The 72,089-nt window shown below is 48.1% G+C and overlaps 1 protein-coding gene across 1 annotated transcript; it reads right to left on the bottom strand.

The window, feature by feature from the left end:
- Positions 1–21,316: 21,316 nt before the first annotated feature.
- Positions 21,317–51,245, bottom strand: LOC147722410 (uncharacterized). The gene is made up of 3 exons (XM_086967308.1): positions 50,313–51,245; positions 24,804–24,886; positions 21,317–22,720 (listed from the first exon to the last, which is right to left on the bottom strand). Exons 1-3 carry the CDS (start codon positions 51,243–51,245, stop codon positions 21,436–21,438), a joined length of 2,301 nt encoding a protein of 766 aa, XP_086823434.1. The 3' UTR covers positions 21,317–21,435.
- Positions 51,246–72,089: the final 20,844 nt, after the last annotated feature.

Below are 72,089 nucleotides of genomic sequence, written 5' to 3'. Positions count from 1 at the left end.
TACCATATACTCTTAAGTGCATTATAATCCTCGAGGTTATATGCTAACTTTGGTTTGGCTTTATCAAAACATGTCGAGTAAGGTGTCATACGATTTGGAATACTATCCCCTCAACAGTTCTGTTGACGGGGATAGCATTCCACCCTTCTAGAGGGTCACGACATGTAAATAGCCTTAACCCCGGTTAACGTTAACCACAGCCTCAGAATCACAACATGGATGCTGCCACCACAGACACAAGTCTGACCTCCTGCTGCTGGGAGTCCTTCCAGCGAGGGAGGCTTGGACAAAGGGTTTCCTGCCTTGGGAGGTGCGAGCACCACCCCAGACAGGATTTTGTGTATTGGGTAGGACAGGGCTGAATAGAATGAGACATGCCTGGGGCACACAAGGTGTCCCTGTGCATAAGCCAGTCCAAACCGGCTCTGGGGCTTTCCAGCCCCAGTCCTGGCGAGGAGCTGGACAAAGGAAAGGGGGTGTAATCACCCCCCTTCCTGGTCCCACCCAGAAGGGGGACCGAGCAGGTGATCCACCCCTCAGATTGGGAATAAGAGTGGGAGCAGTGCCATAGCACCTCAGATCATCCTGAAATCAACTTAACACTAAGAAGACGCCTGGACTTCGACATTCTGCTGCACAGAAGACTGAAGAGCATCTCCCTTGTGGCCAAGGAGTGGCCACCCTGTGAACACAGGCACCATCCAGCAACTCGACATCTGCTTTGCTGCCGCCTCCTGCCGGAGCCCAAGCTCAGAGCCCAATGAGACCCATACTCCCAGACTTGTCACCGCCCGATCCACAGTCCCTGCAAAGAAGGGACTCGTGGAGGCACCGAGAGACGTGGGACCGGCCATCTCGGAAAACCCCCAAGAAGCTGACTGCGCAGCACCCGAGGCACCCTCGATGCTGTGCTTTGGGGATTCAGAAGCCCCACAACCGAGCAGCACTTGCACCGAAGATCAGCCCCCCAGCATCTCCACGATCTGCGTGGGGCCCTTTTGCATCTTGCCACTTGACGCGCCATCCCGGTCTCTTGCCACGCGGCTAGGGGCCATCTTGGCGACCAAATCGACAATCCACACTGCGGGTCTGGTTGCTCCAGACTTGCCCTCGATCCTGTAAAAAGGAGCACCCGCTCTGACCTTGCTGGTCCAAGTGATAAGCTTTTTCCTCTTCCTGCGTGACTTGCATTAGCTAAGGCCTGTTTGCTTCAATCAAGTTGCCGACACCGCCATCAGCTAGAGCCTTTGTGGGACAGCTCGTGATCAATTCCTGGACATCCTTGACCTCTTCGTGTCCACGTGGCTGCCAAGAGAAGCTACACCTCATCGCCTGTTTGCACCTGACATCGCCCGGTTTCAATCTGGTTCCACGGTAGTCACTGGCTAGTGACTTTGAACATTGTCCCCTCTGCTTTCAGGTCTTCTCCACTTCAGATCCACCCTTGGATCCACCGGAACTCTTCACATCGAGCGGCATGCAGCATCTTCAGCTCCAAGCACCATCGACCTGCGTGACGAAACCCGACACTACTTCGCACCTGTGCACCCGCTTCCTGTGGGTGAGGTAACTCAGCAACGCCGGTGTTCCCACACTGGTACACACCTCTAGTGTCTGTGTCTAAAGTTTCATTCTTCTAGGTCACTCGGAAGGTTCCTTAAACACTAACTTTGTAACTTTTACGCACCATTGACATTGCATTGGTATATGCGTGCACTTTCCGCACTGCACCCGAGTCCCGCGGGCCTTTCCCGACTTAGTTACTGCTAGTCCCGATCAGCTCCAGCGATTCCCAAGGCACTAGGCCTACTTCCTTTCCAATTGGTGGTTCTTATACCACTATTTTAGTATATGGTTTAGGTGGCCCCTAGGGCTCATCCATATTGTGCAACTTTTGTATATTTAAACTGTGTTTTGTTTTAACGCTTATGCTTCTGTGCTCATAAAGAGTATAGGGGAAATTTGTAGTAAATAAATATATATATATTTTCAATATATATCTGTGTGGTGTCCTTTCATTTTGGTATTCAAGGGGATTGTGTATGGTAAATCAGCTTGCTTCACATGCCTTTACAGAGTTTAGCCTAAGACTGCTTTGTCCACGCTACCCCTAGGATAGCTGGTCTATAAGGTTGACTTACAACCAATCATCATAAGGGTTGCTTGGCATGGTACAAGGTGATCACTAGAACTAGTGAGCATCATATACCAGGCCAACTTCTCACATTGGTGAGCAGCAGATTGGGATTTGAGCTTGCTGTTGTTTTACCATTACAATCTTTGAGAGTATCATTTGAAAGATCATACAGGTACCTGCTAGGTACATATAAAACAAGACTAGTATACTTAAGTTCTACTGAACTTAGTTGTTGTAGAGGATAGGGAGTAGCACACCCTGACTACAACTACTAGATAGGTTTAGTAGGTAAACACCAGTATAGGTAGATTGCAACATATCCACCCACACTAGAGCAATGTCTGGAGCAGAGGGCCCTGTTGAGAGTGACCCTACAAAGGCACCATCCACATTTGCTATGCTTAATTTTAAAGAATTAAGGTAGGTTTGTGCCTTAAGAGGTCTTAGGACAGGGCCAACCCCTACTACAGACCACCTTAGAGAGCTTTTAGACCAGTCTGAAGCTCTAAAGACCTCTAAACCAGACCCCACAGGGAATGGTGAAGGAGGCTCTCCCACTGAAGTTGACAATGCTGACACCCCTGTCCCTGTAGTCCAGATAGATGAGGATGACCAAGTCACTGGAGATACTCGGCCTGATGAGGAGGAGGAAGAGACAGAAGGGGGGAGCAGTGACTCTGGTGATGGTAGACTTAGTCAGGTGCCAGCCAACAGGCTCAGCCAGGCTAACTTAAGTATATTTGGGACTGAGTCAGGGATAAACCCACTCAGACCCCCAAGTGGACTTAACCAGGAGCCCAGGAGGAGGAGGAATCACTCAGGTGAATCCAATACCTCCCAAGCTCCTAGAGGTTCTCGTGGTCACTCCAAAAGGGAGATGACTAGCCCTCAGAGAAGGGAACATGAGGCCAACATGAGAGAGGCTGAGCTTAGGATCCAGAATAGGGAACTAGAAGTTGCCCTGGCCCAAGAGAAACTTGCTAGAGCAAGACGGCCTAGAGAGAGTGGGTTAGCACCCACTGGTGGCAGCACTATCCAAAAGGATAAAGACAGGTCTTTTGATAGCAGAAACCTGAGTAAGATTGTGCCCCCTACAAAGCTGGGGATGATATCCACAAATGGATGACTGCACTTGAGAGAGCCTGCAGAGTACATTAGATCCCTCAGGAGCAGTGGGCAGCAATCTTGTGGCTCTCCTTTGAAGGTAGAGGCCGAGACGGACTCCTCACAGTTAGTGATGGGGATTCTAGAAACTACCTGGTCCTGAAGAGTGCTCTGATTGATGGGTTGGGCTTAACCACTGAACAGTACAGGTTAATGTTCAGAGAAACCCAGAAGACACAGACTCAGGACTGGTCTGAATTTGTTGAAAGTGCCACTAAGGCTCTGGTGGGCTGGTTGCTGGGAAGTAAGGTTACAGACTATACAGGATTGTATAATTTAATTATGAGAGAGCAAAATCTTAAGTAATTGTCAAAATCAGCTTCTACATCAGCACCTGGTGGACTCTGATCTGACCTCTCCACAAGAATTGGGTAAGAGGGCAGACAAATGGGTCAGAACCAGGATCAGGCCTAAGAACCAGGGTGGTGACCAAAAGAAAGAGACTACCAAGCCTCAAGAGAAAGGTGGGGATAAATCCAAAGAGAAGACTTCCCCAGGGCCCCAAAACTCCAATGGAAAGGGTGGGCCCCCGACACTTCCTCTACAGAAAAAAAGCCTTACTGCCATGCCTGTAAACAGGTGGGACATTGGAAATCAGACAGCTGTTGTCCCAAGAATGGTAATAAGGAAAATATACCTCCTAGTAAGGCTCCAACCCCTCCTGTCACTGTTAGCAGTGGTCCCTCAGGTGGTGGGAGCACCCCCAAGCATTTGGGTGGGTTTACTGTTGGAGCTCAGGTGGATTCTGGTATACCCAGGTCCCCTACCTCAGATACTTTTGTCTTTGAAACTGGCATGGGGTTTGCCAATTTCACTGCTTGCCCAAACACTTTGAGCAAGTATAGACAGGAGCCCCTCATCAATGGTTTGAAAATTGAGGCCTTTAGAGACACAGGGGCTAGCATCACCATGGTGGCTGAATGTCTAGTCCCCTCAAGGCAACTTTTACCTGATGCCACATATCAGGTGACAAACATTGATGGCATAGAAACCAAACATCCCATGGCAGTAGTCAATCTTAGCTGGGGAGGTGTCACTGGCCCAAAGAGAGTGGCAGTGTCAGCAAACTTGCCTGTAGATTGCCTCCTTGGTAATGATTTGGAAATCTCAGCCTGGGCTGAGGCTGAACAGCAAACCCATTCTAAAATGGTGAATCTCCATGGAAACGTTAGTGGGGCTGTAATGGCTACAGCCCCAATCCAAGATGTCTTTCCTGAAAAGGTTGGTAGGACTGAGCAAACCTCAGCCCCATCTTTAGCTAGCTTCCCTCCTGAAAAGATTAGCAGGGCTGTGATGGTAACAGCCCATACCCAAACTGAGTCTCCTCCTGAAAAGGTTGGTGGGGCTGTGATGGCCACAGCCCAAACTCAAACTGATACATGTGTTGTGAAGCCTGAAATGATGGATCACTCCACACTAAGCATGGGCGAATTTTGCGAATTCGCGATCCGCGAATTTGCGGATTTGCGAATTCGCGATCCGCAAAATTTGCGAATTTGTGCGAATTTGCGGATTTTTTGCATTTTGCGTGTTCGCGGGGCTTTTTTGCGTGTTCGCAGGGTTTTTTGCGTGTTCGCGGGGATTTTTGTGTCTTCGCAAGCCGCTTGCATAGCGAAGTTACCCATGCAGTCGTTTATGGGAGCGGGAGAGAGAGATAGATAGATAGATAGATAGATAGATAGATAGATAGATAGATAGATAGATAGATAGATAGATAGATAGATAGATAGATAGATAGATAGAAAGAGAGAGAAAGAGAGGGAAAGAGAGAGGGAGAGAGAGAACGAGAGAAAGAAAGAGAGGCCGGATCTCTGAAGGGCCAGATTCCTGAGTTGCCCCTACAGAACATACAGCTTTTTATTTTTAGCAAAATGCATATGAAATTGTGCTGTAAAGGTCTCTTTTAGTTTAACCCCTCCTGACAACTCAAAATGGGTGTATTTGCCATCCTCTCCCTTCTTCCTGTTTTTTATATCTGTAAGTGCTTCCTGATGAGGTTTAATTCCTTGGACAGATGCCTCGTTGCCTACTTGTAACTATTCTCTGACCCTGCTTCAAGGGTCAGAGCAGGGTCAGAGAATAGTTGCAAGTAGGCAACGAGGCGCCATGAAGCAATTAGCAGCAGGTGTCCAAGTTGAAGTTAATTTGTTTGTAACCCTTTTGTTAAAGGTTACAAAGAAATTAGGTTCAACTTTTGCACCTGCTGCTGTAACCCTTGCTTGGCTGAAAATTCGTCCCCGCTGATTCGCGGATTTTACCGCGATTTCGCGAGATTCGCGGATCGTGAAATCGCGGAAAATCCACAAATTCGCCCGCGAAACGGATTTTACGCCCACCCTTACTCCACACAAACTGAGAGCATTGAGGAGGAAGAGAAATTTCCCTCCCACCAGACTTTAGGAAAGGATCAGCCTCCTCAGGGAACTGATCTTACCCCTGATGAAGGAACTGTTCCAGAGGTTGTTAGGCCTGGCCTGACAGAGCCTCTGATGACAGTGGACCCTTCTCAGGCGGGACCCAGTCTGGAGCAGGTAACCTGCCCCTCTCTACCTTGCCTTAGTCAGCCCAAGGCTGCAGAGGACAAGAAGGACAGTGAGCCCCAAAGGGCCCCCTGTCAAATAAAGCACCCCCATCAACAGATTAGGGGCACCAAAGCTAGCAGCCCTAGCCAGGTGAAAACTTTAAAAACTCCTGAAGGAACCCCCTTAAAAGTAGTTAGGGACCTCCCACAGATGGATTCTGTTGGGCACAGCCAAACATGGGGCCCCAAACCTGACCTGTCCCTCCAGTAAGCCAAACAGAGGGACCCAGCCTCCAGCTTTAGGTAGCCAGAAGTTAGCCCTGAGAGCACAGTGCAACACAGTCAAAGAAAGAAAGGCACACATGGTGGAGAGTGATTGGAGGAAGCTGAGTCCTACAGAGGAATCTCACTTCAGTACTCCATCTCAACAACAGCCTTTGACTTTGCAAAGACACACCACAGGTAGAGATTCCCTATGGTGGAGACCCTCAGACACCCTTAGGGTGAGGGATTGCTTAGTGGACCATGAGACAGGGGGTAACCAAGCCAGAGCTGGTACTTCCTTATATAGGCTTACCTGGTCAAGGATAGCCTTATCTCCTTTCGTTTGGGGGGGGAGGGTTATGTAGGAAGGTGGATATCTGACTATGGTTACCCCCAAACTTTTGCCTGGTGTTTAGCTGGTTTTGGACATAGTTGGCCTGGGATCCTGCTATTCAGGGCCCCAGGCTAATTGCTCTCTCCTTAAAATGGACTCCATGTACCCTAGGTGCATACACAATTGGAACTGGTTCACCTTATAGGCCCCTGTAAAAGTGTACCATAGGTACCCAGGGCATAGGTGTGGCCAAGGCCTACCAGGGGCTGCAGCAGGTATTGTGCCACCCCTGGCCTGGCCTCCATATTTCACACAACTGGCTGATCACTCAGCTGGGGTAAGTTGGTGTAATCACCTCTTACTTAGATATAGTATCCCTATATCTAACCTTAACTAGACACATGTTAACCTATAAGCCACCCCTATGGAAGGCCTCTGCAATCCTGGAGGCAGAGTGCGTGGTTTCATGTTTGATGGTGCTCTAGCATGAGCTGAGCCTGCCTGCAGCTGTCGGGAACAACTCCCTTAGCTGTTCCGGGATATTGCCATACCATATACTCTTAAGTGCATTATAATCCTCGCGGTTATATGCTAACTTTGGTTTGGCTTTATCAAAACATGTCGAGTACGGTGTCATACGATTTGGAATACTATCCCCTCGACAGTTCTGTCGACGGGGATAGCATTCCACCCTTCTAGAGGGTCACGACATGTACATAGCCTTAACCCCGGTTAAAGTTAACCAGAGCCTCAGCATTACAAAATGGATGCTGCCACCACAGACACAACTCTGACCTCCTGCTGCTGGGAGTCCTTCCAGCGAGGGAGACTTGGACAAAGGGTTTCCTGCCTTGGGAGGTGCAAGCACCACCCCAGGCAGGATTTTGTGTATTGGGTAGGACAGGGCTGAATAGAATCAGACATGCCTGGGGCACACAAGGTGTCCCTGTGCATAAGCCAGTCCAAACCGGCTCTGGGGCTTTCCAGCCCCAGTCCTGGCGAGGAGCTGGACAAAGGAAAGGGGGTGTAATCACCCCCCTTCCTGGTCCCACCCAGAGGAGGGACCTAGCAGGTGATCCACCCCTCAGATTGGGAATAAGAATGGGAGCAGTGCCATAGCACCTCAGATCATCCTGAAATCAACTTAACACTAAGAAGACGCCTGGACTTCGACATTCTGCTGCACAGAAGACTGAAGAGCATCTCCCTTATGGCCAAGGAGTGGCCACCCTGTGAACACAGGCACCATCCAGCAACTCGACGTCTGCTTTGCCGCCGCCTCCTGCCAGAGCCTGAGCCCAGAGCCCGAGGAGACCCAGACTCCCAGACTTTTCACCGCCCGATCCACAGTCCCTGCAAAGAAGGGACCTTTGGAGGCACCGAGACACGTGGGACAGGCCATCGCGAAAGACCCCAGAGAAGCTGACTGCGCAGCACCCGAGGTACCCTCGATGCTGTGCTTTGGGGATTGAGAAGCCCCACAACCGAGCAGCATTTGCACCGAAGATCAGCCCCCCAGCATCTCAATGATCTGCGTGGGGCCCTTTTGCATCTTGCCACTTGACGCGCCATCCCGGTCGCTTGCCACGTGGCTAGCGGCCATCTTGGCGACCAAATCGACAATCAACACTGCGGGTCTGGTTGCTCCAGACTTGCCCTCACTCCTGTAAAAACGAGCACCCGCTCTGAACTTGCTGGTCTGAGTGATAAGCTTTTTCCACTTCCTGCGTGGCTTGCATTAGCCAAGGCCTGTTTGCTCCAATCAAGTTGCCGACAATGCCAATAGCTAGAGCCTTTGTGGGACAGCTCGTGATCGACTCCTGGACGTCCTTGACCTCTTCGTGTCCACGTGCTGCCGAGAGAAGCTACACCTCATCATCTGTTTGCACTCGACATCGCCTGGTTCCTATCTGGTTCCACGGTAATCACTGGCTAGTGACTTTGAACATTGTCCCCTCTGCTTTCAGGTCTTCTCCACTTCAGATCCACCCTTGGATCCACCGGAACTCTTCACATCGAGCCGCCTGCAGCATCTTCAGCTCCAAGCACCATCGACCTGCGTGCCGAAACCCGACACTACTTCGCACCTGTGCACCCGCTTCCTGTGGGTGAGGTAACTCAGCAACGCCGGTGTTCCCACACTGGTACACACCTCTAGTGTCTGTGCCTAAAGTTTCATTCTTGTAGGTCACTCGGAAGGTTCCTTAAACACTAACTTTGTAACTTTTACGCACCATTGACATTGCATTTGTGTATGCGTGCACTTTCCGCACTGCACCCGAGTCCCCCGGGCCTTTCTCGACTTAGTCACTGCTAGTCCCGATCAGCTCCAGCGATTCCCAAGGCCCTAGGTCTACTTCCTTTCAAATTAGTGGTTCTTATACACTATTTTAGTATATGGTTTAGGTGGCCCCTAAGGCTCATCCATATTGTGCAACTTTTGTATATTTAAATTGTGTTATGTTTTAACGCTTATGCTTCTGTGCTCATAAAGAGTATAGGGGATATTTTTAGTAAATAAATATATATATATTTTCAATATATATCTGTGTGGTGTCCTTTCATTTGGTATTCAAGGGGATTGTGTATAGTAAAACAGCTTGCTTCACATGCCTTTACAGAGTTTAGCCTAAGACTGCTTTGTCAACGCTACCCCTAGGATAGCTGGTCTATAAGGTTGACTTACAACCAATCATCATAAGGGTTGCTTGGCATGGTACAAGGTGATCACTAGAACTAGTGAGCATCATATACCAGGCCAACTTCTCACACTGATGACGGCCCCCAGCCGTCATGCAGTACGGTGCTCTTGTGCTGATGATGGCTGGGGGCCGTCATGAACCCGCCCACTTGCGATTTTGCCGCACAGGCGCAGAATTGCAGCCGCATGCAAGGGGTTAATGATAAAATCTAGTTTTAGGTCAGGATTCTGAAAACGTTTAAAAAGTTGGCATTTTCTTCTCCTAACCATTTGGTGACAGCAGCCTGTTTCTGGATCACATGGCTAGGTGTACTATGCCGTTGGCCTTTGTGTATTACTCCCAGACAGCATCGCAATAGAGTCTGGGTTTTGCAGTAGGGGACATCTTGGCTTAATGGGGAAGAGAGGTGGTGGAGTTATCACCTACTACACTTCCAGATTCTATACACTTCTGTGAGGGGAAAATTGCAGAGGTTTCTTCCACTTCAAAGCTGGCATAAGGTATACAAATAGGACCCCTAGACCCACCTTTCTGTATACGCCTGGAGATGTGGTAATTTCAGAAGAAGGTTTGTCCTGCTGTCAGAGGACTGCCCTGTTTCCTGAGACCTGCCATGCTGTCTGAGAATGAAGACTGGATCTGTTTCCTTCATCCCAGGCTACCTGAGTGACTCCAAGGGTCAACTGACTGACCTCCTGTTCAGAGCTACAGGACCACAAAAAAACCTCCAGATGCCTTCCATTAACTACCCAGATGTCCTGCTGCACCGGACCTGCCTAGGCCTGTAACTAGACTTGCCAGAGCCCTGCTGGCCTCTGCAAGAGTAAGTTTCTGATCCCTAAGTGGTGCCTCCCCAGGTCCTGGGCCCTTGGCTGGCTTCGGAGAAAACTCTTCTATGCCGGACTGATGGTTCCACCAAATCCAGGGCAAAGCAACGTGAAACCCCACAAAGCATTGCTGCACAGCTGCCAGCTTCTTTGAAAAGGACGCAGAGTGAAGCAAAGCCCCACAAGGCTTCGCCTCACAGCTTCATTTGAATTAATGGCAGACTATAAAAAGCCTTGCAAAGCAACACCGTGCAGACCGCACACCAAGGACATAGGTTACAAACCTCGGTAGGCCAAACTTCATCTTGTGACTGGCCTGTACTCCATCGCGCTTGACCTAAACTTGTGACTTTGTCCAATTCCAGTGAGATCAGATACCCTCAATTGGAACGTTGTGACTTTTTTTTGGGGCATCTAAATTTTAAATTGCATATCTCCAGTTCTACTTATTTAATTTTTGTCATTTTGGTTCAAAATAATTTATCACAATTCTCTTTATTTCTCTAAATTGGTGTGGGATTTTTCTTCTGTTCTATTTTCACTTTGTAACTTTTTAAATACTGCACAAATACTGTATGCATTGCCTCGGCTTTTGTGCCAAGCTACCAGAGTTAAGCACATGAACATTTTGTGACTTTTTGTGGTTCACCCTGACAAGGATTGAGGCTGTTGTTTGAGAATGACACTCCCTCCATCAACTAACAACCCAATTTCTCAAAATACATGACTGGAGGAGGTTGTGTGTTGCAGTGATCAATGTTAAGGAACTTTATGCTCCAAGTGATTATGGAATGTAGTAGTCTGCTGCATGGAGGGTACATGTTTTATGGCATAGCAGTGAGCAATATTTGTACTAATTCAACTGTATTCAACTAACTCTGCTGTTCTCTGCCTTCACACAAAGGACAGGCCACTCCTGCACTGTTCGTGTAGCCCGCTTGGATTCAGGGCAGGGGAGTCAGGAAACTTCAAGAACGTCAAAGGGAATTCTCTACAAAATTCCACTACTTCAAAAGAGGCATCAGGTGAAAAATAGGATGCTCAGACCCACTGTTCAGTTCACTTTCTGGACCTGCGGAAGGAATGTCAGAGGACTGCCTGCTGCTTTGGCATGCTGTGTAATCCACAAGACTATTTTTCTGCATCAATAAGGACAGATTTGCTGCCTGTAGCCTGTCTTGAACTCACAGAGACCTACCCTTCTGTTTGAGCCCTGCTTCATCACCCGAACCCAAGACTTCCAGAGTGATTCCATGGAGCAGTTTTCTGGCCTAATGTTCAGACCCTCAGAACAGAAAAGACTCCCTCCATCTTGAACCTTCACCTGGACCCAGCCTGATTGAATCCTAATCCCACAAGTGGTGCCGCTCCAGTCCTGGACCCTTGGTGGTGGTGCTAAAGGTTCCCAGATAGCCAAAAACCAAAACGTTTTGGCTATAAACTGCTCTGAGAATCGAGAGAAGAAACAGGACCAACCTGCTTGTCTTCCGCCCAAGGTGCATTGCGCTGGTCAGGGATTCTTTATGGTATCTCCAACTACATTCTTCATCCCAGCAGCAAATCCTGTTCAGCAGTCCCTCCCCAATGGGCATTTGGTCTCCCAGAACTCTTGTTGGGTACAGCCTCCAGCTTTTTCCCTCTGGAAATTTTCAACTACCAAAAAAAGTGCCACAGAAATCTTTACTGTGACTTCGTCCAGCCGTTCCCCGGCGACAACTCTTCCTCCTCGGACACCGTCTACAGACTTGCTCTGCTTAACTTTACCTTCTCAGAGCATTTTTCTATCTTCTAAGTCTGAAGGTAAGCATCTACTGACTCCAATTCAATTGTTGTATCGGATCCGTGCTCCATTGCAGGCAACCATATTTTTCGACTATGACCCGGTCTCGTGTAATTAAGGGTCAGATGGGTGACAGATTTTTGCATCGCAATCGGGAAATCAAACCATTTGCGCACGAAAAATAGGTCTGGCCCATGTGCAAACCCTATTTTGCCAGTCGGTAACCTATTACTGATTCGCAAAATAGGGTTTGTGTCTCGCTATTAGGAAGGGGCGTGCCCAGGGCGTCCCTTTCTAATAACTACTCACAATTCAAAGTACGATTGTTTTGCAACTGCAGTTGCGGTTGCAAAACCCTTGCAGTTCACCACCTACTTCAAGTAGGAGGTAAGCCACTCGCAAATGGAAAGGGGTCCCCAGTGGACCACTTCCCCTTTGTGAATGGATGCGAAAATATTTTTTAACTCCTTCAATGCTACAGCAATTCTTCCTGGATGCTGACCCCCCTTGAATCCCCTTGTTCATGACGAGCTCAGCTCGTTATAAACACACGAGCACTGTGCTGCATGACGAGCTGAGCTCGTCATGAGCATGGAAGGGGTTAAGAGCAGGCAGTGGTCCCACGGACCACTGCCTGCTCTTACAAAATGAAACAGAAACGTTTAATTTTTCTTCTTAAATGCAGCCGTTTTCCTTATTTAAAAAGCAGTCACAGACATGTGCTGAACCCAGCAGGCCACCATCCTTGGGAGTGCTAGACATTCCCAATGGGATCGCAAATTGCACCTGCCTCATAAATATTAATGCGGTATGCAATTTGCGACCCCATTAGGAATCGCAAACAGTGTCTGAGATACTGTTGTAAATTACATTTTGCGAGTCGCAAATTGTGAGTCGCAAAACAATACAATTTGCAACTCGGAAATTGGAAGGGTTGTACATCTGGCCCTAGATTTCTGCGGTTGGCACTTTGATCTCTCAGGAGCTAGTTTTTACCTTAAACTTGGAAAATTCGTGGCTTCAGTTCTACTAATTGGATTTTTGTCATTTGTATGTCACACAATTTATTGAAATGTACTCACTTTCTCTAAATTGGTGTGGGATTTGTCTTGTTTTGTGTTTTCACTTTAGTACGGTTTGTGTGCTGAATAAATACTTCACACATTGCCTCTAAGTTAAGCCTGACTGTTTTTGTGTCAAGCTACCATATGGTTAAGGACAGGTTAATTTAGTGAAATTTGTGGTTCATTTTGACAGGGATTGTGGCAGTTGCTTGGACAGGGGTCACCCCTCACTTCAAACAACAACCCAATTTCTCACAGGCACTGTGTGCTAAAAATTTACATTAAAGGCAGTAGTGTGCTGCTTGTATAAGAAGTACTAGGCTGCATGTGTATACTGAAGGGAACTGTGTTCTTCCTTTGTTCTTTAGAAGATGTACTGTACAGTGTGTGTTCCTGCCCCCTCCCATCCCCCAATGTGGTACCATGGGCCACAATGAAAGCAAGATTTAGGGCCCTGAGAACTGTGAATACATAATATATTTAGAGCCCTAATTTAAGTGTAGTGACACCCACAACCTAGGCCTCGATTCCAGTATAGTTGCTGCAGTATTGATAGCTTGTAACAGCAGCAGCTGCCTTATGAATTTGAATTGAATTTGTTTATTGCACAGTTAATAAAAACTCACAATTTTACACAAAGATTAAAATAAAATTAAAAGTCTTTTGACTATGTAAAACTTTTCCTAACGAAAAGGATGTTGCACATAAATAAAGTCTCGAAGAGTCTGTGATCGGTTAAGTGGCTCTTCCTGTTGATCACTGCTATTGTTAGTTGTAGTTCTTGTAGTTATAAGGCAATTGCAGGATCTCTGTTCCCCTGATTTAATTAATTTTCGCTCAGCAGTCTTTATAGTTTTATTAAGGGTCGTTTGAGGAGGCTACCTTTGTCCCAGTGCGGTTGGTTTTTCGCGTCCTTGTTCTGTTTCATTTAATTTTTTGGCCACTATTTTGAAATATTTAACTGTTCTACAGTTTAACTGGATCTCGTTGGGGTTGAAGCAGAGCATTACTGCTTGCCTACATGATCTTACACCCTTCTGGTTCCATAGGGGCCGGAGCATTGACCGCCTTATATCCTCAAAAGCTTTACAGATGCATATAATATGTATAAGGTCCTCCGTTGCAGATTGGCAAAGGCGACATGTGTTAGACGGATCGGGCCTTTTCCAAGGTTCCAGGTGATGTGCTGCCTTATGCATAGACTCACACATGTGCTCTAAATGTACTAGAAGATACCACGGTGCATGCTGAGAAAATGAAAATCACAAAGATTGAAATGCAATTGATGAATAAAAATAGTGCATTATAGGAAAGCACTTTCTAAATAGCAACTCTGTGGCAGTTGTGTTTTGGCAATTCTGTTACCAAATATGGAGAAACTGCCAACAAATGTGAAATGTTTATAGAGAGGCGTCTGAGAGAGAAAGGCTGAGTAATTAATTATTAGATGCGCCTGCTTACTACCAGCACTTCGGAAAAGGCATTCTATTTACTCCATGATGCCTTGTAATTTCTCCTTTGGCCGTTCCAAGAGGCTGCAGCATCGGCCCAAGAGCAGTAAAGTCCCAGGGGCTGGGGCACGTGTGCCACGTAGTGCTCTGCAGCACAGGTCTTAAAGGGAGACTAATACATTTCCCAAAGTCAGCTTCTCTTGCCGAACCACAGTCTGTGCAAGCATAACAGAGGGCTTCAGGGTTTCACAGCTCCGTGGAGCATGTCTTATGCCTGCAGTAAACAAGTGAAGAGCAGCTGGAAAGGGCATCGCTTGGCCAGCCCTCCTTTCAGCAAGTGTGTGTGGGAAATGAAACGACGGAGGTATTCGAGGGGAGTACGTTCTGATAAGTAATAGGAGGAAGGGACTCGATTGAAGAAGGGGGGGAGGAGAAAAGCAGAGCACAGGGTAGAGAAAATCAGCATGAAGGGCAAAGGGAGAGAGATGCAGACAAAGGCGAGAAATAGAAAACACATGCACCTTGAGGAATGTTTAAGCAAAGAGAAAAAAATAGTTCTCTAAAGGTGAGCAGTGAAAGGACACTAGTAAACTACACTTCCTGAACTACACCTATTGTGTTCTGGTCAGTGGTCGAAGGGTGCGGGATCGGTAGGGCACAGCGTGCCCTAACTTCTTTATTTCACAGAGTCGGTTCCCCAACTTTCTTATTTTAAACATGCCTCCTAGACGGCCGATAGTTAAGGCTTGGCTTTCGAGGACGGGCAGAACAGGCAGAGAAGGAAAAGGACTCTGTATTTTTTCGTGCCCAGAGAACACAAGGACAGTGTAGTTCTCCTGATGCTGGCAGCTGCCCCCCTCCCCCCTTTTGTTCCCCCTCTTCCCTCTCTTTCTGTCTCGCTCCTCCTCATTTAGTGAAAACCGAGACTTCAAGAAACTGATATTGCTTTCTCTTTCCTCCTTTTGTTTATTTGCTCCCCTGTGAAATGGATCAAAATATGAAAAATAACTAACTAACTAAAGCAAGACAGAGTGGTTGCAAGGTGGCCAGATTGATTTATTCACACCTAAAAACATTAGCGCCACTTTACAGTGTTTGCCAGTCAAGCGCTACTTCTGTTTTCTCGCCTTTCTTTGAGCAATATTGTTTTCCCCAGGTGGGAAAGTGCACTATTCCTGGAGGCACTGAAATACCTGCTTGATGGGTGAACTGGAGAAACAAAATGTGTACAGTGGCTGTGTTTTCATGAATGTGGTCTTTTTAAACCATACTGCTTACGTTTTGTAAGGATATAAGCAATGGGCATTGAAACAGGTCACTTCTTGGCCCTGTAGTCATGGCCTTAACTTCTCAGGCAAAAGCGCTCTCTAATTTCTGAATAATGAGTGTAAAAGTGTTAAGGTAACTATGTTGTTCCTGCTTACATATCGCATACTTTACTTAATCTTGCATTCCCTATGAGTGTTTGCTTTATCTAGGATGTTGTTAAAAAATTTTTAGGCAGCATATTCCTCTTGTCTAATGCGTAATTTGAATTGTGTCACATCCAGGTGTTTATAGCAGGTCAGTGCAGTGCAAGTTTCTCTCAGTGGGACAGTATGGTGTTCAGTGGGGGAGAGGATGTGGCACTACGGTCAGAGCTGCTTAAATTTGGAACTGGGGAACCAGGTTCCGCCTCCATGACCAGAACACTTCCCCTGAGGGAGCACATTCCCATGCTAGACCTTAGAATGCCCGCAAGATCTTAAAAGCCCTGGTGTCTTAGCACCAGCAGGTGGACCCTAGCAGTGGCAAGTGTGGGCTAACGTTGAAGGCCTGTCTGCCACAATTCATTCTGAAGTTCACCTCCAGTCTTGCAGGCAGGCCCATGAAGCAGCACACCATAGAGTGAAAGTGACTCTGTCACATAGGTCACAGGACCCTTGAGCAGGGTGGCTGTAGGGCAATGCGTCTGCACCAGGCGCTGACCAGCCACGGTTCGTGCGGGTAACAGTGGTGGGGCAGAGGGGCCTGGTAAGGGGGGGATTTCGAGGGACGATGCAGAGGGAAAATGAAATAGGTAATTAATTTTCCTCTGCATCGTCCCTCGAAATCCCCCATTACCCGGCCCCACTGCCCCACAGCTATTACCTGCATGGACCACGTCTGGTGACGTCTGGTGCTGACTTCAGGTGGGGGTGTCGTCTTTGCAAGTATAATATGGTTTTAAAAGCACTAGCTGCCTCCTTCCTGGCCTCTAACAATTTTCGGCAACAAAAAAAGTGTCATGATAACTCCAGTGATTCATGTTCTTAGCTGAGAGAGATGGTGTTTTTTCTAGTGGACGTTTTGACTCATGGAAAGGAAGCGCAGAGGGTTAATGTGCTTGCTGCTAAGAAAATGGAGCATGCAGATCACAAAGTGAACATAATGTAAATAGGTCAGTGAGTTGCTGTTTTTGTCAGAGAGACCCTATTGTTACTTGCAGTTAATAGTTAAAATCCTAACATAGAAGAGCGAGCTATTAACTGTCATGTAAGAGCTGCATGCAAATTGCAAGGTATACATGGGAACGTTATGGTTTTTTCCCCAGTCTTTGATTATCCTAATGTTGCAATAATCTAATCAGCTGCACCAGTTAGTGAAATGGGAAACAAATACTAAAAATTGGCATAGTTTGCCCTTTCTGTCACATCTCTGACTCCGCCCACTGACCTAATCCACGGGTTATTACAGCCCTTAGATTCACCGCCCACAGTTCCCCTACTGTTTTTTCCCCAACTTCGACCACTGGTACTGGGGAAGCTCGTCCCTTGTTGTGTAATTCACTCCATTGAAAGGGAGTAGCCCAGAAGCTCCCTGTTTTCTGTCTTCTCACATTTTCCACAATAGTAGATGTAACAGCTGGCAATGATAAGGGGAACAATTTACGGAGACACTTCACTTCACTTCAGCGTCTACTATGCTGTACTAGCGGCAAATTCGGTATGTAATCGCTTTGACACGCCTTTCTCAGTTGTTGATGCATTGCCTCTATTATGGCTTAGTTACTTTCATTCTGGTTTATTATGGCACGGCACCAAAAGGACAAACTGTGCGTCCATACATGCCCTCGCATATTGTCCCGAGATGTTTCCAACTATTTTAGCAAAGCAACTGACTTTCCATACAAATGACTTAACCGGAAACATAAATAAGCGCAGTCCATTGTATTGCTTCTCTAAAAAATAATATATTTTGTCAAAGCCAATTTTCTGCAGCTCAATTGTCTTCTTAACGACACTTTCCACGATAACCAAACGGATTAGAAAGCCGCACTGTAAAATACGCACGAACAACCCCTCTCAGACACGCACCCTCTTGCATAATGTATAGGTTGGTCAAGAAGTTTTCTTATTTCAAAACGGACTCTTCAGTCACGGAGGTGCAGTTCTCACATGGTCAGCGACTGGCTGCCGCCCCCCCCATCTTACCACACCAACACCTGACACATGAACATGAGACCTGGTTATCTTTGGAAGGCGGGAGGTCGCAAGACCCCCCGGCCGTATTTATTAAGATATGAAATTAAAAAGGTTTTTAATTGCATGATCAACAATTTATACAAAAATCAGCAGGACATTAGATACAATATTGTCAACAAGTTTGAGAGGCTAACCTTAACAGAAACTCTAATACAGATTGTTTCCTAACCGAAGCTAACATCCTCATCTTGATTTTTGTATACTACATTTCTGGCCATATGGCAAGGTCGCTAACCGGTGTCAGGTCCTACTAGCTGCGCCTTACCTAGAGATGTGCGCATGTGCAGCCGGGCCTGGTAATTACCCGGTCTACGCCGTGAACTCCATTTACCCACTAAAGGAGGGCCCTTACTCTGCGCCATCCGGTGACGTCATAAGTATGCGCGCGCGGGGTGGCTACCAGCCTAAGGAAAGCGTGACTACTCCAACCCGCGCCCCTTTAAAGCACCAGTTACCTTGCCCCTGGAGTTCTTGGAGTGGCCAATGGCCCCTCCCCCTGGACGGGAACCTCCCATGGATGATGCCCGCCCCCTCAGACCTTAAAATAGCTGCTCACCGGTCATGACCTTACCGCATGCCCCAAACCTAATAAATACGACGACCTAGGAGAAAATTCTAATGACAACTACTCTAGCTAACACATCAAAACATCAATTTAAAGCTACAAAGGGAAAAAAGTCCTAAGCACAATTGAAAAGAAATGAATGAAACTTAAATAGCGCACAACTTACCCTGGGGCATCTCAGCGCTTGCTTAGGGAACCCGTCCTGGTATTCCCCTGTGAGATAACCCTGGCAGGGTATCCACAAGGTGAAAGCCAGGCATCCCACCGCGAGGGGCCGTTGTGGAGATTAAGCAAGCTATTGCCCAGAGTCGCAGAGTGTGAACCCGCGAGTCAAGAAGGCACCGGATGCAATATCATAACATGTTTCATCACAGTTCACTAAAAGGGGGAAAAAATTCCTAAAGAAAGCATCACCAGCATAATATACAAACCAGACACAGATCACTTATGCATATCAAGGATATCAACAAGCACCTACAGATTACGCTTAAACTAGACTAAGACAACATCAATCATTTAGTTTCAGGGATGGTGGGTGGGAAAACAAGAAGCCCCGAGCGCGGGGCACAACACGCTGTGGAGGAGCGTCCAGGGAGAAGAGGGTCTCCTGGGCGCTCCCCGCTTCTTTATCCACAAGGGGCTGCGTGGGGGTGGCTACGCCCCCCACCCAGCCCCTCCCGGCACGCCCGCCCCTGACCCGGACATCCTACCATGGTATCCGGGTCAGGGAGGGCACCAACCAATCGGTGGTGGGGCGCGCCCAGGAGGGCACGCCCCACCACCGAGGGGCACAAAGGGAGGGGGCGATCGCCACGCCGCCATGCGGGCGGGGGGGCCAAGAGCCCCCCCTTTCACATGGTCAGCGACTGGCTGCCGCCCCCCCCCATCTGACCACACCAACACCTGACACATGGACATGAGACCTGGTTATCTTTGGAAGGCGGGAGGTCGCAAGACCCCCCGGCCGTATTTATTAAGATATGAAATTAAAAAGGTTTTTAATTGCATGATCAACAATTTATACAAAAATCAGCAGGACATTAGATACAATATTGTCAACAAGTTTGAGAGGCTAACCTTAACAGAAACTCTAATACAGATTGTTTCCTAACCGAAGCTAACATCCTCATCTTGATTTTTGTATACTACATTTCTGGCCATATGGCAAGGTCGCTAACCGGTGTCAGGTCCTACTAGCTGCGCCTTACCTAGAGATGTGCGCATGCGCAGCCGGGCCTGGTAATTACCCGGTCTACGCCGTGAACTCCGTTTACCCACTAAAGGAGGGCCCTTACTCTGCGCCATCCGGTGACGTCATAAGTATGCGCGCGCGGGGTGGCTACCAGCCTAAGGAAAGCGTGACTACTCCAACCCGTGCCCCTTTGAAGCACCAGTTACCTTGCCCCTGGAGTTCTTGGAGTGGCCAATGGCCCCTCCCCCTGGTCGGGAACCTCCCATGGATGATGCCCGCCCCCTCAGACCTTAAAATAGCTGCTCACCGGTCATGACCATACCGCCACAGCCAGCATTGTTAACCGACGATCTGGCCTCCCCCTACGTAGACCCAAATCAGCAAGCTTGTTTAGCAAAACCCTCTAACCAGGCCCAGAGATTGTTAGACCACAAAACATTCCCCGCCTCAGTCAAGTGTACTCCATCCCCTAGGTAATACTGTTCGCCCCAGATACGCCCATGTGGAATCGTCTGCAACCGGGGGGCCCGAAATAGTTTGTCCAATTGTGTGTTGATCCTCTTTACCGAGTGATTCAACGCCCTAACCGAGTCCCCCCCTCGCCACTGCCACCGAGGGATAAGTTGCGACCATACTACCGTGCAACCCGGGCAAGTCCTGGCCACCCACCCCGCAGTGGAGATGATCTCCTCAATAAGGATGCGTCTCCCCAACTTGGCCAAATCATTCTCCCCCAGGTGAAGTATCACCACTGACGGGGGGCGGGCTGTTGAGCTAAGAGTCCCTGGAAGAAGTCCCTGAACTGGGTGAGACATAGACCCCCTCTCCCGAAGAATGAAATGTCAAACCCCTTTTGCGCGGCCCTTTTTCTACGGTCTCCTGAAAGAAAAACACATTCAGCACGCCTCACATACGAGTGACCCACGATCCAAACCATTTTCTTGTGTTGATCCCGATGCTTGTTCCGTGATGGCGTAGATCGTTGATGCCCGGTGGAGAGTTCCTCCCCTGCGTCACAGGTTTGAGAAACTGCAAAAAACCAAAAACAAACCGGGTGTGAGCACCATCCTGTCACAACATGTCAATTCGCACATATCGTTTATAACATTTAGAGGACCATCTCCCAATTTCCTTCACATTTTTAAACGGGAGGCCCCTTGCCACTGCCTCAGTTGCTGCCCCAATCCTAAACGAGTGAGTGCCAAATTCCTTGGGGTCCAGACCTGCCTGTCTGATCATCAGCTCCAAGACCCTTCTAAACTGGTACCTGGTCAAGGGCGTACCGTCGGCGTGACACAACAGTGCAACTCCCGCCGTGCCCCCTCGCTGTTTATGGAAGATTTCCACATGAGCAACCGGGCAGCAAGGATTGGCACGGGCTCGGTGGAGTACTATGGTGTGACCCCGTGACTCCTGGTCGGTTTTGGATTTCTGCATTGTCACCCACATGGTATCCTCCCTGATCTTTACACAGGCCCCTTGTAGGCCGCCCTGCTGATCATGTTTGGACGCTGCTACCAACTCACCAATTCTCAGAGCCCCATAGAAAGCCAGGGAAAATGCAGCTTTGAACAGAAGTACCTCCCACTCCGAGCTACAGACACTGTGCAGTGCCACCAATAAAGATGTCAGCCGTGCTAGCCCAATGGGCCTTCTTTTATCAGCAGGGTGACCCTGTAAACGGCGCCAACCCCTCAAGGCCTTGCGCACCATAAAGGTGTTAGTGGGGTCTCGCATGCCCTTAGCCTGCGCAAAGAAGGAGACCGCCGCCCTATGCCTGCTCGCAGCCGCTACAGAGCGACCCTCCCTGTGCATCCCTTCTAAGTAGGCCGCAAAGCTGTCCTCCTGTGCCCACCTAACCTCCCATTCCTGCCCCAAGAAAGTACGGTAAGACAAAAACGCCCCTTCGTAAGCTGTCTTGGTCCTGGGGGCTAAGCTAGCAACCACGAGGTCCTGTAATCTGGGGCACCAATCTGCCAAAGTACTGCCGGGAAGTGAGCCGGAGAGGGGTCTGCTGCAGGAAGATGTTCCCTGAAAACCTGCATTTTAAAGCGAGAGAGGGAGTCAGCTGCATTATTGAGAATGCCAGGGACATGCTTGGCTTTGAAGACCACATTCATTTTCAAGCATTGCAACACAATCTCCTTTATCAGGCGCAGTATGAAAGGACAGCGCGCCCCCTGTTGGTTTATGCACTCCACCACAGTCATGTTATCTGACCAGAACACCACTGATTGATTACATAGGTGTTCGGGCCAGACCTTCAATGCCACCCAGATTGGGAAGAGTTCAAGGAAGCCAATATTGGTGGTCAAACCCCATGCTCTCCATTCTTCCGGCCATCGTTGGGCGACCCACTTGTTCCCCAGGATGGCGCCAAAGCCCACACTACCAGCCGTGTCTGTCCATAAACCCAACTCTGCTGATGTGGTGGGAGGACCGGGCCACACTACCCTGCCATTGAAATCCTCCAGGAATGCCATCCATATGAGCATATCCTGGCGAACCTCAGATGACAACCTCGTGCGGTGATGTTTCTCCCGTAGTCCCTTCATTGCCTGGGCAATGGAGCGTGAGAACGGGCGTGCCATAGGGATAACCCGCAGAGCGAAGTTCAGTTGCCCCACCACCTCCTGTAATTGTTGTAAGGAAACCTTGTCTTTGCGTAGGCATTGTCGTAGCGCTGCTCTAAACCTAGACACTTTGTCCTGGGGCAACCTGAAGCATGCTTCCACTGAGTCAATTTCGATACCGAGAAATTCCAAGCAGGTGGATGGCCCAAACGTCTTCCCCGGCGCTAGCGGGACCCCAAAAGCCCGCATGAGCACGCAAAATTCCTGCAGTGCCCAGGCACACTCCTGAGAGCCCGCCGCACCTAAGAAGAGAAAATCATCCAGGTAATGCATGACCTGCTGGTGGGCCGTCGCCTGTCTCATGACCCATTCTAGAAATGAGCTAAACGTCTCGAAATATGCACATGATATGGAACAGCCCATGGGCATGCATTTATCCATGTAAAACTTGTCTTCAAAAGTGAAACCTAGGAGATGATGATCAGCTGGGTGGACTGGGAGGAGACGGAAAGCAGATTCTATGTCTGACTTTGCCATCAGGGCCCCTGGCCCCAGGGCACGCAACAGGTCCACCGCCTGGTCAAATGAGGCAAATTTTACACTACAAATCCCTTCATCAATCGCATCATTCAAAGACGCTCCTCTGGGCGCCGACAGGTTGTGGATCAGTCTAAACTGGCCCTTCTCTTTTTTGGGAACTACTCCTAGTGGTGAACACACAAAATTGGGGACGGGCACCCTCACAAATGGGCCAGATATCCTGCCCAGGGACAGTTCTTTGCTAATTTTTGCCGCCACCACTGTGGGGTTGAGTTTCACTGACAGTTGATTCTTGCAATGGGCGCTACCTGTGTACCCCCCTGCCGGGATCCTAAAGCCTTGGGAGAAACCTTCCTGAAGTAGTGTGGCTGCTGTGTGGTCCGGATATCTATTTAACCATGGGATCATTGCCAGAACATCTACAGGCGTGGGGGTACCCAACTTGTTTGTACTACACTGGCTTTCCTCTTCCCCTCTGACCATGGTTGCCCTGCTTGGACCTGCAAGATGATTCTGGGTGTGAGGGGTGACCACAGGCCCTGCATGCATGTTTAAATCTACAGGTGCCCGGGGCCCTTGTGCAGGTGCGCTTATTAAAATCCCAGCACACCCCTTTCTTCTCTGACCCGCCGCACCTATTCCTACCCGGGACCTCACCCGCTTGGGGTGGCCGAAAGGGCTGTTGAGGTCTGGCGGAAAAAACCTTGACTGCACTGGTGGACTGATGGAGGGGCGAGCTCTCTGAGAATTGCTGATGCCATGACATAGAGTCAACCTTGTCCCATGTCAGTGATGGATTAAATTCCAAGGCTTTCCTGAAATTGACATCATACCCTTTCCACGCATCCCCAGAGTACTGTTCACTCCACCCCACAATCCTGCTCTGGTAGTATGCCAATGGCGCCTGCACATTGGGGGGTCGTTCGGCCTTGATAGCTGTGAATACTGCAAAAGCCCTGATCCAGTTAAGCAGAGTTTCCTCCACCCTAAATCTAGAACACTGTGCCCTCCATTCACTTGGATGCATCCACTCCTTTAGCGTCTTTGCATGCTCCATTTCCCTATTATCAAGCAGTAATGAATAAATGTACACATATTTATCAGCCCAAATCATCTCCTTCACAGTCTGTGACACATGTTGTGCTAAATTCTCACTCCTGGAGGGTATAGAACCATCTCCCAAGAGAGGCAGCGCCACCTCCTTACCATTTCCAGGCACCTGGGCCGGCTGCCCACCATCTCCGTTCGGTTGGGCGGGACTGGAACCTGCGAGGGAAGAAGATGAGGGCACTGCAATACTGTCAGCCACCGCTGCAGATTTAATCTTTTCCACCAATTTTGCCGCTTCTGCGGCATGATCTGACGAAGCCGGTAACACCCCCCCTTCTGTAGCCACGGCATCAAGGCTGTTATCTGAGATACCAGTTCAGGGGGGATTGAGTCTAACTTGCCTGCTGGGACTGCCGGCGCCACCGGGGGCATAACTGGCGGCAGAGGTGTAGGAGGCAAGGGCGCTGCCGGTGGCGGTAAACCCGTAAGTGGGATGGGCACCACGGGTGAAGGGGCAGGCCCGGCAGGGGGGGGCGCCGGCGATTGACAGGGGCTGGCGCTGCAGGAACAGGAACAATTGGCGTAGGTGCCAGAGGAGCTGGAGCCGCAGGAACAGGTATAATAGGTACCGGAACTAACGGCTCCGGGGGAGGGGGGGCGCAGTGTACCTGGGCTTCTTGGCCTTAGACCTCTTAGGTGGGGTAACAAAATCCCCCCTTGGCAAGGGGGCCGTCCTCTGGCGAACAGGCCTACCCGATGGGCCAGGAGCCTCATCAAACCTCTCATTAAAGCGAGCCTCTAATTCATCAATTTTCCCCAATCGCTTGTTAATGTTGCTCATTTCAAGCATCATGGTCTGCATCATAACCTCCATCCTGGACCCTCCTTTACCACCCCTTGGCCCTGGCATGTTCAAAACCACCAAGGACTGCCTACACTCCTAATGATACAATTGTGCGTACTCGCGCTTTGTACCTTCACCAGATGGAGGATGTCCAGGGGGCTGTAAGCACCATGCAACGGCGGCCGCAACACCACCGGCTTATCCGGCTACGTCAGGGGTGAGTAAACCTAGTGTAGACCCACCCAGCGGCAACCAGGAGCGATGAAATGCTAGCCCCCCCTTCTCCTCGTACCGACCAATCCTGCGTACTCCCCGTCCTACGTCCACCTCTTTGAGCTGATCAATTGAACTAAAGGCGATGTTTTCTTTAAGCACCTGTAATAGAAAAAATATCAGTACCTGGGAGTATGAGGCTGAAGCAATTGTTGAAACCAGCGCCTAAAAGAGGGTTGCAATACCTGGAAGCTTGACCCCCCTTTCTTATCCCCCCACCTCAGCACTGTCTTTGCCTGTATGTCTTAAACAATTTAAAAGAACACCCCAGGTTGCTGTTTTAGAAAGGGCGCCAATTAAACAATCCCACTGGTAGACAGACCCTTGTTTCCTAATTAAAACGACCCCAAAATTGCAGTAATTAAAGTAAAGGCATTCAATAAATTCAAAGGCACCCTTTCCCCTGGTCTCCCATCCAGGTCCTGCCCTGGTCGACCCTGCTTCGCAACCTAAACAGCTCCACGTACAGCCGGCTGGTTTCACCGCGCGCTGTAATGCGGAGATAGGGGACAATTGTAAACGGAATGCGAGGAGCGGAGAAGGCGTTGTTTCAGCGTGCCCTCGATCCTCCGTGAATCCTTATCTCTCTAGGTCCCTTTATGCGCTTCCGTAGGCGCAGCAGTTATTACCCAACAAATTGGTACTCATTTCATCGACCTCTGAAGGATGAAAGGCTGAGTGAACCTAGACCGGGGCTCGAACTCGACCATGAATGAGACCAGGCGGCTCTCTGCGCCCTCTCCTTAAACCACTCCTGGGCGCTCCCCGCTTCTTTATCCACAAGGGGCTGGGTGGGGGTGGCTACGCCCCCCACCCAGCCCCTCCCGGCACGCCCGCCCCTGACCCGGACATCCTACCATGGTATCCGGGTCAGGGAGGGCACCAACCAATCGGTGGTGGGGCGCGCCCAGGAGGGCACGCCCCACCACCGAGGGGCACAAAGGGAGGGGGCGATCGCCGCGCCGCCATGCGGGCGGGGGGGCCAAGAGCCCCCCCTTTTCATTGCGTTCAATATTAGCCAGAGTGAAGCATTACAGCGTTTTTGTATAAATGACTCGAGCCACGAGGGGATAATATCTATTGACCTTGGTATAAGCAGTGAGGTCGTGAGGCCTAGGGGATATGGTGCACTATATAAATATCAGAAATAAAACAAATACATACTTCTTCTTTTTGGCTACAGACTGCAGCCGTCGGCCATATCTGTTTATAAAATGTATCATTGGTATTGCATGCTCCTAAGGGCCACCGAATGCCAACATTCTAATCTCTCCAGAGGATTTTTAAGCACAGGAATATTTTCCCCGTTAGTGAAATTTAACGGAATGAAAGAAAATATTAGTTTTGGAGAATGACATCCAAACGTTATCAATTGCGACTGGAAAAGAATGCTGCAGACCACATTTGCATCGAATGTATTGGGTCTGATTAATTTAGATTTCTTTCAGTGGGTAGATGTGATCTGATCTTGAATTAGGGACTGATCATGAGTAGTGTGGCGTGGTATCTCTGTAGAAGATACTCCCTGCACCAATGCAAGATTCACTGGGGTGGGGGATGGGGGATGGGGGGGGAATGCAACAGGTAAAAACAAATGCTTTTTTGCACAATTGCCCTCATTTGGATGTCAGGGGGTTGGCCACCGACAGGCAGTCGGTGGCAGTCCGCCTGACGAACAGGACATCGGGGTAGAGGGTGTGGCTTAACGGCTACGGCGGTTGACTCTGAAGCTGGGGAACCGGGTTTGAGTCTAGCAGGAGGCTCAAACTTCCTGTGATTCTGGGCAAATCATCACCTAATCTGCCCGTCCCTAAAAAAAAGAAAATGAATGTGTGCGTCTGTAATGAAACTGGTGCTCATGTACTGCACTCTGAAACCTCTGGGTCAAGTTTGCGCTATATAAAACTGCAAAAAAAACAAACCTGCAGCATTACAATACAGGCGGTCGTTGTGACAATGTCGGGGGAAGGCCGCTGCCTCCGACACCCGTTAGGGTGTTGGTTGGACTCCTATCCCTACAATGGAGGCAGTGCCTGTACATGCACCGTTGTAGGGTTAGGATGTCTCTTTGCGACTGCCTTTTCATGGCGGTCCCACCAAAATGAAAAGGCAGACGGAAACGGACTTTGGGAGCCACATGTAGTGCCCCCCCTCCCCCCCCACACCCAATGGTCATGTGCCTGGCACCACATGCACCTTGCACACAGAGCATGGATGTTTACAAAGTGCCTTATTCTACCATGGCTTGTGCTACCGCTCTTATCATGGCCCGCAGCACAAGCAGCAGTAGGAAAAAAACATTTTAGGAAGGCCTGCAATGTGGGTGAATCCAAATAGGGAGGGCAGAACTGCCGACTCATGTTCGGACAGTTCCTGTCTGTAACGTGGCAGTCGGCAGTCTGACTGACCACCACCATAATAAAGCCCATAATTTCCTCCTGCTTTTAGTAGATGGAAAAGGTGTATGAAAAAGAGCCCAGAAACTGGGTTTGCAAGTAGGAGTGGACCTGGTAATTCCAGGGATGTTGCTGCGTGTTAATTCTCATTCCATGTACTGCTAATTGCATGCTACAGGGTTCGGAATACTGTCAGCAACATTAGTTTTGGACCTAGTACATAAGTTACATAATAAATATGAATCATATAATTGAATACAATTGATTAAATAATTCACAAATATTATTAATTAACTTCCCACCCTATCCCCCAATAAACTAAACAGCCCTCTTCAACTCTGTCAATTAGTATATAAAATTAAATAAACAAATTAGAAATCACTTAAAATTACAATCCATATTTTAATAAAGTAACATTTATATAAACAGTAGTAACACATACAATTAATATATCAGCTAAAACGTATTCAAATAATAAAAAATCATATTTTACGCCACATTATTATTGAAAACGATAATGACAACAATAATATTATTTAAAACGATATTACCTCAAAAAAAGATATTCTGGTCAATTATATTTGTGCGGCATGATATTTGTGTATCACCATATTTATTTTCCGATATTTCTTTCTTCCATTATTTTTTTTTTCAATATTTTGACCAAACACCCCAGGGTATTCCTCTCAGAGTCTGACTAACCCAGCTCCCTGCCAGCAGAATTCAAAGCTAAATGCACAAAAGAGGGAGAGGTATACCCACTAAGCTATCTGTCAACCTGTTGCAGGTAATACTCATAAGGAGGAAAGGAGCAGGAAGGGGGCAATGGCTGTACTTTTGTTTCAAAGGGCTACTCTGTCTCCTGTCTTCTCATTCACAGATGATCCAAAGTGGCTGCTAGACCTGGCATCCTTGACATGTTTCTCTCCTAACATTTTTCCTTCAGACCTCCTGTTGTTGCTGACTTTGTTTTTGCAGACCTTAAGACTCTGCACACTTTACTTCTGCTAACCAGTGCTACAATGCTTGTGCTCTCTCCTTAAATCATGGTACCATTGGCTTATACCCAATTGGCATATTTATTTTACCTATAAGTCCCAAATAAAGTAGCATTACATATGCCCAGGGCCTATAAATTAAATGCTACTAATGGAACTGCAGCACTGATTGAGTAACCCACTAAAGAAGACCTTTACAACATGTCTCAGGCCTGCCATTGCAGCCTGTGTGTGCAGTTTTTAAAGTGCCATTTCGACCTAGCAAAATAAACCTATTGCTGGCCTAAAACTTTCTTTTTAATAAATATAAGCCACCACGAGGGCAGGCCCTGGACAGCCCAAAGAGAAAGTTGCAATGTATTTAAGAAGTAGGACATGTACTTTTAAGTTTTACGTGTCCAGGTACTGAAACACTCTTAAATTCATTTTTCACTACTGCAATGTCTACCTCTCCTGTAGCATAAAATTTGAGTTCCCTTATTTCATTTTATAAGTGTAATTTCCAAATGGGAATAGGTAACCAGTCATGTTTGGTATCTCAGGAATCCCAATTTAAAATCCTAACTTATGGTAAGGAAATTGCAATTCTGAAAATAACACTTTTAGAAAGTTGGCATATTCTTGCCTTAGCCATTTCGTGTCTGTAGCCTGCCTTTTACCACATGACTGGATGTAACTGACGGTCACACACAATGGGGAGTTTAGGAGTGACTGGATGGGCCATCACTGGCAGGATGGGAGGGAGGAGCTGGGCACAGGCTTACTACAAATCAAATCACTTATGCTTGAATAGGCGGTGGCCTGCCTCCACACAAAGGGCTCCATACCCCCTGTCATTAGTCCTGAGCCAGGGCCAGAAAGGTAGAGCATGTGTGGACTTCAAAAGCCTGCCTGTAGAATCTTCTCCCCACTTCAAAGGCACAACTGTGTATAAATACTGGACCTCAGACACCACATCTTCAGTACACTTCTGGACCTGTGGATACTCTGCCAGCAAGAAGGACTGCTGTGCTGCTACGAGGACCACTGCTCTTCTGGACTGCTGCCCGGCTGTAGTGAAATGCTGCCTGCTGCTCTTTTGCCTAGGGAAGGTGAACTGGACCTGTAACTTCATCCGGAAGGGGGAACTCAGGACCCCAAAGTGACTCCAAGGGCTAGTCTGCTGCATTACTGATCTGAGCCTCTGAAGCATAAAAAGGCTCCCCAACAACTTGCATCGGCCCCTGTACCCTGCTGCAGTGAGTTCCTGACCACCCGGTAGTAGCTCTCAGGTCCTGGACCCTTGGTGTGGCTCACAGGTGCTGAAATCAAGCTTTTGGACTCTTCATAACCGCAAACAGGCCCTTTCACACTGAGACCTCGTCACTCGCATCACAAATCAGAAGGAAGTTCCGTCAGCCCAACTCTTCTCACTGAAGCATTGACCACTCACGGGTACAACCACTGCAAAGTTCCAGCAGTGGTTCCGGAGGTGACTCTGGCAGACTCCTTGTGCTTCACTGAAAGCCTCAAGTGATACTCTCCCTGCTGCTCACGGCCCTCTGTAACGTGAACAGGACTCTTGGCACAACCTTGGGAAGGTACACCATCAGTGGGGCTAACTTAGGACCATATCCGACAGGTGCTCCTTCACGCGCAGCATTACATTTTTACTTTGTCCTGGTCCAACATGATCTGAGTGGTGGAAGCCACAGAAGGGGATGAGGTGATGGAAGGGCAAGGAGAGGGCCTCCTTGAGATACAGCCTTCAGCTGAGGGTGATGACTTAACGCCTGAAGTGGAGCTCACCTGCCAGGGCAGGGAGCAGTGATTCAGAGGAGCTGGCAGAGAGGAGGGAGAGGTCAGGCTGGAGTTGACCAGACTCAGGATGGAGGATAATAAACTGGCCTTGGAGGCAGTAAAGGAGAAAGCGGAGAGGGCCTTAATAGAGTTTTGCTACCTGTGGAACTCAGGGTAGGGTTGCATGCTTATTTGCATAAGTTCCGCATCACCCACGCAAACTTTTCATGCACAATGATGAATTTAGGAAGAAATCTGGTAGTTTAAAGCATAGCTCTGGAAATGTGGATTGGGAATTCAGGAAGCAATGTACCTATTTTTAAACAAATCAAGTGGTAAAGAGTGTGAAGCATAGACAAAACAATATTTTGCCTAGAAATAAACATATTGCAAACCCAACCACCAATTCATCCTTTCAAAATAATATTAATAAGGTCAGTCATAAAAAGGTTAAGTAGCTTATTTAGGGTTTGGTAAGCCATTCTTCATTCTGTGAGGTAAGTACAGTGATGTATTTCACTGCCCTGGCAGGGTATGGGGCCATATTTAGAGATGCCTTGAGATGTCTGGCAGGCAGGCAGACATCTCAGTGCCTGCAGCAGAGCTGATGCCACAGTGGCTTCTCAAGAAGGCACAGATGATTTGCTAAACAAGCTTCATGTTCACTGCACACATGCAGCAAAGATCTTTTTTTCAAAATAAAAATACAAATGGCATTGGTATGCTGATAGGTGTCTTCCAGCATGTAGGCTCCATTCCTTTGGTTTTCTATTAAAGACCACTAGGCTTTCCCTCATGGTTCCAAACAGGATCAATTATGTTGAAACGTCCTCCCAAGACAGAGCTGACACCCCGAGGTACTTTCACTCATGACCCAATGTCAGTTAGGCTGTCTTTGAAAGGAATTTGCAGCCAGAGCCAGCTACAATTATGCTATCAGAAAAATGGTGGTTCTCCTGATTGTAAACCGAGCAGGGGCACTATAAGTTAGGTTTGTGACCGCAATTTTGGTAACAAACCATTGATCAGATCCCAACACTGCAAAGGTGGTGGTATCTGATTCAAAATGTGGAAGCTGTGCCTGTGGGACAGCCTCCCCTTTGGGAATCAGGACAGTGAGTGACCTCTTGGGGAACAGGAAGTGGTTCAGAAGACCACTGCGTGCTGTTGGAAATTGGGTTATTATTTGTGCAGGATGGGATGCATGCACAAGTAATAGGTCCACATTTTTTTACAAGCAAGATGGATCGCACACCACTAGCCTCTCCTCCGGGTCGCCCCTTAGCACTCTGGTACATGTAATGCATGTAGATGGACGAGTAAAAAGTAGTTCACCACAGTTGGTGCGAGTAGTTACTCATTATCCCCAAGTTCTCTGGACCCGAGACATGGCACGGGTTTCGGGACAGTTTCCCTCGTCAGCAGAGCAGTGTTTGGGGTGGATGAGAAGGCTGCCAAGTAACCGTCACAGGCCCTGATGCCTCTCCGGCGCGCAGGTGCGTCTCCAAGAGCTCGTCAGCTCAGGGCTCACGGGAGCCGTTTAAGTACAACCAAGATGGATCGCACACCACTAGCCTCTCCTCCGGGTCGTCCCTTAGCACTCTGGTACATGTAGTGCATGTAGATCAACGAGTAAAAAGTAGTTCACCACAGTTGGTGCGAGTAGTTACACATTATCCACAAGTTCTCTGGACCCGAGACATGGCCCGGGTTTTGGGACAGATTCCCTCGTCAGCAGAGCAGTGTTTGGGGTGGATGAGAAGGCCGCCAAGTAACCGTCACAGGCCCTGATGCCTCTCCGGCGAGCAGGTGCGTCTCCAAGAGCTCGTCAGCTCAGGGCTAACGGGAGCCGTTTAAGTACAACCAAGATGGATCGCACACCACTAGCCTCTCCTCCGGGTCGCCCCTTAGCACTCTGGTACATGTAGTGCATGTAGATGGACGAGTAAAAAGTAGTTCACCACAGTTGGTGCGAGTAGTTACTCATTATCCCCAAGTTCTCTGGACCCGAGACATGGCCCGGGTTTCGGGACAGTTTCCCTCGTCAGCAGAGCAGTGTTTGGGGTGGATGAGAAGGTCCACATTTTTTCTTTTCTGGGAACCAAGCATTCCACTGTAGAGCTCTCAGGGTAGCATAGCCGAGCCTACTCAGGGGTTCAGTGTGGGCTAGTTATCACCATTCACTAGCTCGCTATAATAATTGTCCAGCCAGGGCTTATTCTGTAGAAAAAGAAGGAACTATATATTTATTAAACACACACCTCTAATTTACAAATTATGGATCAGGAATATTGAAGGTACCTTGGAGACTCTCTGAATTCACATCTAACCCCTAATGGGTAAGGACCCTCAAAATCACATTACCATTCCACCATCACCAGATAGACCATCACAACGTATGGGGGACCACTTCAAATAAAACAGACCTATTAGCTTTGTCACATGTCAACTCCTCAATATATAAAGCAAGCCTATTGACTTTGTCATGGGGTCATTACATCAAAATATAAGGCAAGCCTATTGACTTTATCAAGGGGCCATTACACCAAAAATGCACTAATCCACATGTAAGAAAAATCCCATTCTTGACCATAATCAATACCCATGTTTAAATGAAATCCTTATAATCATAAAGTTTTTTTACCACTGATCAAAAATCACTGTTAGCATTACATTACCAATGCATCTGAAATAAACATTGAATGTGTCTGTGTCTTTTTCTATACACCTACAAGCTCCATAAAATTCAGCCACTTAAACTTACCCTAGAGAGTGTTGCACTCACAGCTTTAAAGTAATGGTGAAAATTCTGGAGGGGAGGGGTAATATTTTGCTTGACCCCACAAAAATAGTGTTACTGTTAAATATTGATCAGGGGTGCTCCTGTGCTCCTGCAGCCCCCATGCACTTTCTTAATCATGATGGTGGTGCTCCTGCTTTCTTTGGGGTACCACGAAAGGCAGAAAAGTTTGCAAATAGGCACGTCAGAGGCATTAGTGGATGCACACTCCACTGAAGCAGTGAATATGTGATCAAAGGCTCTTCCATTGCACTGGGGAGAGCTGCTTTCCTTTTGAATTTAGTTTTTTTGTCTTTTTTTGTTTGGTGGTGCCCAGTCTCAGCTGGGCACCCCTCCATTTCCTTTTGGTAGGGCAGTCAACTCCCACGCTGCTCAGCCAGCTCCCTACCCTGTCAGCTTTGTCTCTTCCGGCACAAGCACCAGCAGTTAGATCCTTCAGGCAGGAATTTCCTTGTGGTGGCTGCCCCACTTCCCTCAGACAAAGGGAGTAAGGAAGAGACCACTGCCACTGAGGTGGCATGACGGCACTCCTTTTTCCTCTTCTTTATGTTGGGGCCCAGAGTTGAGCTCCTGGGGCCCCTTTCTTGGGTCGACCCTCGAAGGTCCACAGGAGCAATTGAACCATGGGGGGGAAGGGGCCCCATGCATTCCTACTTTCCCCCCAAAATCATAGCTGTACTAACCCCCAGACACTGGCTTACTCCGGGGTAAAGTTCAGGCAGGTGGCAAAGCCACACACGCTCCATAGTACGCAAGTGGTCAAAGGCCACAATCTTTAAGTGGCCACAAATCAGGTCCCACTGGGCCGATTTAGGTGATCCTGCCACCAGCCTCTAGCCACCAGAAGCGGTTTCAGCATGCCTCCTGGCTTCAAAATCAGTGCTCTTTTCAGGGAGCTGGTTCCACAGGCTTCCTGCACCAACTTCCTCCTCTGCTGTGCCCTCAACAGACCCCATGGCCTCCTGGCTATCTTGCAGGGCATCTGGGGGCACTGGAATCCAAGTCTTTCCCCAAAGGATTCTTAGGGGGTGTAAGGGAACCAGCTCACTGGTCCTGGGGTCAGCTGTAGGCAAAGTCCTAAATACATCAAGGAGCTTGTCCTTCCATCTCTCCTTGGTGTTGAAACTGCTGCGATCAAGCCTGTGTCCAACTACAACAATTCTCTCCCTAGTGCAAGAGTTTTTAAATGGGGGTTAAAAGTTCTAGAAGCCACATACCCCTTGCCACTCGTAGGGTATCACGTCACCCCTCCACTCCTGTCCCAACCCTTCTACACAGCATGCTCGGATAATTCAAGATGGTGCTGTCAAGAAGACACTGTTCATATCTCCTCTGGGGCCTCTGCTACACCCGTTGCTGACATCACTGCAGGGACTTTCCCACCTGATAAATTCCAAACCCCGGGAGTCGAAGTTTATTGAGTGAGATAAATTGGGCCTTCCCTCCAAGCCAGTCATAATTAGGGTCTATTTGTACCCAATTCGCAAAACATTTTACATGCATAGCTGTAACTCACACATTTGAAAAATTCATAAGTTACACACGTATAGTGTTAGCACGTAGAAAATACATTCACTTTAAAATACAACATTGAATTCGATTAAATGTTTATTTGGTTAATATTTCTATCATAAAAGATACATATTTATAGAACCACACAATATTGTTCAAAACAATGAGCTAAAAGAGATAACGTTCATAGAATTCCACGCAGCCATCAAGTTCATTAAGTCCGAAAAGTTTGCAGTTATCCCCTCTCAAACTTGGAGGTTAACAGCTGGAGATATAAGAGGGCTGACTTGCATTGCTTCAAATTCATTATTTTGAAGTACGGAAATCATATAAAGTTTCCTTTAAAGTTTATACACTTTACAAAATAATATAAAATGCATCAAGATTGGACTGAATAATGAGCACAGTGATAGAGCATGAATATATCTGACCATTGATCAGGTTTAGGAAATGTGACCAGAAGGTGTGCAGGGCCACACCTAAAACATGGTCAAATATATCTATATTGGAGTTTTTCTATAGAAGATATTGAGGGTTTCATAAAATCTGTTGTAAATAATTGGTAAGCACTGATAGATAATTTCATTAATTCTGAGGGCTCCATCTCGACTGTACATATTTAGTAAAAGAGAGACTCTACTACCTCTTTGTGTTTGTTGATGATCTTTTCCTGATCATAAAAGGATTCTGGTTTACCAATTTTATTGAATATAGGATTGACATAATTATGCCACAGTATTTTAACAGCATGACCATTCAATCTGAGATCAACAATCAATTAAATTTAGTTGCTAGCTTGGCGCAAATAGAAATACACAGCAGCAAGGGCCTAAGGCTTTAAAATCTTCCAAGAAACCTAGCCCTAATTCTGCATGGCATGCAGAAGTAACGCTACTTGATGGCACAGCTAACAAGCATTTAACTCTTGTGTCAAATAGAGAAATAGACTTTAGCAATTATGATCATTCCATTTTAAAGATAGACACTGTTTGACCTGGCATCATTGGCGTAGGTCTCCATTCCCCTGCGGCTCTTCCTGTCTTGTATGTTGACTGGATATAGATGTTCTGGGCGCCATGCCACTGATACTAATTAGTGTAGCCTGTTTTGTTAAGGATTACTTTCTATCACCCTATCTGGGCCTAGGAACCCGATAGGAACTACGAGTTTGATATGTTTATGATCAGGCCGGCGAGGGCCACCCTTTAGTAGGGACCGTTTAGGTATTACATGTTGTGAAATGCCTTTCCTGAAAATGAGGTTGTTTCTTGTTTTAAGCTTTACTGCGGGCTGTTGCGAATTTGCGTATAGGCCGTCTGGTTTTGCAGCAGCAGGGCCAGCTGAGTCAGACCTGGCTGGAGAGAGAGATCGGTATTCCAAGCGTGGGGAGGGGTGACTCTTTGATCCAAGCAGGGTAGTGCCTGGCAAGGTGAATGATGGCTCCACCTCCCACTGGGTGTCTGATAACAGACCCCCTCATTCCAAAAGGGTAGGGTGTCGCCTCGTAAACCAAGTGCTCCTAGACCCCACCGATCTGGTTCTGACTGGAGTCAGTTGTTTGCAACCTTAAAGAACAAAGAATTTTTAGGTGTAAAATGCTGTGCTGGAACTTTGGCCAAGTGTGTTCCTTCTGGATGTCAAGACGAGACTCTGTCCGAGTGAACAGAGAAAAGGATTTTTCAACTTTAACCCATCTTGCCGAAGAAACTACCCGAGAGCCCAAATCAAGAGAGCCTCCTGCCAAAGTCTCAGGGACATTCAAATTCACCCAGTCGGCCTTTAGAATTCCCGTGCTGGGAGTTCTGCTTGCAGGTGAGGCCCCAGTCAAGTAATCCGGAGCCTCTAGTTCTACTGTATGGGCCGCGGACTGGGCATCTTCTGAAAATGTTGCTGAACCTGTGCGGGCAGCTGCAGCTCAGCGAGAACTACCACCGCTGAGCGCCCCTCCTAACTCTGAACCTTTGAACCTTTCCTTGCTGAACCTGTGCGGGCCGCCGCAGCTTAGAAAGTACTGTCGCCGCAGGGCGCCCGCCTAATTCTGAACATTTTAACCTTTCTTTGCTAAACCTGTGCGGGACGCAGCAGCTAAGACGAGAGCCGCCGCTGCTGAGAGCCTGCCTAAATCTGTACCCTCCAACCTTCCACAGGATCCGCGTGGGCCGCTGAGACTGAGGGAGAGCTGCCGCCGCTGAGAGCCACCGGAACCTGCACCCTTGTGAGTTTTCCCGTGGGCCGCCGCAGCTGAGAGAGAGCTTTAGCTGCTGAGTGCGCACACCCTTTGCTACTGTGCACCATTGTGATTTGTCCCGTGGGCCGCCACAGCCAGAGGAGAGGTGTAGCCACTGAGTGCCATACCCTTTGTTACTGTGCACCAATATGATTTGTCCCATGGTCCGCCGCAGCTGAGAAAGAGCTGTAGCCGCAGAGTGTCCACACCCTTTGCTACTGTGCATCATTGTGATGTGTCCCGTGGGCCGCCACACCCAGAGGAGAGCTGTAGCCGCTGAGTGCCCACACCCCTTGCTACTGTGCACCCACGTGAGCTGTCCTGTGGGCCGCTGCAGCCAGAGGAGAGCTGTAGCGGCTGAGCGCCCACACCTTTGACTACTTTGCATCCCCCTTTGGAATTGCCCCACGGGCCTCCGCAGCTGAGAGAGAGCTGTAGCGGCTGAGCGCCCACACCCTTGACGACTTTGCATCCCCTCCTGAATTGTCCTGTGGGCCGCCGCAGCTAAGAGAGACCTGCCGCCGCTGTGTTCCCACCACAGAGCGACCCGACAAGAGTCCTTACCTCCCCCAACCCGGGCCGCCGCAGCAGCGGGCTGCTGCTGCTGAGAGCCCGCCTGTCCCCGAGTGCCCAAGTCAGCGTGGGTGCACGCTGCGGACCTTTGCCCCCCGTATTGTGGTCGCTGGAAGCCTCCTGTCACCGCTTCTGCTTCTTTGAGAAGCTGCGTGCTGTCCCCCCTTGCAATGACAGGTACCGGGTGTGCAACAGGTCGCGTAGGCCCCATCCCTGAACTCAGTAAGTGTTACTCTTTGGTGGATATGTTGTTATCTCTTTGAGTCCCTATGGGTTGACCTGAATTGTTATTGTTGAAGTGCTTTAAGAGTTGAGTTAAACTGTTAGATAAAGATATTATTTTTCTATACCTACCTGAGTTGTGTCCTTTTGTGGGTTCATTACTGCCTTACTGTACGTGGTAATAAACGCTTCACACTGTGCCTCTGAGATAGGCCTAACTGCTCGTGCTACGTTACCACAGGGTTAAGCAGGGTTTATTGAAAGGGGTGACCCACTTGCCCTGACTTAGGAGGAAGGGTCCCTATTTGGACAGTGGCACCAGCCAGTGCCAACTAGAGACCCCCATTTCTAACAGACACTATGATTGAATTCAACTAGGATAAAGGGAGGCCACACTTGATTGCATTATTTCTAACATTTGTCAAGGCCGGTGCCCGCAAATTGATACTCCATTCGATCCCTGTGCCTATTTATCATTGCTCCAATCATTTCTGCAACCCTTAGATCCGAAAATGAAGAGGGATTTTCCATTGAATCATCTGATTTAAAAATACCTGCTGCTTCATTATTAAATGAAGAATAGATATCCCCAAAGAGAGACAGCCATCTCTCAACAGGAATAAGTGTGGCCATGGTGTGGGCATCAGACTCTTTAAAAAATAGAATTAGTTACCTTCCAGAATGTACAATTGTCCTTATTAGCACTTGCTACCTGCAAATTTCTTAAGGCCTTGCGGGTACAGCTAAAGTACAGACAGTTCAAGTTCGCTTAAAGGCCAACAGTCTATGCATCCTCTACAGACCTGCTCCTATTGAGTGTCACAAAATGGAACCCGAACTAAAATGGATTCCACAGTGGTCTCTAACCTATCATAAATGCCAAAATAAGTCTTCTTGGAACCTGAGGGATAAAAAAGGAGTTATAAATAGTTTTTGCTTTCTGGTGTACAACTCTTCTTTCTTTGCAGGGGTGATCTTCGCAGATCTGTAGTCTGTAATCGCAACATGTCTTTTTCAGCTGCCAGTGGTGCGATTGAAAAGCAACAATTAGTAGCAGCACCAACAGACCTATTGTTACCTCCCTTAATTGCAGCAGAGCTGGAACTCCCTTCAGTTAATATACCAATAGATGCCGTTTTGCTTCTAGGCATTGTTCCACATTTATAATTTCATTATCTAATACATTATGAATGCCAGTCGTTGACTTTCTGTTGCCCATTGCAGACCTCTCCTCCAGATACAATTTAAAGTTTGGGAGTCAGAGGACTAAGATGGGTGACCCATTCCAGCCTCTTCTTGGCTCTGAATGGCACCGATGGACTCGGTCTCGGCCCAGGTGCTCCCTGCACACGCCCCGTGCAGCCGTGAGCGAAAGTGCTGCTGTTGGTGTGTAAGGGGCCCTCCTCCACCTGCCTCCTCCTTCCACTTGTGCAGGCTAGCTATCAGAGCCCAGAGTCAAGGAAAGGAAGTGCGGCTGGTGTGTGAGAGTCCTTCCTCCTTCCCCTTGTGCAGGCCAAACAGCAGAGCCCAGAGTCAAACACAGAAAGTGCTGTTGGTGTATGAAGGGGCCTCCTCCTCCTGCCTCCTCCTTTCCAGTGTGAAGACTGGATAGAAGGAGCCCAGAGTCAAACAAGGGAAGTGCCACTGGTGTATGAGGGGCCCTCCTCCTCCCTCCTCCTCATTCCCCTTGTGCAGGCTGGATAGTAGAGCCCAGAATCAAATAAAGGAAGTGCTGCTGGTGTATGAGGGGACCTCCTCCTCCTGCCTCCTGCCTCCTGCCTCCTCATTCCACTTGTGCAGAGCCCAGAGTCAAACAAAGGAAGTGCTGCTGGTGTGTGAGGGCCACTCCTCCTTCCCCTTGTGCAGGCTGGATAGCAGAGACCAGAGTCAAACAAAGGAAGTGCTGCTGGTGTGTAAGGGACACTCCTCCTTCCCCTTGTGCAGGCCGGATAGCAGATCCCATAGTGCCCACACCGCCAGCGCTCGCTCCACACTGCGCATGTTAACACTTACATACCAAGGAAACTCATGAGACATATTTTTGGGAAAGCAGTGGTGCAGTTTTATTTCGCACAACAAGTAGCTGATAAGGTGGGTCATCTTACAGGCGATCCAATGCGGCAGCCCCTCGCTGACCCGCATGCCTAAGGAGCCATTCTTGCACGGCGAGTCGATGCTCTGACGGTGCAGTAAATTATCACTTTATTTCGTTCTACTCCCGCCCCCCCTGTCAGGGCGGAGCGATGAGGCACACCCCCGGTCGGTTCAGGCCCCCCGACCGCCCGAAGGACTAACGGGGCGCCGACGCTGTTTCCTGGAACCCCCTCGGCTCCAGGTTCTTGGCTCAGGCAACCTTACTGTGCCAGGCAGAGGTATTTAGACTGTATCCTTCTGCCGCAGAGGTACCCCTACTGTCAGTCTGCTTCCAGATCGCCCTGTGACTCCGCCTGCAACACAAAACATGACCGTTAAAAGTTCACAACTTTCGCCCTCCGCTCTGCCGCTGGGTCAGGGTTAGGGTGGGAACAGCGCAGAGCAGCCCACGGCACCGACGCGGCAGGAAAGACCGAGCAACGTGCTGGGCCTGCTATAACAAACCCCCGGGCACGCCCCCCCCGCCTAGGAGCGCCCTCCCATTGGCCGTTAGTGAGGAGGGGGGGATGGTGCGCTGTATGCTCCTCTCGCGCGTCGTGTGGTACTAAGGCGCTGTCTCGCCCATGCTCCCCTCTGTGTCGCGCGGCCAGCGGCATAGTGCCCACACCGCCAGCGCTCGCTCCACACTGCGCATGTTAACACTTACATACCAAGGAAACTCATGAGACATATTTTTGGGAAAGCAGTGGTGCAGGTTTATTTCGCACAACAAGTAGCTGATAAGGTGTGTCATCTTACAGGCGATCCAATGCGGCAGCCCCTCGCTGACCCGCATGCCTAAGGAGCCATTCTTGCACGGCGAGTCGATGCTCTGACGGTGCAGTAAATTATCACTTTATTTTGTTCTACTCCCGCCCCCCCTGTCAGGGCGGAGCGATGAGGCACACCCCCGGTCGGTTCAGGCCCCCCGACCGCCCGAAGGACTAACGGGGCGCCGACGCTGTTTCCTGGAACCCCCTCGGCTCCAGGTTCTTGGCTCAGGCACCCTTACTGTGCCAGGCAGAGGTATTTAGACTGTATCCTTCTGCCGCAGAGGTACCCCTACTGTCCGTCTGCTTCCAGATCGCCCTGTGACTCCGCCACAGCTCTGGAGGAGGCCCCCGTCGATGACAAAGCCCCCCACCCACCTAGCTACTTCACAACGCTGTCTCGTACCACTTGTACATCCAGGAGGGATATGTTCACCCTCAGTTTCTCTTGTACTGGTACCACTCAAACCTCCTTCCAACTAACTTCTGCATGGGACCGTTGCCCATCCTGCGGCATGCTCTATCGCTACCGGTTGTCTGGCCCTACGAGTGCCACCCTCAGACCATGGGAACTCGCTCGCTCTTAACCTACTGCCCACTGCTACCACGTCCTCCTGCACGATACCCTCCTGTTCTTCTTGTAGGAGTGCATGTCTAAGGACCCCAGGCCTCTCTTTTCCATCAACAATTGCCTGGATCCATCGCCCCACCCAATCCAAAGTGGCATGGTGGTAAAAAACCTATGGCTTCAACTACTCCCCGAGCGACTGCCGTGATTTAGACAAATTGCAACAATCGACCCATCCCCATTGCGTATATGGGAGCTCCTAACCTGCACTCCCTTAGCCTGCCCAAAATCATGGGGGTGTTATCCACTCCAAGTGTTCTAAGCATTAGTATCACCACAGTGAAATTTAACACTCAGAAATTCACTTTCTGGTTCTACTCAGGGTTATGTCTTTGCTCGCCTGAAGTCTTAATACTACTCTTCCTCGTTCTTGACTTGAAGGAGGAAACTGAAAATTGACGTGTATTTGTTCACATTTCCTTGTTCGCTGGACAGCCAAGACTATCAAGGAGAGTTTCTGCAGCTGCAGTTTGCTGGTCATATCATATGCTGGTCGCAATGGGCCAGTCGGATGGCAACTGATCTGGACGTGTGCGAAATACGTTTTCGTTTTTAGTTTTAATTCCCTTGACTTAAATATGCCTTAAATAGATTTCGGTGGTTGACATACCTTGTAGCAACCATAAGAAATGAGGGCAAAATCTGAGCTACTCTCTAACCATATTCCACCTTCCTCCCACGGAAGAATTTGTGAATGTTGATGTGTAAAGGAGTCTCCTGTGCTGTACACGAGCAGGGGATTATTGGAGGCGGCACTGATATTCAGGCACTCACAGAAAACTGAGGAAATAGATTTTGTCCTTGATAAATGGTAATTATAAACTAATCTCTCGTGTCTGAAGCCCTCATGAATCTCTGGAGGGTCGCAAGGTCATGCGGTGATGAGATGAATACTCGGGTGTGAGCGTCTAATTACAGGTCGGCCTTGTGGGACGGGCCAAAAGTACATCTATCCCTTCCAAAACAAGAGAGCAACGAAGAAAGCCTCCGACCGCGTCTGTGTCAAGGTGCAAGCAGCCAAATGCCACAAGAGTTCGAACTTCACGAGCGCCAAAGTTGCACAAACAAAACATGGGCCGGCCCGGGGCAACTCACCCGGCATGGCATCCTCGCTCATGTGTGATACACAAGATGGCCCTCCCACTGATTAACTGCGGCCATAGCCTCCTCCTACCATCAGCCCCGTCATGCACTCCGCCGCAGGGAACCCACCATTGCCCCGCAACATACATCCCCACCTTGATAGCCATCCCATTCAACGGGAGACGACACCGGATCGCGATACAGGGCATGCGCTGAGATCGGGCCTAGGGGAGAGAGGGGGACTCCCGAGTGCCATTGCTCGCAACTTGCCAGCAGACGGGGTCACCTTCGGAGGCCAAGTTTTGACCTTCGACTAGTGTCGTGGGCTGCCTGTGAATCGGGCGTAGCATCCAACGTTTTCTCCATATTTATATCTGCGTGACCGTGCGAATCTGAGCTACCTTCCATTAAGCCACCATTCTCAAGAAAAGCATGGCGCGATCAACCCTTTTACAAAAGAGGTAGATTCCCGCCGAGATGGATCAAGCTCCCCTCCCCCGCGCCAGACCGCCGACCGGGACCCAGCATCCCACGACCCAAACCGAAAACGCCAAAGAGCACAACGTGTGTCTGTCAGAGCGCTGGGATCATAGGCTGAATACTGTGAGCCACAGAGGCGGCTGCAACTGGCTCGCCCGCACAACACTGACGCTACTCCTCACCCCCCCCTTGGTCGCAACCATTGGGGCCCCGTGCAACCTGGTCATGCCCAGGGACGAGGGCGGGAGGGAGGCGAGAAAGCAGCACATACCTGGCACCGTCGGACCACAAGACGTACACGACGAACAGAGCAGCGCCGCACGACGAACAGCGCAGAGCAGCCCACGGCACCGACGCGGCAGGAAAGTCCGAGCAACGTGCTGGGCCTGCTATAACAAACCCCCGGGCACGCCCCCCCCCGCCTAGGAGCGCCCTCCCATTGGCCGTTAGTGAGGTGGGGGGGATGGTGCGCTGTATGCTCCTCTCGCGCGTCGTGTGGTACTAAGGCGCTGTCTCGCCCATGCTCCCCTCTGTGTCGCGCGGCCAGCGGCAGAGTCAAACAAAGGAAGTGCTGCTGGTCTGTACGAGACACTCTTCCTTCCCCTTGTGCAGGCCGGATAGCAGATCCCAGAGTCAAACAAAGGAAGTGCTGTTGGTGTATGAGGGGCCCTCCTCCTCCTTTCTCCTCCTTCCCCTTGTGCAGGCCGGATAGCAGATCCCAGAGTCAAACAAAGGAACTGCTGTTGGTGTATGAGGGGCCCTCCTGCTCCTGTCTCCTCCTTTCCATTGTGAAGAGCCCAGAGTCAAACAAAGTAAGTGCTGCTGGTGTGTGAGGGCCCCTCCTCCTTCTGCAGGCTGGACAGTGGAGTCCAAAGCCAGACCGCATATTCAACATTCTTTATTGAAAAGTAGCACGTGAGGTGATTGAGTGCTTCTGCTGAAGTATTCTATGCCAGGAGTACGAAATAGTCATCCAGCCTCTTCTAGAAATATTCTCTTTGAGGGTACGGTGACGTGTCTTACTGAAAGTACTTCAGACCATATGGACTATTGTTCGCTCATCTATTTTTCAATGCACTCTTTTGTAGTGAAGTTATTTTTCAGCTACTATTTTAAGAGGCTGTTTTGAGTATGCAATAAACCAGGCTAATGGGTACAAATTACATTAGCTCTTTGCACAGAAACAGAGGCCCACGAAGCACCGTTAATCAACCTCCCGAGTGATCTTAAGTACGGGCATCACATTACACTGTGGTGTTTGCATAGTTGGCTTGTGGCGTTAAGCAACCTTCCGCTCATTTGTCCGATATTTCATGTGGGGCAATAGAATTTGTAAAATGATAGTAATGCCAGGAAATAAAAAAAAGAGATATATCGAGCCCGCAGTGAAAGATGTATCCTGCTGCACGCGTCATATTCTTATGTACACGTAATTTGATGCATTAATTTTTTGTTGCATTTTGGTATATTTCAATGTCCATTATTTTTCTTTAAGGGAAAAAATAAATGTAAAGACCCTGTAGCCACAGAAAGTCCTTTATAACATTTGCGCTTTCCCATTCCTCTTCATTTATGCGTGGATGGAATGTTTACGTGAGCACCGAGCTACAATGTACACACTTCAAAATAGTCAAAAATTGTTTTCACAAAAAACGTATTTTCGAACAGCTACAACAGAACTGACCCACTGAGAAGCAAATATTGGACATGTTGGTCTGTGACTGCCTTGTGCTCACCGTAAACGTGAAGCTTCCCAGAGGCAGTTCCTTCACAGGGCACTAGTAATTGTGCCACGGGCTTCCACCAGGTGACGGAAAGGGGGTTGGCTTCAGCCTCCTCGGGATCAGATCATGAGAGCATGGTGTCCTTAGCATCCATGAAATACCACAGCAAAATGACGGGAAATAGCTTGAAATAAACCAATGGTGACATCGAGCACAGGCAATATAGGGCTGCACAAATCATTGCTGTATGTGTGTGGGCTGGTGTCCAAGATGGCATGGGCGATACTCACTGAATATTCCTCTGCAGGTGCAGTTAGAGCAGAAGTTAAATAAGAGAAATGTGCCCAAGATTATCTATTTTGCCTGCTGAGAGGTCAAAATATCATGGTGGGAGGTAAACCAATAAAGCTAATAAATGAAGGTAGCTATGTTTATTTTATCTCATAATTTGGTAGTTTAATCTAGAGTCCACAGGACTGGAAGTGTGGAATGGAGGTGCCAGCAAAGAATTACAACTTAATCGAATCAAATTACAGATTTATGAATCATCATAAAGCAAATCACTTTAGCACTAACCCTCTACATGAATATTGTATTTAACTGACGGCTAGTGGTCACTTTTATGGTTCACATTATGTTCATAGGTACATGATTTTGTATGTTAAATATTTTATAAATACATGTCTCTTTTATGGCAATTGGCTGAAATAAAGAGGATTGACTGACTGAATATTCATTCAGCAACTCTGACCTAATGTCACCCAGAAGTGATTGAACAAAAGTGAACTATTGTGAATGCATGCAATACCATGTGCAAGTGGAATTTATTTGAGAAAAGTGTAATTCAGAAATAAACAAATCCACATCTTACTTTACACAGTGACAGGCAGAAATACAAACAGAGAATGAACATAATGATGTGACCTCCATGTTGGACAAGATGGAGTCGAGGCCTAACTGAGGCACAGTTAGCTATAGCCAGGAAAATACACTTTAATATGTTGTAGCCTATTTGTTTCAATTGGATTATCTACATGTCATTATTCACATATATAGATTGATTGCTCTGCACACTATTATTAATGGACATTTTGATTTAAATGCTAAAAAGTGCTAACACCTAGAACCCACGATCTCCAGGTTGGTCCTTGTTTCAGAGGTGAGCAGTCATGCCCTTGAGGTTTCCTGCCGGATTCTGTCATATTGATGATGAAGCACAAGTACTAGAGTGCCAACGGAAGCACAGTACTAGAAGTCCGGAAGCTGAATCAATTACGCTGGTGAGATTGTAGCAATCAGTCACAGTTACAGGAAAGTGTTTAAGGCGGTAATACATGAGAACACATGCATGCACAAATACACATTTACTATTTGTAAGGTATCTGTGCAACCTGTCTCTCACTGTCTCTTCTTTCTTCCCCAGGACTGCAGTCCCATGCATCAGGTTACCCAGTTATCTATTACATGAATGATCTGTACATATTTATACATGCCTATGTTTGCATGCATTAGCAAAGTACAGTCAAACCTATTGGAGTTGCAATGCTATTTTCTAAATATTTGCAGGCATTTTCATTCTTAAAATATGAGATTTTTAATGGCCGGTATTACATGTACAATTTTAGCCAAATCTGTATTAGTTGTAACATTTTTACATTGCCACTAGCTGCCACATCATTCCAATAGCTTCTGCGGTACTAGCGCCCAAATTGTGAGGTTTAAATGTGATGTCAAAGTGTTATATAAATTCCATTGTCTCTAGACATTTTTAATATGGTCTCAATGTCTTTGCACTAACCGGGTTGGACCTTGGGTAAGTCACACCTAATCTAAAAGTGTGTGTGCCTCAGTGATGCAGCAGAAGCGAGGTTTCCACCGGTATGTAAATGAAAAGGCAGCTGATGTTAAGCTGAAAGAGTTCCCATGAGTGCTAAACGAGGCTGGGCCTATAAAACAGCTACTAACATCCAACCTCCTGATGCAGGATACAAGCAGAACCCTTTTCAGGGGCACATTTGCCTTAAGAAACTCTCAACTTCCAGGAAATTAAGTTTAGACCTTCACTTGAACTCTTTCCTGTGTGTTACCTGCACTTTCAATTTACCTTCTTAATATTTCCATCTCAAGTTAAACGGCAGGAAGTACGTACATCGTACATGTCTTTGCGGACCGGATGCACCGCCCTTCATTTGGAATCTCACTGCAGCAATACATAAACAAAGCTGGCCAGTTTCCCATTCCCATGCGTGGCTATCTGCTCCAGTCCAGGTTATCGGTTTGTGATCTGGGATGTATAGTTCGAATTTTATAATGGGTTAAACAAGGCTAGCAAGTACAAAACCTGGACTGGAGTGGCTCGTCACACATGGACCTGTGTAACTTGACAGCGCTGTATGAGTAGCATGTAAGCATATCTGAAGAAAGTAATAATTTTCTCTGATGAATGGCAGAAGTATAAAAAACTCGAGTTAGGAGGTTTCCAGTGTTGACTAAGCAAGTGTTTGAATGATTAATAATTGAAACGTGTGTAAACCGAACTGCAATGTAACTGACTTGTGAGTAAACTGAGCTGCATCTTCTGCAATTTATTGCTGGTGGACTGGTTCAGCATGAGTGAACACCACCCAGTAGCAGCCAAATATGTTGGCTTGTAAATGCTTGTTTAGAAGGCAAACGAAGCGCATGTTGGTAGCCCCCGTGACTGTCCTCTTTCCTCCACCCAGACCCTCTCCCTAATTTTCTCTGTATCCTACGCTGAGAAATGCTCAAGATTTCTCTTGTTATCCGTACTTTGAACACATTTCTGGGACAGTGCACTGGAGAATATAACACAACTAACATAAAAGAAATACTTCATTGGTGTGCACTGCAGACTTTAGCACAATCAACATGAAGGTAATACTTCTCTAGTGTATGGAGAATACTTCTTTATTATTGGGAAAACACCGTTATAACACTATTCCCCACGGAGTAACTAACGGTTTACTTTTTTCCCCTGAACATCCATTATCTAATGAATAAAATGTATTCGATAATGCAAAACTACTTTTGTTGATTCTGTGTTTTTCAAATGCAAGTAGTGAACGGTTGTTGGAAAATGGCCCTCTCTGAAAGGTCACCCCAAACGTTTTGCCTTCCTCCTCCTCTTTTTCCTGAATTTTGTTAGTTATCCTTAGGACTCTGAGTGCTTTACAACTGCTGACCAGTGCTAAAGGCCATGTGCCCTCTTCCCTAAGCATGATAATATTGGCGTATACACAATTGACATATTTAGTTTACTTGTAAGTCCCTTGTAAAGTGCTATATCATATACCCAGTGCCTGTTACCTAATTGCGACTGGTGAGACTGCAGCACTGATTGTGCCACCCACACAAGTAACCTTTTAAACTTGTCTCAGGACTGCCATTGCAGGGCCTGTGTGTGCAGTTTACTGCCACTTTGACTTGGTATTTAAAACCACTTGCCACTGCTTTTAAGTTTAAAGTATTGTATTCATTCAGTGTGACACATCCAAACTTATATACAGCAGTATAAGATCGGCAAATGAAAAGGAGCAAAAGTCCGGCATGACACAACATTTTAGTACAAACGTCCCCCGCCACCCCAACGTCCCAGTGCCCCACCCAACTCCCCCCCCCACCCACCCCACTCACTGTCCAGTGCGCTACTAACATGCAGCCTATCTCCCAAAGCAATAGGTAATTGGGGAGGAGGGTCTCATTCCTCTCACTGATCTGGCGCTAGCGGGCTCGTTAGCCGCAGGAGGCGAAGGTACCTCGGACAGGTGAGCTTCCTGAACTCTGTGAGCAGCAAAGAGTGGAATGGTTGCCACAGTTCATTAAATTGCGTTACATCCCCAGCCACCACCAAAGACAATTTCTCCATACCCAGCACGTGCCAAAGTCTGTGGAGCCAGCCTGTTATCGTGGGTACTGTGTCCGTACGCCAGTATATCAAGATATTCTGAACTGCAGAGCCGAGTGCAATGGCGATCTGCCTGCCTCTTCTGGACTTGAGGGGATACATTAGATCATTTGGGAGTCCTAGCAGGGTATATGCCAGGAAGCGCGGAAGCTCTATGCCGAAATGAGAATCAATTTCATCCAGCACTTCCTTCCAGTGGCCAGTTAAGAGAGGACAGTCCCAGAGAATGTGCGTGAGCGTACCCCGTTGTCCGCACCCCCGCCAGCATGTGTCTGTCTTACTATGGTCGAACTCATGGATCCGCTCAGGCGTATAATACCAGTAAGTGGACACTTTAGTAAAAGTATCAGTGAGGCCCATATGATATGCTGAGTGGCGCGCCCTATAAGATATGTGGTCCCATTCCTTGGGGCTCAGTGTCCTCCCAAGCTCCCGTTCCCATCTAACCCTCCCTGGATTGTGGAAGTGCGTTGAGGGTAGTTGCAAAAACTTATACAGGTCCGAGATTAGTTTCAAGTCCGATGTACGGGACAACAGCTATCTCTCACACGGTGAGAGCATCCTATCCGCCACATCCCCCACCTGTGGCTGAAGGGCCCAATGCCGAACCTGCATATAACGGTGTCTCTCCGTTTCGGGGAGTGAGAATTCCAGCCGAAATTGTGTGAACGGGATGACACCCTCGGGCCATACAGGTGACATAATGCTCTGCATCCTGCCTGCCGCCAATGTGTGAAGGCTCCTTTCTCCATCCCAGGGGTGAAGGCAGGATTATCCACTAGCGGCGAAAAGCGGCGAAGGAAATGTGGTGAGGTCATACCTAAGGTAGGTCGCATCCCAGACCCGCAAAGGTACCCTAGTAATGAAAGAGGCGTAGAGATTCTTAGGCCGGTGGGTCCGGTGTAGGAACAGTATCTCCTGCTGAGGCTGCCCCGCCACCGCTTGGTCCTGGAAAAGCCAATGCTTATCCGACTCCCACCTGCACCATTCGACCAAGTACCTCAATTGCGTCGCCTGAAAGTATTTACGGAAGTCGGGAATGCCTAGGCCTCCAGCGTCAGGAGACAAAAGGGAGAGGGTCCTGCGTAACCTAGGCTTTTTCCCCTGCCAAACGAAACGGGCTACATCCGACTGCAACTGCTGTATCCACCCCTTCGGCGGCAGCAGCGGCAGGGCCCTGAATAAGTAGAGCACTTGTGGCAAAATCGTCATCTTGACGGCAGCATTCCTACCCAACCAGGAGAGGATGCCGCGATTCCAGCGGCCTAGCTCGTTCTTGATCTTGGCACCCAAGGCCAAGTAGTTGGCTGCGACCATGGCTGGCAACGTAGGGGCAATCTGAATCCCTAAATATGGTATCGCCTCTGAGGACCAAAGTAACGGGAACCTATTCTGCAAATATGCCTTGGTATCAGGCGCCAGGGAGATATCCAAAGCACCGACTTCCCCATATTTACTTTAAAGCCCGAGACCGTGCCGAACGCTGCCAGTTCTTCCATACAGGCCGGAAGTGATGTCCGGGTGTAGCCAATGTGAAGATGACATCATCAGCGTAGAGACTGACCGCATGGGTAAATCCACCCATCCGTATCCCCTCCACTGACGGTCGCGTCCGCACCCTTTGAGCGAGCGGCTCCATGTAGAGAGCGAAGAGTAAGGGCGAAAGTGGACAGCCCTGCCTGGTACCTCTCTCGATGGGGAAGGCTGCGGAGGTGTGGCCGTTAACCCAGACCACTGCCGAGGGCTCCTTAAAGCAGTTGAGGATCATAGTGCGAAATCGTTCTCCAATACCCGCCTTCACCAGCACTTGTTCCAAGAAAGGCCAATGCACGCGATCAAACGCCTTTTCTGCGTCAACCGCGAGCATCATCCTCTCACCCGGAATCCGGGAAGCCTTTTCCAGCAGGTGGACCACCCGTTTTGTATTATCCACTGTCTGCCGTCCCGGAACAAAACCCGCCTGATCCGGGTCGACAAGGCCGGGTAGATGGAGCACCAGGCGGCTTGCCAAAATCCCAGTATAGAGTTTCAGGTCAACATTTAGGAGAGATATCGGCCTATAAGATCCACAGTGTTTAGGATCTTTCCCCGGTTTGGGGATGACCGTGACGGAAGCCCTCAGGAGGTCAGGCGGGATGGCTCCAGGTTCCGCGAAAGAGTTGAAAAGGCGGGTGAGGATTGGGGCTAACGCCCCGCAGAACGTCTTATAGAAGAGGGCCGAGTAGCCATCTGGACCTGGTGCTTTGCCATGCTTGAGTCTGGCAATGGCCGTCACTACTTCCTCTATGCTAATGTCCCTGTTCAGGTGGTCCGCCAGTAGAGGGTCCAAGGAGGGCAGAGTGACCGAGTCCAGGTAGGAGGTCATAGCCGGTACATCCGGCGGGTCACCCGCGTAGAGGTTTCCGTAGAACCCTCGGAACGCGGCCGAGATGCAGGCATCGTCTGTTACTGCACCGCCCGTGGGGTCAGAGAGTTCTTTCACCAACTGGCTCTGCCTAGTGGCCCGGAGTCTATTGGCCAAAAGTTTGCCACAGCGATCCCCCCCAGTATAAAAAGCGTGGCGCAGTCGGAGGGCCGCATATTCCGCCCGGTCCACATCTAAGGCGGCAAGGAGTTTCCTTGCTTCTTTAAGCTGCCGCCAAATCCTCGGAGCCCCAGTTCTGCGGTGGATCAACTCCAGTTCCCGGACTCTGTCAGTAAGCTCATCCCTCTTTATCCTGCGCTCCCTATTTTTGGCCGCGGAGATTGACAGAAACTCCCCCCGGAGGACCGCCTTCAAAGCTGCCCACTGGGTGGCTCTAGTGGTATCTGTGTTGTCATTGTGCGCCAAATATTCACGAAGTATCTGCTCAATACGGTCCGTTACCGTTTTCCTGTGGAGCAGAGTATCCCGGAGGCGCCAGACCCTCGCCGGGGTGGCAGACGGCGGCAAGCAGAAGGAGGCCTCAACAGGGGCATGATCCGACGAGGAAATAACCCCCATGTCCACGGCAGACGCCAGGGCCTGCACCGGTGAGGTGACCAGGAGATGATCAAGCCTCGCGTAGGTCTTGTGCGCGTGGGAGTAGTACGAGTAATCCCTGTCTACGGGGTGCTTATGACGCCAGAGGTCCTGGAGGTCCTCCGCAAGTCTAGCCTTGCAACCAGCTGAGAGTTCCCCGACTTGCGGGGAGCGCTGCCCCGATCTGTCGACTACCGAATCAAAGACCATGTTAAGGTCGCCCCTGAGGATAACATGCCTTTCCGGCGAGGCCGAAATCTCTTCCACCGCAGACTGCAAGAACCGCTCCTGTTTAACATTGGGACTATAAAGGGAGCCTAACGTAAATTTAATGCCCCCCACCGAAACCTATGTGCCAACATCCTCCCTTTAATTTCTGCGAACTTGTGGATGTGCTCCCCCCTGAAATGTTGAGCCACTATAATCGCTACCCCGGCTGTACAAGAGCGTAGCCTATGTGTGTCCTGTGGTAGCAAGTGGGTTTCCTGAAGGAGGCATATGTCCGCTTGGGCGTTTCCTAACAGGGAAAGCACCGCTCGCTGCTTAACGGGATTGTTCAGACCCCTGACATTCAAGGTCACGATTTTAAAGGTATGAGGAGGCATAGGAGGAAATGTGTGTAAAGGTGCAAGTGTCCTGCATGGTGATCATAGTGGGCGAGCATCCTCCCCCCAACTCAAACAGCAACAGTATGCAAAGCCTTTCCCCGCTGCGCAGCGCGGCCTAGTACCAACCACCAGCCCCAATGTGACCAGGTCTCTCACCACACACCCGCCAACCCCACAATCCACCTCCCAATGCGCCTCCCCATTGTCACAGAGCAAGACAAGGTGGAGAAACTCAGGCAGAGTAACAAATCTTAGCACAGCGCACTGGACAACTCCTTCCCCCACACCCAACTCCCACGACCACTCCCGGTGCCCCAACACCCCAAAACAACCCCTTCTAAACCGAAAACACTGTCCCCGTCCCCCTAAGAAAGGAGTCAAGGAAACTATTGTCCAAGGCCGGCCCAGAAAGACAAGTCTATGGAAAAGTCTCAAAAGTGGACGTCCAGCCACAACACCACCCCCGCTCTCCCCCCAACCCCCCAGGCCCCCAAACCTGCAGCTCAAAAAATAAGAAGCGATGTCGATCTCCCCCCCGGAGAATTCCTAGGCAGTCAAAGCAACCTCTCCTGTCGCAGTTTCTCTAGCGACCTCTCGCACAGCATTATCCATTTCAGCCCGGATAGTAGGCGAGTCCAGTCTCACTGAAGAAGTCGAAGACCTGCGGCCAGGGACCGATTGCCAGCCATCCCTGGTAATCCGGCGACGACGTGGAGTGGGGGCATCTTAGTCAGTCGCCGTGATGCCCAATACAGTACAGGTGTCCTGAAGGGAGCTCAGCTGATGCAATATTCCGTTCCAGCGGAAGATAATACGAAAAGGGTGGCCCCAAGAATATTGAATGTCATGCTCCCGCAAGAAGTCAGTCACAATTTTAAAGGACTTGCGTTTCTGTCGGGTGACCACTGAGAGTTCTTGAAAGAGGGCCACCCTATGGCCTCTGAACTCCAAGGAGGGCTCAGTGCGAGCCACCCTTAGAATCCTTTCCTTCAGGGGATAGTCTGGCAGGTAGGCCAGAAGATCGGGAGGAGGCACCGGAGCTCTGCGTCGTGGGCCCACTCTATGTGCCCTATCGATCCTGAGAGTAAAGTCCGTCGGCTCACCTAGGACTTCCCGGACAGATCCTGCAGGTAGGTGGCCGCGTCTTCCCCCTCTTCTCCGAGCGGAACGCCCCGGACCCTGATGTTGTTCCTCCGGGAACGGTTCTTGAGGTCCTCCACATGGGATTGTAGATCAATCTGCTGGTCCCGGAGCCTGATCACTTCCTGCTGAAGCTGTGTGAGTTCCTCGTCCCGGGCATGTCCCGCTTCTTCCACAGATGAGACCCTTTCTCCTAGGCCATCAACCTCTCTCCGGACCTCACGCACCTCCCCCGCCACTTCCTGCTTGAGAGTCTGGAAGTCCTCTCGTAAGGAGCTAAAAAGTGAGTCAAGGAATGACCTGGTAACTGGCGGCTCCCCTCCGCTCGCCCCCTGTGAACTGCTAGACTGACTTGGGGAGGGCTGTCCGCGGTCTTGCCGTGCATTGCTCCTGTTCAGCATTTCCAGTAGGGTGCGGTCACCCTTCCTGCACCCCTTGTTGCTGGCCATCTTGGGCGCCGAATGAAAGTGTTCAATCCTCACCAGTGACAGTAGCGAGCACTACACCGCCTAGCTAGGGTGACCGCCCTAACCGGTTAGGCCGTCCGTCCGTTCCTGTGGTGTAGTCCAACACCCGTTCTCCACCTCCTCGTGCTCCTCGGGCGTCAACTCCTGCCAGCTCCACCTCAGTGCTAGACCGGTGGAACGTAGCTTCCAGCCCAAAATGGCGTCCACAATCCGTAGCACGCCGCCTCGCAAGTAGCTCCCGAGCGGACCCCAATCCGCTCACTACAAGGGAGCCAACAAGTCACCGCGGTCAGCCGCGCCAGTGGCTTCTGAGACCCCACTGGGCCCGAGTTGCACTGCCAGGCACACACCACCTCCTGTATGGCTTCAGCGAGTGGAACGATCTCGTGCCCCGAGCCCGTCCAGGCGGGACCCCCGAAATCCTCGGCACCGCTCCGGTCCCACCCACGGCCGTAAATTGGCCGTTCTTCTTGGCGGGGCACCAACTTCTCGCCGCTTCGTCCGCTTTCGCTCAGCACCACAATCAGCGGCTCCGCACTGCAGTAGTGGGCGGACCCGAGCTGGTCCCCGCTCCTCTCCAGGCAGCGCCGGCGGCCTCCGCTCAGCGCCTCAGGCTCGAGTTTGCTCACAGGGCGGACCCAACGGCACTTCCGGTCGGGCCGCAGCTTTCGCAGGTCGCGGCTCGGCTTCCACAGTCCGCTAACAGTGCCTTCTGGTGCGCAGATTTTGCCCCCAGCAAGGTCCGCTAGTTCAACACTGCACCCGCCGTCGCCGGCCAGCGACGATGGGGGGAGATCAGCAGTGAATAAGGTGCTCAGGGGCCTGGGCCGGAGGAGCTCGCCGAGGTCGCGTCCTCCTATTCCGCCATCTTGGCCACGCCCCTCTTGCCACTGCTTTTAAAGGTTGGAGGGGGGAGTCGACAAAGGGAGGGATAGGAAAAGTTAAATAAAAAGATAATAAAACCACTTACCATCACTGACTGTGTGCGCCTTTCAGTGTGCCCACTAAGGGCAGCCCTCTAGGGGATTGAAAGAGATTTCATGGGCCCCTTGGCACACCCCACTTGTGGGTTCAGTCACTTACTCCACTCACCTGCAAGGGGATCTGTAATCCCTCTTAAAAGTGCAGGCTGGTTGCCGCTTGCACAGAGAAACAAGGAGCAGCTTTTAAACAGCTGTTCCGTATTTTTCTTGAATGCGCTGCCCTGGGGGCAGCACATGTTCACGGCTGCTTTGAGAGCATTCAACAAAATAGGAGGCATTTTCCCTATTTGTACCCGGCTCACCTGCTAAAGGTGCGCAGTGGCACAAACAAGAGAAGTGTGCCCTATCTGTAATAGGAACCCAGAACCATTTGCTTTTTGATCACCAGTTTTTTACCTTTATTTTGGGTGAGTCTCACTATCGGCGTCCCACTCATGATAATTGCATAGTAATTGAACTGCGCACGTTTACCACCAGTGTCCACCTTTTAGTACAAGGTTGCTGCAATGCAACTAGGGTAAGGGACGCTAGACTGGTTGCACGTGTACAGATGTGTGTGCACGTGTGCATGCTACATGTGAGAGACTACAGTCATGCTCAGCCTGGTAGCTGCACACAGGTAAGCTGCCTGTGGCTGTTTTAAAATGCAAATTTCTTAAGCCTTCCATTTAAGTATTAATATTCAGCTGGTATGTTGGCCTTATTGGCCATAAAGGCAGGGTGCATGATATTTAAAAGTAGGGCATGGAGAAATTAATAGTGAACATGTCCTTTCAGTGAAATATCTTCCAAAACGATTTTCACTGTAGCAATGCTGGCTACTGCCGTAGGGAATCATTGGGCTACACTGTTACATTTATTAAATATAAATTCGGATTGGTAGCAGCCAGATAAATACCTTTTCCACTCCTTTTAATTGCAATTTAGAATCCTCTTTAGTGGTAAAGTCAGATTTTAATGTATTATTTAGTTATTTAGGATATGCCACTTTTAGAAATTTAGGAACAATAACAGGAGTAAGGCCCCTTAACCCAGATGAGACCAAGCACAATTTATATCAAGAACAATGTCTCAGCTGGACAATATTTAAAAACAGGTCAGTTTAAAACAGTGGTATCAATCTCAATGGGGGAGGGGAAGAGAGGAAGACCACAACGTAGGTAAAGAAAGTAAATATAAACTATAATTTCATAAGTAGTTACAAAGCACTACAGTACATAAATACAAAATGACAATAACACACAGGGTAAGCACTGGGCGTGTAGGTGAAAGGGCGGGGCGGCGCAGTGACAAGGAGTGTGAAATACAGCGTGAACAGCGAAAAAATTACAGAACGATAAAGGTGGTCAAAATTGCAAGTTATATACAGTGTTTTTTGGGGTATTTCAGGTAAATAGAATGACCACACCAACGCCTGAGTTCTAGGCTGGGTAGTCGATGGCGTTTCAACCTAAATGATTGCACGATGATGACAAAAGGTCCTGGAAGACCTGGGTGCTAATGGCCAGGAAATAATCGAGCGTACAGTTGTTGCCGTGGGTGGCAGAGGGAGTTACATTGGAGCAGTGTTGAGGGATGCTGGCTTTAAAGGTGGAAATCTTTTCTATGAAGTAATCGTTCAGGGAGTCGCACAGTGCTTGAGTTGGAGTGGCCTTGGGTAGAATTCTGTCTGGGTTTTGACAATTCATTGATGATTGAAAAGATTTCTTTAGAACTCTTGTGGGAGTTAAGAATTCTTGACGAATAGTGAGCTGCTTTGGCTGAAAAGATAGCCTTCTTATATTCTTTCTGCGCTGTAAGGTAATGGAGTTTTCTTTCTAGAGAATAGTTCTTTCTTCACTGCCTTTCCAGTTGGCGAAGGGCCAATTTTTATACTTTTATTTCGTAAGAGAACCATCTCTGAGCGTCAGTGCAGCGAGCCGGTTTTACTTTTTTGAGGGGTGCATACTTATTACTGGCTGCCAGTAGCCAAGCTGATATTTTCATCTCAAAGATGTTGAGATCAGGCACAGAGGTTGGGGCTGTGCTAGCCAGTGTGTTAACTAATTCCTTTTTATCATGGGTATTCCATTTCCTGGCAATCCCCCCTTTGACCGTGGGGGTTTTATCAGTGGCGAAGTTCTTTATAGTGAACTTTATTAAGTGATGGTCTGGCCATGTGCGTGGAAGTATTGCAGGTTTCTGATATTATCAGGTTATTGGTCCAGACTTGGTCCTGAATGTGCCCTTAGATGTGTGTGGCTGAGGACGCTTGCTGGGTAAAATTTAGGTTGGTTAGGAGATCAGTAAGCTCAGCTGACTGAGGCTCTCCATGTGGGTCCGTGTACCAATAATTGAAGTCACCCACAAGTAAGATTTTAGCGTGATTGATTACAAGGTTAGCAATCTATTCGCTCAGTGAATGGGGGAATAGGGGCATCTGGTGTTTGGGCCTATAAACTAGCAGGCAGACGATCGGGTCGGAGGCAGATTTCAAGTTAATTACCATATTGTCTGCTTCCTTGAGACAGAGATAATTTAGGGCAGTGAATTTGAGGTTTGTATGGATGATGGATGCTACCCCTCCCCCACAGTTTGCCTGGTGGACGGTTGGTGTGGAGGATGTCCTAGCCATTGGGTAATGCCGCTAACATGTCAGGGGTGGAATCGAGTGGCAACCAGGTTTCTGTTACTATAAGGATATCTGATTTATCGGTCGCTAGGAGAAGAAAAATGTCAAGCTGGTGCTTAACTAAGGAGCAGGTGTTCAGGTAGTATATTAGTAGTGTCAGGGGCCTATGTTTGTTAAGGCCCTGAAGTTGGTGAGTGAGAAGGATAGGTTTCCAGACTTCTGGGAAAGGTCTCCGCATCTGGAGAATTTCCATGTGCCTCAGTTTTGCACGGGTGTCGGGGGGAAGGGCATATTGTGCCGCCTGATGCTGTCTATGTCCATAGAGTACTTTTAGCATGCATAGCATTCACCCAGTATTGAAGATTCTTAGTTCTACTGATACAAAACGGAGAAATAGAACTATTTTGATGAGTAGGAATAACAAGTTGCTTGGTATCAAGTAACTGGGTCTTCATGTGTTAGACTCATTTAGAGTGAGAAAAGTAAATATGACCCCTCCAAAGTACAACACTTTCCCTACTGTTGCTCTCATTTGAGTGGTATAGCAAATCTGACCCCTACAAAGCCCATTACTTTCTCTACTGTTGCACAGGTTTGAGTGGGAATAGTAAACCTGATCCTGCCGAAGTTCAACACATTCCTGGCTGCAGCTTTGTTTGGGGTGGGAATAGTGAATTTGACCCCTCCAACCTTACTATGTGTTGATTTTAATTTCAAGTATTTGTTAATTGTATATTTGTATTTTATATGTTATTTATTTATTTTTTTGTCCTCATTATCGCCCTTGGTATATCACATCAGGCTATCGGAGAGAGGAATATACTGCCACAGATATACTGGTAGTGCTTTCACCGATAATTCAATGTTTACACTCAGCATTATCACATCTCTCCATAAAGCACCCCGATATAACCGTAGCAGGGAGATGTTGCTGCAATTCGATACCCACTGACGTTTGGGGAAACCATTGGGTATACCGAAAAGGAAAATATAGACCAAGCAGCTTAATCATAGGACAGTGGGAAAAAAAAAAAAAAAAAAAAAAAAAAAAAACCACAGTCAAAAGCCAACTAATTCAAATTTAGGAGAAGCCAAAATTTACGTTTTTCGGAATGTTATTTTTGTTATAATGTTTTTTAAGCTTAATAATGTTAATGTACATTTGTTATAATATTTAATATGCAGTGTTTTTTTATTATTCATAATTATCAATAGTGTTTTTGGTGTTATTATTTACGTTTAGTAGATAATGTTGTGATAGATAGTATGCTTATTATCTTTTACATGTATTTTCACATTTTATTTCATACTTTTAAGTTATACAATTTATTTATATCTTTTCATTATTAAATTAATATATTGTTAATTAAAAATTATTTTAAGTTTATATTTTCTTAATTTAATATATTTCTTAAGTTAATACAATGTTTGATATTTTAAAATTCGATATAATTACCTATTTTATGTCAATATTTTGTATGTAAAGGCAATATTTGTGTTCTCAATCTTGTTTGGCGATATTGTGTATCACAATATGCTTTTCAAGGATATTCTGTCATACGATCCCTTAAAAAACTGTATTTTTGGATCCTGAAAAGACCATTTGAGTTTGAACAAAGGATTGCTATGGAACAATGACATTAAAACCTATGAAGAACAGCATATGGAGCAGTTTAACCCCTTCGCTGCTGATGACGAGCTCAGCTCGTCATCAGCCACGGGTGGCGTGTGCTGATGACGAGCTGAGCTCGTCATGTAACGCGGTATTTTTAAAAATGCCGCACAGCGCAAAAATCACCGCAGCAGCGATGCGGTTAATAGAAGATTTGATGGATGTGGCAGGCTACTTTGAAAAGAATCATTTTTTGAATTAGCAACCAGTAATAGGATTTGAGTTTCATGAATATGGAATCAAAGTTTCTTAGGCCATATATTGTTCTTGCTGCTGCATTCTGGATATGCAGCAAGCAGTCCAAAGATTTCACAAACAGGACCAAATAGACGAGATTACAATTGTCAATGCCTGAATGTACAAATACACCAATCCCTATAATATTTCTAGAGCTAGGAAAGGGAGATAGAGGTGAAAAGTCTATAGTGAAATAAAGATTTTGTAGCCATTGGTCTCTGCAGTTTTGGTTAAAACTTTGAGGTAGTTGGGGAGTCAAGGCATAGTTGGGGCCAATCTGTTGTGTCCCATAAGGTTACTTAATTTCTGGTAAGAAGGATTGTAATTGTAATTGTAATTGTAATTGTAATGGGCATTTATAGAGCGCTGCTACCACTCCAAGGAGTATCTTGGCGCTTACACAACCCAGATGGAAGGGTTGGATAGGGAAAGAAGTCCAGTTTCTTAAACACAGCCACTACACTAGGGTTCTACACATTGAGTCAGGCATGGAGAAAATCCAGGTTTTCAGTGCCTTCCTGAAAGGGGCCTCTTGGGGGAAAGAACGCAAGGGAAGGGGAAGTTTATTCCAGGCCTTAGTTCCTAGTACAAAGATGGATTTGCCACCCTTTGTAGCCAGTTTAAAACGGGGAATAGTAAGTAAATTCTGACTGGCAGATCTTAGGCAGCGTGCTGGGTAATATCTTTTGAACCCCCTTCGTAAATAGGTCGGGCCACGTTGATGGAAGGCTCTAAAAGTAATCAGGAGAAGTTTAAACAAAATTCTCTTTCCTATTGGCAGCCAGTGTAAGGTATTTAGAGCTGCAGAGGCAGATGATCTGCGGGGCAGACGCAGTACGAGGCGGGCAGCCGCGTTTTGGATCATCTGCAATTTGTGGAGCACGATTTTATTTGCTCCAGCATAGAGTCCATTGCAGTAATCTAGCCTGGAATTTATTAAGGCCACTGCGACTGTTTTCCTCGCCGAAAGGGGAAGGAGGTCAAAAAATTTCCTGAGTGCTTTGATAATTTGAAAGCACATACCTGCCACTGCTACAGCCTGAGGTTTGAAGGATAGGCAGTTGTCAAACTTTATGCCTAGGTTACGGGCGGATGCAATTGTGTTAGGTGGAGCTTCTGCATCCGATGGCCAGCATGCTGAAGGGGAAAAAAGATTATTGATCCCTATGGGTAAGATTTCCGTTTTTCCGGCGTTGCACTTTAGATGGTTGTTATTCATCCACTTGAATGTCGCTGCAAGACAATTCCTAAGGTCTTCCTCGGCACCTGGTTGTTCCTTATCCAGCACCAGAATCAGTTGGGTGTCGTCAGCGTATGAGATAGAACTGATCTTGAATGACTCGATCAAGTTCATCAGGGGTGTCATATATAGATTGAAAAGGACAGGGCTCAAGCTGGAGCCCTGTGGCACCCCTGAGCTGACGTTTTTAGCCTCAGACTGATATGGGCCAAGCACTGTTATTTGGCGTCTGTTTGTGAGGAAGTTCCTACACCAGGTCAGCACCTGTCCTCCCACCCCTGCGGCAGCCAACCGGTCCAGTAAGATGTTGTGGGACACGGTATCGAAGGCTGCCGACAGGTCAAGAAGGATAAGGACAGCCTGTTTTCCCCGATCCATTGCTGCTCTTAAAGTTTCAGCAGAATATAATAAAGCTGATTCGGTAGAGTGTTCTGACCGAAAGCCAGACTGATTTGAATGGAGAACGTTATTCTTCTCCAAAAAGTTTGTCAGTTGACTATTGACAAACTTTTCAGTCAGCTTAGATAGGATGGGTAGCAAAGAGATCGGGCGCAGGTTGGACAGGGTAGTAGGATCGGCCAGGGCCTTTTTTTGGAGTGGCTTTACAGCTGCAAGTTTCCAGTCCTCTGGGATACTTGCTGTTGCTAGAGAAGAGTTGATGATACTGTTAATCATAGGATTAACTATCTCTATTAGATGGTGCAACACCGGAGGAGGACAGGGGTCAAAAGGGGAACCTGATTTGCTGGCTAGAATGGCTTTAGCAGTTTCCTCCAGGGGGACTGGGCAGAACTCGTCAAAGCGGAGGGGGGAAGTCATCTTCGCTATCTGTTCACCATCCGTTGTGAAGGTAATATCTGAAGGGAAGGTATTAGTGATAGTTAGGATTTTATTATCGAAATAATCAGATATCGTGTTACAGAGATCTTGTGATGGAGGGATCTCTTGCGATAGAGCTGAGGGCTTGATAAAATCCTTAACGATCCTAAAGATAGCTTTTTGTTCTTGGCCTGCAGAAGAAATGGCCTGTAGGTAATGGGCTTTTTTTGCTAGTTTTAATCCTACATGATATTTTCGTCTAGCTGCTATATAGGTGTTACGTGCAGCTGTGTCGTAATTACGACGCCACCTCCGTTCTAGAGTTTTCACTTCACCTAGCTCGGCCTTAAGGGCTGATGAAAACCACGGGGCATTTTTTTTCTTATTCCTAGGTTTCATGTTCTCACTATTAGCTGGTATGAGCAGCTTGCCCGCTCCAGCAATCCAGTCACAAAAGCTTTGATAGTCTGGACAGGTACAATCGGCGAAAATTGGTAAATCATTTTTAAGATTTTCAACAATATCGGCTCTTCTGGCTAGTGCCTTCCAATTCGGAGTGGGTTTTATATAGGGGTTATCTGTACCTTTTAAGGAGTTAGAAAAGAATTTCCGGGGTTCAGCTATCAGGAAAGGAATTAAAAAATGATCAGTCCATACCTGAGGGCTTGGGGGTTTAACTATCAGGCTGGAAAAATTGGAGCAGATACCATCCAATAGATGTCCTGCTTGATGTGTTGGTTCGCGATTCAACAAAGTAAGTCCCAACACTTCAATTGTGTCTAGGAAGCAACTGACTCCAGGATCAGTAGGGGCCTCGAGATGTAGGTTGAGGTCCCCCAGCACCGTGAAATTAGAGAACCTGAGAGTTAGGTCACTCAACACGTCGCCAACAGAGTCTAAAAATGTGGAGGGTGGGCCTGGAGGGCGATATATAAGGACTCCGGAAAATACAAGAGAGTCATGAATTGCTAAAGAAAAAGCTAATGCTTCTGACTCTTTTAGCTCCGTCAGTGCTTCAATAGTGCATTTGAAATTATTCCGATAGATAATTGCAAGACCCCCTCCTCGTTGTTCCTGCCTATCTAACCGTAGGATATGATAATCATGTGTTGGGCTATGGCAAGGGCAGGATTAGACCATGGGATTCGGTGATAAGATCAAAGATGTTCTGGGCGTTTTTTACTAAGGAGCGGGCGTTAATTAGCCCACCTCGAAGCAGAATAGAATCGCTGGATGTCTCTGACGGCAAGTCAGAATTTAAAGTTACTCGACAGTGAGCACAACAAGCCGGGCCATACCAGGTGTGGGGAACTAAAGAGCAATGACAGGGAGCATGAGGACCCCGAAGTGATAGTAAATAATCCCGTGACATACTTGAGTCAAGGGGCATCCTGGGGCGATAGAAAAGACAATCAGAGTCTCCCGCCTCTCGCGCCTCCTTAGCGCTGACGGGCGCAGACGGGCAGACTCTGGCTCGACTCAGGCGAGAGACAGGCGCTTCCGCTGCGCGTCACCGCTGCGCGAGAGAATGCGAGCGTTAAATACAGGCTCACCTGTTGTCCACGCAGAGCACTAGAGCGCTCTGACCAGTGGCACACTATCCACAGCAGTCCCAAGATGGCGGCCGGGCGCCTCGAGCTACACTAACAAGGCACAGTGGGGACACAATTTAGGTGCAGGTATGTGGGCGAACTAGTGGCAGTTAAAATACAAATAATACAAGTATTATTACAGGCTTTGTGCAAAACGAAAAATTATTTTAAAAAATTACAGCGCTGCTCGCCTAAATACACGCTAGCACCCGTGCGCGTTTAAAAACGGTACAGCTTTCTCCAAGGTCGAGCCACACTAGGTGCTCGCCTTAAATACAGGCTCACCTGTTGTCCACGCAGAGCACTAGATTTCTGACAGGGAGAGGTTTTTTCCATATAATTTTCCCTCATCCAAGTAAGCATGGAGCTGTGTGTGTCCTGATCAATTATTTTCCCTAAAGTTCACCAATAACTGCGGATTATCCATATGCATGATCCAAGTATATTACTACCTCATATAGCAGATGCTGCAAAAGTGCAAGGTAGTGGTTAAACAATTAAAGGGGGAATAGAGGAGGTCTCCAGTACATTCCAAAGACTAAGGGCCTGATTACGAGTACAGCAGGATTAGGACCATTGTACCCATGTTGGTGGTCTGACCGCCTGATGGCAAGTTTTGCAGTGAGACCGCTGCAATACCGCTTCCAGCCTGCTGTCTGTGCCACGAGCTGACCTCTCACAGCGACGGTGGTGTGGATAGTGGCAGGCAGTGAAGGCGGTGCCAGTCTCGGCACAGCTACTGCCTATTATGATCTGTATTTCCGCCAAGCTTTTTATGGGGGGAACACCACCATCAATTACTTGGCAGAAAGGCAGGTTTTGGGGATGAATTCATGTCTCCCCGGCAAGTGTGCCCTGGAGACATGTTAATGGTGACACCGATGTGTGGCCCAATGCCGTCTGCATCATTGTGCATTGTTTCTTCTGCTGACTGTGCTGCAGGAAAACAGTTGACCGGCTTCCCAGATACATTGCAGTATGGATGGCACTGGCTGTCAGTAGAGCCTAAGCATGCCGCTGCCATGGCTGCGCCTCCGTGATACCACCTTCTCGGCAGTAAAATAGTAATGTGGCGGTTGGAATGGTGGTCTGGCAGTCGGACCATCAAATTCCTTATCAACACGTTAGTCTATTTTGGGAAGTTGGGTCATTTAATTGGACTGCTTTCCAGTAAAAAAGATGAACAATTCCAGGATTGTTCTAAATACAAGTGGAACCGAAAATCATGAGATCAGAACCTGGTGGAAAAAGGTGTTGAAGGCCATCAAAGCATGCAATAAGTTCAGTGCTCCACCACTATTGAATAATAGTCCCAAAGACTTTGTAACTGAGAGAAGGCACGTTTGGCAAAAAATGGCAGTGTTGTCGCATTGCAAGGACGGATTCTTTGTAAAGAAAGATGATGGGGTGAATTTTTCTGCTCCAGTGCCCGTTTTTCAAAAACTGTTGGGCAAAAGCAAAGGATTCACTGTATCTTAAGCTTGAAGAAATATTTTGAGAAGACAGAAGTCATTCAGTTCAGAGCAGAGCAAGTCTTTCCCTCTCCCGGCAATTCCACTGTTTAACGTCCCTATCAAATATTGTTCACCTTCGCAGAAAATTCAGAATAAAATCCCAAGAAAGATTTCCATACGCTATAAAAGTCATGTCAGAACAAAATACTTTTGCCCACATTTAGAAACACTTTGCAATGGGTTTGCTTTACTTTTTTAAAACAAACATGACGCAATCTGTTAGAGTGGAATTTACAATCCAATACAAATTGAGATTTGCGTTGGATTGTAACCCAAAATAATGCAAAGTTGTGTAGTGCACTGCCATGCATTACTTTGCGCCAATGGGGCTTTCCATGGATGATGCATAGGCACTCCCATGCCAACACCCATGGATTTTGACGTAAATGCAGATCTAGAAAGAATCGTAGACAGGGATTTGCAATTAACCCTGAACCTCCTTGAAGCAGCAGTAACGAGGAAAAATGTTTTCAATTAATTTTTGTTCGTTTTTCCTCTTTGCATGTGTGTTACATTGAGATATCAAAAGGGAGGGATCACTGGTCCTTCATAACCAGGGTATGCAGGTTGGTTCGTTGTGTCTCACAAAGTTAAAAGACCCTCATGCACGTGTTTTTTGGTAGATATTCGTAGCTGTATATGTTGTCTCCCCGCTTTGAAACACGTGTGTGCATAATCCTTGGGTCAGTTTTTATGCAACCTCCACCTGGAGGATTTACCCATGGTTAAAACAGTAGTGATCGTGAATAAGTGACGTGAAGGGAGATTAAAATAACCGTACAGCCAGATATATGGTTTTAATAGGTCTGGATACGGGTAATGGTAGACGTTATTAGGACGTGTTGCTTTGGAATATGGAGGAATTCAAGCATACTAATAAGTGAGTCTTAAAATATGGTCGACATGTTTCAGCCCGGGTGCCTAGGTAGGTCGGTAGGCTTTCTTCAGGACCAGTGCTGGGTGAAAGAGTGAAGTGAAAATATATAAATAAATAACCTGTTTTAGGCAATCCACGGTAACATTGTACCTGTTGGAAGAAGTTTTGACATATATAGAACAAAGTAGGGTAAACAAAAAAGGGGTCAAGGACACAACAGACATGAACAAAAATAGACAACTGGTTAGTCACTTCTGGATTCTAAACAGCTTTAAAATGGCAATACATTTGGCACAGATACATGCTCTGTAGACGGTGTCAACTCATACAGTCTCATGCCTGGCGGTGGTGATGGCATGCAGGAAATAAACCGGTCATGTCGTTCTTGTGAGACGAAATAACGTGAATTACGTAAATCGAGCCATACTGAGGTGTGTTGTTGACTCTACTTCGATACCAGTGATAGGTGGGTGGTGAAAAACAGCTATATTGTGCTGGTAAGGAGGCTTTCCGTATGTGGACATGCGTGCTGCATCGTGCATGAAAGGTCGGAAAAACGGAGGTGGAACGTGATGCTCGTGTGAGGCATTTGGACACTAAAAATATATGGTGCTGTGATGTTAAATTGATAGCGATACATGCTTGTGTGAATACGGCTTCTACGTGCAACAATTGAGGTAATATGCTGAAAGGTGCCGCTTTTGGAGTGGGTGAATAACGGCTAAATTCAGCAAAGTTCGGTGACGTGGTTCTGCTGCGCGTCACCTGATTCAAAAGCGCATTGAGTAAAACGTCTAAATCGGAATTATCTAGACGTACCGGGTGCAGAGCGATTGTGCACTTCCTCGGGTTGGGGGCAGGGAAGGAGTGCCTCTCTGAAGGGAGAGATCACAAAAATAAGTACTTTCGCTGGTTTACCTTACTGAGTGTTCGGTACACGATGTTCACGGCGGTGCCTGTGGCGTGCCTCTTCCTTTGCAGCTAGTGCTGTGGCTGCCTCCTCGTACCCGGAAACAGAGGTGACAACTTCCCGTGATAGATATAGTGGATAACTGCAATGGAAGAAATACTGCCTTGTGTTTCAGGCTATCGGGATTGTTTAAATCATGGAATATTAGGATGTGGTAATTAGATAAATGGAATTATTGGGCTGTATATGAGGTTGCGAGCGTTTGGGCTGTATCGCGTTATGCAGCAATTAGAGGTGTGGTGGCTCATGGTTGTTTTCATAAATTCATGGTTATATTCATCCAATCACTAGAGGCGGTTATTTGGGACACAGGTGGTAATAGACAAGTGATGTTTTGCTCATGAATGACCGTTTGCACATTGAATGGGTTGTTTTTGACACATAGTTATTTATTGAGGCTCAGCCAGGGAATGTTGTCGTTCAGGCCCCAGGAATCAGTTCCCAATCTATGTATCCAGCGTTGCTCTTTTTCAAAAAGGATTTTTTCTGCATTCCTGTCTCTGATGTCCAGTGTTTCAAGGATGTTTCAAGGATGACCCACTGGAGGTCGGTGTGTAGACATTTTGGTTGTACTCTTCTTGCAGTGGACATTACTCCGGTGTTCGCAAAGTCTTTGTCTTGCTTTTCTGCAGGTCATGCCGATATAACGCATATGGCACGGGCAGGTGATCATGTAGATCACATGACTGGTTTGGCAGTTGGTGTGTCTCCTCATGGTCCACTTCAAATCGGGCAGTAGTTGAATTTCTTTAGTAGGCTTGGTGAGGCTACAGACTGAACAGGTGCTGCAGGGGTAATGTCCTGTTATTGGTGGGTTGTCCCATAGACCGGTTCTTTCCCTTGGTCTCTTAGGTGGAGGTCTAGTGTGGACCAGAAGATCTTTCAAATTGCGACTCCTTCTGTTAGCAAACCTGGGTTTTTGCCAGGTAAGAGAGTTAGATGTGATTATCCTCCAATTCTTTAGGATGATTTTCTTTATCTTGGTGCTTACTGGACTATAGGTAGTTACACAGGTGATAGTTTCCTCTTGTCGTTTTTGTGTGGTCTCCAAGAGAGATTCTCTAGGTTGATTTCGTGCTCTTTTTTTCCATTTGTTGATCACAGATGTTGGGTAATCTCGTACCTTCAGTTTCTCACAAAGGTCATCTGCTTGTCTCTTGTAATCTGTGGTTTTACTACAATTCCTCTTCAATCTGAGGAATTGGCTGTAAGGGAGATTTTCGCGAAGAGGACGCGGGTGAAAACTATTGAAGGAGAGTAGACTGTTCTTTGCCGTGGGTTTGAAAAAAGTGCGGGTTTGTAAGGTGTTGTCTTCAGCGAACAGGTTGATATCCAGGAAGTCCAAGCTGTGGTTGTTGGCCGTGTAAGTGAATTTGAGGCAATTATCCAATGAGTTTATCCATTTGTGGAATTCTTGTAGGTTTGTAGTATCTCCTTCCCATATCAACAAAATATTGTCGATATACCTTTTCCAAAAAAGGATACGACCAAGATAGGGGTTGCTTTCATTGAGGATGCGGTTGCTCTCAAAAGTGCTGACATAGAGTCCAGCCACGCTGGGGGCAAATGTACTCCCCATCGAAGTACCATGGCACTGGAGGTAGAGTGTGTCTTTGCATTGGAATGTGTGTTACATGACCAGCACATATACAAAGTGGGAAAATCCTTAAAAAAATATTTTCTAAACTTGCAGGGACTCCTTCAAGCCCTAAAACGATGCTTCCTGCAACACAGACACCCTTGCACTCTATGATACAAGGGTGTCTGAGTTGGCACATAGCAGCCAAAAGTATGCCAGTACAACAGCTCCACATCCTAGAAGATATGGTGCTGTTCTGCTCTCCCTCTTTCATGCAATGTAGCACTGCAACTGTATTTGCTGTACTGAGTAGCCTGATTTATACTTAATTCTGGGCCTTGATATTTTGGACCTCCTTGTCAGAATCTGTGACATAATTCGAGATTGTAAACAAAGGAAACATAACAAATCCTGCTCATTTAAGGAAATTGGCCAATAGTAGTACTTCTTTGTGAGGGTGGGGAAGTGTACTTGACACTTTGCAGTCAGAGGGCATCATTTATGAAAATTGTTGCATTGTTGCGACAAAACCGCAATGCAACAGTTTACTCTGCGCCCTCCTTCCGACACAATGGATGCTACGTATTTAATGTATGGCACTCCATGCCGCAAGGAAAGACAGACATGTCAGGAATCCTGATGTATCTGTTGGCGCAAAAGTCATGCATTGCTGGAGTTGTGTCGCGAGCATGATGCAACTCCAGCAGTGCATGGGGTGGGCCTATTCCCATTGCACTGCATCACCCTTAAGCCTGCTTACAGGCGTAAGGTTTTGATGCAGTAAAGTCCTAGAGTGTTGCAGTGGTTTCACTACGCCACTCCTACAACACTTTTTTACGTGGGAACACACACCCTGCATACACTATACCTGCCGCAGGTATAATGTGGCGCAGCGCTTTACAAGGTGACACATCTGCCACCTTGTAAATATGTCACAACGTGGTGCATTGTTTACGCCACCACTACGTCATGGAAAGTGACACAATGGCAGCGCAAAAGTGTTGCAAGCCTTCATCTTTCTTCTTTTGGAGTTTTATATAGCGCAAACTGGGCCTGAAGATATTGGGCCCCAGAGCGCTTTACATAGCACCAGTTTTGTTACATTAGGTTACATTTATTTTTGTTAGGCATGGGGAGGGTAAGTGATTTGCCACGAATCACAGGATGTTAAGCATCGTTCCTGAGACTCGAACCCGGGTCCCCAGCTTTGACATCAACTGCTCTAGCCATTAGGCTACATCCTCTCCCCTCTCCCCTCTCCTCATAAATAAGGCCCAAAGTTCTTAGACGCCACAAAGCATTACTGTAGGATATCAGTTCACATTAGCCTCCCACTGAAAGTTGGCTTGCAAACAGCTCTTACAGGGGGTCACCACACAAAAGTAAGTTCCATAGGGTGTTGTCAGACTGGAATATTTCAAGCTCTGTGGAACCACTTAGGACATCCCTGGTCAAAGGTGTTAAACTTTTGGCATTCCCAGAAATGGCAGCGCTGGCGAATATAAATGTACTTTCTCACACATTGCCCTTCACCTTGTGCATTGTCCCAATTATCTCATGTTGAAGTATTCAATAAAGATGACTCTTTCCTAGTAGTGTAATAAATTATCTGAGCCCCCTTTTATTAAGTGTTGTGGAGAGGTTTCTTACATGTAGGTTCTATATCACTCTGGCTGGGATGTCAAGGGCATATCAGCAACAGCCAGCGATAATTTTTGCTCAGCGGGCTTACTGCAAGGATAATTATCACTGGCTATCGCTGGATTATATCGCCGAGATAGCGTGCTATAAGCAACGCTTATCTCCAATGCGATATATAATCCAACAATAGTTGCAAAATGTGTGATTATCGCTGGAAATCCAGCGATAATAGTACATTGATCGGCGATCCTTTGATGATAGGGCAGGGTGGATTCATCCGCACAATCCAACTCACATAGGACATCATGGCGAAGTAAAAAAAAAAGCAGGCGTAAGGAAAGGAGCTATAAGCGCGGTTAGCGCTACTTTTCTTATCGCTGCGCAGGTTAGTGAGCAGCTTGCTGATAGGAGAAAGGTCTGTTAGCGACATTTCCCACGTTATTTTGGTGAGGAACGCCTACTATGCATCTCATTTGTGTTGAGATACTGGGCGTTAAGGAAACAGGCACTGAGGCATGGATTTACATGTTAGCGTGAACTTGCTGATCATGCGATAAAATTATTGCCACTTTTCGCCCGAAAACGGATGCTAATGCGGCAATATTTTTATCACAAGAAAACAAGCCAAATGCCAATACTTATACATAATTCTCCCTACTTTGGACAATCACGCAGTGTCAAAAATCCAACCAAACCACGGGCTAATTAATAGCTTTTATTTTCATAGCACCTGTTCTTTTGAATTTATTAATTTGTAAAAGAACACCAAAATCTTTTTCAACATTAGACAATGTATAGACTGTTTCCACAACAAGATATGATAACAAAACACTTCTGTGTACTAAACAATAAGGAACATTTTTTCAAAAATCACACTACCTTACACACATCACCAAACTCATACATTCAAAGCCAATCCTTCATTCATCCGTCACAAACACTCTACACACAACAATGTAACCATCAATAGGGTCACTTTATGCAGACTCACAACTAGTGAGGGTCCCTAGTGGAAACAACCAAACAAAGTGAAAGTTGATGCCTAAGTTAGTTGTGCACACTGTATGCGTTCGTAGAGCCATATCTTCTCCAGTTTCCGGCATGCGCGTTTGGAGGTCTGGAGCTCGTCGGTGAACCAGGTTGCTCTCTTGCTGGTGTGGCTGATGGAGGGTTTCTTGAGTGGGGTGAGGGTGTTGGTGCAGTCATCGATCCACTGTCTGAGGTTGCGGGCTGTGGTGTCTGGGTTGGTGGAGTCGGTGGGTGGGTTTTGGGTGAGGGTGGTGATCATCTGGTCTTCGGTGACTTTGCTCCAGCAGCGGCGAGGTAGCTGTTGGGGAGTGGTGGTGCGTGGTTGGTTTATTGAAGGTGAAATGGATGCAGCGGTGGTCGGTCCAGTGGAGTTCGGTGGTGTGGTCGAAGGCGATGTGGGTGCCTCTGGAGAAGATGGGGTCCACCGTGTGGCCAGCAGCGTGGGTGGGTGCGGTGACGAGTTGTCTGAGGCCGAGGTTGGCGATGTTGTCAATCAGGGTGGCGGAGTTGGCGTCGTTGTTGTTCTCAAAGTGGAAGTTCAGGTCCCCGAGGAGCATGTAGGTCGTGGAGGCGAGTGAGTGGGTGCTGGCAAGGTTGGCGAAGGAGTCGCTATATTGAGCTCGGGATCCGGGGGTCTGTAGATGAGTGTTTCCCTGAGGGTGCTGTTGGGATCGGTGTGGATCCGGAAGTGCAGGTGTTCAGCGGTGTTGAGGGTGTCGTCTGCGTGGGTGGCGACCTTGAGGGTGGACTTGTGGATGATGGCTATTCCTCCTCCGGTTCCGTTGGCGCAAACCCTGCTGGTGATCTTGTAGCCGTCCGGGATGGCTATGGCGCTGAGGAGTCGTTCCACCAGGTCTCGGTCAGGAAGGCAACGTCTGGGGCGAAGGTGTCGAGCAGATCCCAGAGCTCGATGGCGTGTTTGCGTGCAGGTGTTGAGGAGTATGCAGCGGAGGTTGTTGGGTCCAGTCCTTGGAGGTTTGGTGGTTCTGTCACAGGTGAAGCTGCAGATGTGGCAGGAGAAAGGTCCGTGAGTCCGTTTCGGGGCGGCTTGGAAGCAGGTGTGGTTTCGGCCGGCGTTGAGTGCGTGGAAGGTGCTGGCATCGTAGTGGAGTCTGTTGTTGTGGCGTTTGCGGGGTCCAGGGGTTCTGGCGCTGGGCGCCGTCCAGGCGCGGACGGGCGCAGACGGGCTTGTCTTTGGCGTGCAAGCGGCGCGACCGCTGCACCGGTCAGAGGTCACTCCGTCGCCACTGCGCTGCCTCCTTAATTGGGGGAGAGGTAGGGAGGAGCAGCTGGGAGGCGGGAGTGCAGTGTCCAATGGAGAGCAAGGGGGCGGGGCCAGAGGGACGCAGTGGCGGAAGGAGTGGAAAACGGCAGCAAAACAGGCGGGCGGCAGGGAGCAGGCCCAAGGCAGCTGGAGGCCGTGCAGTGGAGTGTTGTGGCTCACTGGTTAGAGGCGGCAGACCCGGAAGCAGAGGTCGGCCCGGGACCAGGGTGCGATTCCCGACGTAGCAGGGTCTTGGGCCATGATCTGCGGACTCGATAATTCTCGCCACAGTGCCTACTCCAACCATGGGTCCCACTCAGCAACTCTGGGCAATAGCTTGCTTAATCTCTACTAACGGCCCCATCAGCGCCGGGGATGCTTGTCTTCACCTTGGAGATGCCCTGGAGGGACCATCTCACAGGGAAAGCCAGGATGGGTTCCCCAGCGGTATACAGCGCCGATTCGCCCCTTTGCTGGGGCGGCTGTACGCGGTACAAGTATATGACATTTAACGACATGGGGAGCAACCTGCCTGCGAGCAGGGTCACCAGGACACAGTTTCCCGTTAACAGTTTCCGACTGTAGCTATGCCTTTGACCATTTGCCCAGGCTTGCACTGTATAAATACCATATCCATGCAAACAAATATAAATAGGGGAAAATTCCCTCAAAGTGGTGTCTCCGAAAATCACATGTATTAGTAGGTATCTTTGTTTTGTTGTCCTACAGTCTCAGGCCAACGCATCTGGTCCAAATTGCTGTACACTCTTCTATTTCTGTGAGGTTTTTTTCAATTATGTGAATTAAAGTC

Source organism: Lissotriton vulgaris, chromosome 4_1, assembly GCF_964263255.1.
Source record: "Lissotriton vulgaris chromosome 4_1, aLisVul1.2, whole genome shotgun sequence".
Taxonomy (NCBI): domain Eukaryota; kingdom Metazoa; phylum Chordata; class Amphibia; order Caudata; family Salamandridae; genus Lissotriton; species Lissotriton vulgaris.
The sequence above is the reverse complement of the archived record's forward strand: the minus strand, read 5'-3'. Positions and strand labels throughout refer to the sequence as shown.

Bases quoted from the DNA above. Each gene is read 5' to 3' on its own strand.
- LOC147722410 (XM_086967308.1), bottom strand. From the start codon at position 51,245: ATGGTCTTTGATTCGGTAGTCGACAGATCGGGGCAGCGCTCCCCGCAA. The intron at 24,887-50,312 runs GTAGTGACGGCC...TTTCTATTACAG, and splicing joins GGGACATTAGCATAGAGGAA to GTGCTTAAAGAAAACATCGC. The intron at 22,721-24,803 runs GTACGAGGAGAA...GTCGGCGCCCAG, and splicing joins GGAGTACGCAGGATTGGTCG to AGGAGCGTCTTTGAATGATG.